This window comes from Nycticebus coucang, chromosome 12 (genome assembly GCF_027406575.1).
Source record: "Nycticebus coucang isolate mNycCou1 chromosome 12, mNycCou1.pri, whole genome shotgun sequence".
NCBI lineage: Eukaryota > Metazoa > Chordata > Mammalia > Primates > Lorisidae > Nycticebus > Nycticebus coucang.
The window spans coordinates 76,476,733-76,548,821 of record NC_069791.1 but is presented as its reverse complement, the minus strand read 5'-3'; positions in this window follow the sequence as shown (position 1 = coordinate 76,548,821).

Genomic DNA, 72,089 nt, shown 5'->3' with positions numbered 1-72,089 from the left:
AAAAAAGAAAAATTAGAGGTTCATTTTTTTTTTTTTTTTTTTTTGAGACAGAGTCTCAAGCTGTTGCCCTTGGTAGAGTCCTGTGGTGTCACAACTCACAGCACCCTCAAACTCTGGGCTTAAGTGATTCTCTGGCCTTAGTCTCCCAAGTAGCTGGGACTACAGGTGCCCGCTACAATGCCGGCTGTTTTTTGGTTGTAGTTGTAGTTGTCATTGTTGTTTGGCGGGCACAGGCTGGATTTGAACCAGCCAGCTCTGGTGTTTGTGGCTGGTGCCCTAGCTGCTGAGCTACAGGCGCTGAGCCTGTAGAGGTTCATTTTATGTGTCAACTTGACTGCTATTTTTTTTTGTCCAGTGGGGTGCCCCGATGAAACATTATTTCTGAATGTGTTTGTGAGTGTGTTTTGGAAATAGATGAGCATTTGCATCTGTGGACTCAATAAATTAGGTGGCCTTCCTCACTGTGAGAGGGCTTCATCCCCTTTCTTTAGGGCTAAAAGAGAACAAATGGGTGGAGGAAGGAGGAATTTGCTCTTTTTGTTCCTGACTGCCTCCTGGAGCTGGGACTTAGGTCTTCTACCTGTGGGCTGATATTTATAGCACCAGCTTCTCTTGTTCTCAAGTCTTTGGGATCAGACTGAATTATACCACCAGAGGTGTTTTTTTTTTACAGTTTTGGCCAGGGCTGGGCTTGAACCCGCCACCTCCAGTATATGGGCTGGAGCCCTACTCCTTGAGCCACAGGCACCGCCCTACCAGAGGTTTTTTGTTTGTTTTTTTGTCTCCACCTTGCTTATGGCAGATTGCAGGTCTTTTCAGCCTATTTAATCACGTGAGCCACTTCTTCATAATACATTTTTTACTTATCTATCTATCTAATTCCTATTTGTTCTATTTTTCTGGTGATCCCTGATTAATACAATTACTAACCTTAAATGTGGAGCCAGTGCCTACGAATTCCTCCCAAGGAAACTAGCTTACAGAGTACCAGTGGCACAGTTAGTAAAGAATCCCACCTCCTGCTGAGAATTTACCCTAAAAGTGGTACATATAACACTATGTAAAAATCCAGTGGAGAGTATCCTTTCCTCAGTTTCCTAGGCTTAGAGTAGAAAGCAAATAAAATAGGCTTTCAAAAGTCTAATCCAAAATTCTTTATGAAAAATTTTACATGGAAGTTATTTAGTACTGTAGGGCAGAGTAAACCTAGGAAGGCATACGTGATTAATGAACACTGTTTTTTGCACATATTTATATAATGAGGCCAAATATATTGACATCAGGCTTTTACGAGATTATTTATGATAACCCAGAAGGTGGTAGAAAGACTTTTGAATAATCCAAAATTTTGAAACAAGACAAAAATGGGATGCCATGTCCTTTCTTTCATACACGCACAGGCCCACCCAAGTTTAGAGGGATTTATCTTGTTTAATTCATTGTTTAATAATGATTAAAGCTTTCAGATTGCATTTTAAATTTTATAGATTTTTTTTTATTGTTGGGGATTAATTGAAAATTTCATAGATTTTTGTCCAGTAGAGAGGGAAATAATATCTGACATTGAAATAGGTAACTCCAAAGTTAGTTTTTTTTGCCCTGTTGGACATTTAAAGTATTTTATACCTAGTTAGGATATACAATCAGATATTTCATCTGAACAGCCCTTAAGTTGCCTATAAAGACCTGGATCCTTAAATGCTCTTTTAACTAGTCTAAACATCTTACTGGTGCTCTCAGCAATTAATGAGTAGAATAAAATCTTTAAAAAATATTTATTTTATCTTTGCATGAGTTAGCACACAATAATTTGAAAATTATGCTTTAACATAAATGAAGATTTGGCTTTTAATTTTTGTTGCTTTCTAAAATAAACTAAAGGATTCCAATGCATAACTGAATTGATATAATTTCAAACAAAGCAAAAAATTTCTTTTTAAATTACATATTAATATGGGGGGTACATATAATTAGGTTACATAGATCGCTTTTGTAAGGTTCAAGTCCAAGTTGTAGTTGTGTCCTTCACCCAGGACGTGTGTAATATACCTGTGCAATGTACCTATTGGGCGGGAATTTACCCAACCCCTTTCTCTCCCTACTTGAATTTCATTTGAGTTTTCCCTCATGCAAGCATGTAGGTGTTAATCTAGTAGTTCCAATTTTGTTCTGAGTACACGTGATGCTTGTTTTCCAGTCTTACAATACTTTGCTTAGGAGAATGGTCTCCAGTTCCATCTAGGTTGATAGAAAATCTCCATTTTTTTTTTGCTGAGTAGTATTATATGGTATACATATACTACAATTTATTAATCCATTCATGAGTTGAAAGGTACCTGGGTTGTTTCCACATCTTTGTGATTGTGAATTGTGCTGCTATAAACATTCAAGTGCAAATGTCTTTATGATAAAGTATCTTTTTTTCTTTTGGGTAAATACTAGTAATGAAATTGCAAGATCAAATGGTAGGTCTATTTTTAGTTCTTTGAGGATTCTCCATACTTCTTTTCATAGAGGCTGCACTCATTTGCAGTCTCACCAAAAGTGTATGAATTTTCCTTTCTCTCTGCACCTATGCCAGCATCTGTTTCTCTGGGAACTTACTGTGTCAGCCATTATCACTGGGAATAGGTGATATCTCAAAATGGTTTTGATTTGCATTTCACTGATGATTAGGGATGATGAGCGTTTTTTCATGTGTTTGTTGGCCATCAATCTGTCCTCCTGAGAAAAGATTCTGTTCATGTCTCTTGCCCAGTTTTTAATGGGATTGTTTGATCTTTTCTTGTTGATTTGTTTGAGTTCTTTGTATCTTCTGGTTATTAGCCCTTTGTCGGATGTGTAGCATGCAAATACCTTCTCTATTCTATAAGTTGTCTCTTTGCCTTATTGATTATGTCCTTAGCTGTGCAGAAACTTAAACTTGATCCAGTCCCATTTATTATTTTTGTTGTTGCTGCATTTGCCTTTGGCGTCTTCTTTATAAATTCTTTCCTAAGGCCAATATCATTAAGAGTTTTCCTCACATTTTCTTCCAGGATTTTTATAATTTTTCATCTTAGGTTTCAATCTTTTATCCATAATGGGTTGATTATTGTGAGCCGTGAGAGGTGTGAGTCCTGTTTCATTCAGCCTTTTACATGTGTGTAACCTGTTCTCCCAGAACCCTTTATTAAATAGAGATTCTTTTTCCCCAATGTATGCTTTGGTTTGCTTTGTCAAAGATCAGATGGCGATATGAGATTGGTTTCATCTCTGTATTCTCTGTTCTGTTCCATAGGTCTATGTCTCTATTTCTATGCCAGTACTATGCTGCTTTGATCACTATAGACTTGTGGTAGAAGTCTGGTAAAGTGATACCTCCAGGTTTGTTCTTATTTTATAGAATTGTGTTGGCTATTCATTTTTTCTTGTTCTATACAAAAAATAGAATTGTTTTTTCAAGATCTGCAAAGTATGACATTGGCATTTTAATGGCATTGTGTTGAATCTGTAGATTGAAAAGCAAAAAAATTGAGGACGGTCAGCTTTTGCAGCAGTCATTGTATGAGTTTGGCTATACCTTTTATTGAAAGGTGTTAAAAAAAAATTACTCATAGACTAACTTCATAAACCAGCTAGGGTTGGCCTCAAAATGAGATCCTAGGTGAGATTTGAAGCTTAGTCTTCTTTTGGCCTGACATGGCTTAATTCTGTAACATGCAAACTGTTGTTAGAAACAGAGATTTGGAAAGGCTTCCATTTCAAAAGAACCATAGTAGATCCTAAAAATACCTGTTGGATGAGTATCAAGACCAAGAATCACTACCCCTCACTATGCTCCCAAGCCTTTCTGAAAGGACTCCAGGATTTTATGTTCACAAAGTCTAACACATAGGATTACATCTGCCATGGCTTTATGGACATGGTGTTTTGTTGACCTATGTTGCCACTATGTCTCTTTCTCTGTCCTGGCTCAGGCTTTGCTTGATTTCATTTCATTCATTTTTCCTGGTCTAGAGTGTCTGGTATGGTCACTCGTTATGATCACATTATTTATGACCAGACAAACGCTGACAAATCTAGAAATATCTACATGTAACTTGGTTGATTCATAATCAGGTAGTGGAAGGCGAGTGAGTAGCAGGTGGAAGCAAGAGCAGCTGGGCTCAAATTCTTCTCCTGTGTGTATGTGTGTGTGTGTGTGTGTGTGTGTATGACTAAATTCACTCCATTCATGACTTGTTCCATTTTTAATATAGGAAAAAAAAGTGTCAGATTGACTCTTTGAGTCAAGAGCTCTTGACCCCTGTACTTAGAGAAATTTAGGGTCCAACAAACTTTTGGGAAACAAAGAAGATTATAGACAATTGCTTAAAAGTAGGAATAACAGGCTTAGACATAGGCTGCTGGTGTCATCCAGACAGTAGGGGACAGTGACTTGGATTAAACTTGTGACAGTGAGCATGGTGAAAGGTTTCAGAGTTCATATATAATTTTAGAAATATAGCAGAAAGAACTTACCTATGAATTTGAAATGGGGTGTGAGAGGAGGAGAGGAAATAGAAGGTAACACCTAGGTTTGTGGTTTGAGTAACTGGGTAAATGACATGTGTTGGAAGAAAGGTCACCATATGAGTAGAGATGAAACTAGTAGTTCTGTTTAGGACATGTCACATTTGAGAAACCTTTGGGGCATCCATGTTTCTACTTTAGAACATCTGGAGCTCAGAGGCAGGAGCTGGGTGGGGTGAGAAATGTAAGAGTTGTCAGCTCATTGGAAACTGAAGGACTGAACATTATAACCTAAGAAAAGAGTATTGATGGGAAGAGAAGTTTATGAGAGTAGGACATGGAGGTCTCCCAGTTTTAGGAGCCTGGGGAAGGAGGAGAAACTAGCAAAGGGAGAGGTGAGAGTAAAACCATTTCAGGGAGAGGCTCTCGGCAATGTCAAATCCTTCTGAGAGATTGAGCGGTGGGATGAAGACAAAAGAGTGGACATTAGCTTTGGCCTGACATGGGTCATTGGTGACATCAGCAAGAATCCTATCAGATTTGCATTTCTTTAATGATTAAAAATGTTGAGCATTTTTTTCATGTGTTTCTTGGCCATTGCTATCATCTTCAGAGAAGTTTCTGTTCCTCTTGCCCACAATGAAATGGGGTTATTTGTTATTTTCTTATTAATTAGTTTGAGCTCTCTGTGTATTTTAGTTATCAGACCTTTGTTGGAAATTATCCTACAAAAATATTCTCCTATTCTGCAGGAGACATCATTTTACTCCAGTAAGATTAATCCATGTCACAAAATACCAAAACTACACATATTGGCATGGATGTGGAGAGAAGGGAACACTTCTACACTGCTGGTGGGATTGCAAACAAATATGGCCTTTTTGGAAAGAAGTTTGGAGAAGTCTCAAGGAACTAAAAGTAGACCTACTGTTTGATCCTGTAATTCCTCTACTAGGTATCTACCCAGATGATCAAACATCATTTTACAACAAAGACATTGGCACCAGAATGTTTATTGCAGCACAATTCATAACTGCCAAGTAATGGAAGGAGCCCAAATGCCCATCAACCCATGAATGGATTAACAAATTGTGGTATATGTATACCAGGGAATACTATGCAGCCATAAAAAGGATGGAGACTTTACATCTTTTATGTTTACCTGGATAGAGCTGGAACATATTCTTAGTAAAGTATCTCAAGAATGGGGGGAAAAAAGCATTCAATGTACTCAATATTATTATGAAAACAATATAAAATCACCTACACATTCATATGAATGATAAAACACAATTATAGTCCAGAAAGAAGGAGGGAAGAGGAAAGAGAGGGAAAAGGAGGAGGAAGGGAGAGAGCGGGAGGAGGGAGGGTATTTGGTGGGACCTCACCTATTGTACACAATACAATGGTACATTTCAAATCTATTAAGAATGGAGTATAAATGTCTGACCACAAAGAATAAGTGAAGTGAAGGTTATATTAATCAGTTTGATGTATGCATTCCACATTGTATATCAAATCAGCACACTGTACCCCATAAATGTACAATTATGATTAAATAAATAAATACATAAATAAAAAGTATAAATGGTTCTGGCTTGGCACCCAAGCTCAGTGGTTAGTGCACTGGCCACATACACTGGGGCTGGCGGGTTCGAACCCAGCCCGGGCCTGCTAAACAACAATAACAACTATAACAAAACAGCCAGGCATTGTAGGGGGCACCTGATATCCCAGCTACTTAGGAGGCTGAGGCAGGAGAATTGCTTAAGTCCAAGAGTTTGAGGTTGCTGTGAGCTGTCACACCAGGCTACTCTACTAAGGGTAACAAAGTGAGACGCTGTCTCAAACAAACAAACAAAATATAAATGGTTCAGAAGTAAAAAAACAAAAAAAAACTGTCAGGGGTGGGAGAAAGTCCAATTTTTACAGAGCGCCTAATAATACGGGTTTTTGATTAACCACATGACAGTAATAGCCACCACTAATTATGACTCTGAATGTATCAGTTTGCTTTACAAAAATTATCTCCTCTCACCACCCGAACAAATTTGGGAGGGAAGCAGAGGCAATGCTGTCACCCCCATTTTGTAAATAAAGACCCTGAAGTTAAAGTATTTAAATAAATTGACTAGTGTCGTACCCTATCTGTGGCAAAACCAGGATTGGAGCATAGAAGCTATTTGGCTTGAGAGCCACACTTTAGGCCAGGTACGGTGGCTCACACCTGTAATCCTAGCACTCTGGGAGGCGGAGGCAGGTTGATTGCCTAAGCTCAGGAGTTTAAGACCAGCCTGAGCAACAGACTCTGTCTCTACCAAAATTAAAGAAAAAAAAAAACAAAAACCAGTCGAGCATTGTGGTGAGCACCTGTAGTCTCAGCTACTCGGGAGGCTGAGGCAAGAGGATCTCTTGAGCCCAAGAATTTGAGGTTGCTGTGAGCTGTGATGCCACAGCACTCTACCTAGGGTGACAGGAGTGAGAACCTGTTTCAAAAAAAAGAGCCATGCTTTACCTATTTTAAAGACTGTTTCTTTTTTTTTGTAGAGACAGAGTCTCACTTTATGGCCCTCGGTAGAGTGCCGTGGCATCACACAGCTCACAGCAACCTCCAACTCCTGGGCCTAAGTGATTCTCTTGCCTCAGCCTCCCGAGTAGCTGGGACTACAGACGCCTGCCACAACGCCTGGCTATTTGGTTGCAGTTTGGCCGGAGCCGGGTTTGAACCCGCCACCCTCGGTATATGGGGCCGGCGCCTTTCCGACTGAGCCACAGGCGCCGCCCTAAAGACGCCCTAAAGACGTTTCTATAGCTAGTTAAAAGCCTTGCTGTCCTATTGATAAGCCGTGTGATTTGGGGTAAATTAATGAACCTCTGTGAGACTACGTTTCCTGCATTTTTCATAAAATGGAGAGTCTAGGTATGGTGTGTTTGTGAGCATTAATTGAGTTACTAATGGCAAAGTCCCTAGCACAGAGCCTGGCACACATTAAGAGCTCATTCATTATCTAGTACAACCTAATCATTTTATAGATAAGGAAAATCAGGCCCCAGAGAGTTCAGAGAACTTGTCACTGGCACACAGAAAAGTGTCAGAGGGAAGACTGTCGAAATGCCAAAGCCCTTGCCCAGAGTACTGAATGCCAAGGACCTCTGACCAGCTGTCTTTCTTGGAAGCCTCCCGCCTAGAGACCTAAATACCCTTTGATGCAGCCCCAGTGCACTGGTGAGCCACTCAAAATACTCTCTGCTCTGGTAACAAATAACTCCCAATGTCATTAACGGCCTGATGCCCTTTGAAGCAGCACCACTCCCAGAGGTGCTCTGTCACCAGAGTGACAGTCCCTTGTGCTATACATCTCCCAGACACTGACACTCTGTTTTTGTGTTTTAAAATGCCCAAGATAGATCACAGAAAGTGCCAGTTCTTTCCAGAAACCAGAGGTATACATTAGGCTATCCCGTGGATAAGTGGGGAAAATGTCTGGTAACATTTTTTTTTTTTTTTTCTATTTCAGCTAGTCTCAGTTGTGGTTTGGTTATGACAAAAAAATTCTAAAAGATAGCATTTGATTTGGGTTGGTTCTAAATCTGGGAAGTTTACACAATGCCTTAGACCCAGAATCACGGACCATGTACTATGGAAGGGACCAAGAGGATAGTTAGATCACTGTAGCCTTTACACTTGCCTCTGTGACGTCTCTGGGACCCCTCGAAGGGCCTCTGCTGGAAGGGCAGGAGTGGGAGATGGTGGCACAGGACACTTGCTCCCACTCCAGCCCTTATCAGAATAGCTCTTTCTTCATGTGGGTCACTGTGAAAGTTTTGAGACAGACTTTGTGATAGTCTATTATTTCACTTCTAAGAAACACAGTTGACAGCGTCCTTTCTGATTCACCTGTGCAAGTTTCAACTTGCTCAGCTCATCCGTGTTGTAGGAAGGCTTCGTTTATTTCTATCCTTGCAGATTTTACGTCTCTTGATTTTTTTATATCTCAAAACTTTTGTAATGAGTCACGTATCTGCTTTATACATACAGCTTGCTGTAGACTACTTTCAGGACAGGGAACAGTGAACTTTTTCTACAAAGGTCTAGACTATGACTAATTTCAGGCTTGCAGGCTATATAGTCTCCATTGCAACTATCCAGTTTGTTCTTGTCATGCAAAGCAGCCATGGACAACATGTAAACACATCAGCACAGCTGTGTTCCAACAGAGACTTATTCACGAAAGCAGGCATCGGTCAGACTTGGAATGTGGTGAATAGTTTGTTGATCCCTGTTCTAGCATATCAGGAAAAAAATGGGTATTGAGTTGGCCTTGGATGATGTGCCCAGATTCAGAAGAGGGAGATCATCTCAGATAGAGGAAACAGAACTCTGAGGGGTTTAGGAGCATGAAGGGTGGGAGGAAGATTGCAAAGGACTTTTTGTGTTCCGTTGGGCAGATTAAACTTTATTCTTTTTTTTTTTTTTTTTTTTTTAATAGAGACAGAGTCTCACCGTACCGCCCTTGGGTAGAGTGCCGTGGCGTCACACGGCTCACAGCAACCTCTAACTCTTGGGCTTACGCGATTCTCTTGCCTCAGCCTCCCAAGCAGCTGGGACTACAGGTGCCCGCCACAACGCCCGGCTATTTTTTGGTTGCAGTTTGGCTGGGGCTGGGTTTGAACCCGCCACCCTCGGCATATGGGGCCAGCGCCCTACTCACTGAGCCACAGGCGCCGCCCTCAACTTTATTCTTATGATTGGGAGTTATTTAAGGGCTTCTAAGCAGGGGTGTGCATGTTCATTTCCTAGAGATTAATGTGGCACCAAGGGGTGAATGGAATGGCCAGGGAAAAATGTGAAGACTTCTTTGGAATGTTCTGGGGCGAGTTGGTGTGTCAAATCATTGGCCATCAGATTATGATTTCTTTACAGAAATTCCAGTTGAGAAGGGTCTCTGCATATGATAAACAATGCATGTTTGTTAACTTACTGGTTGTTGGCTTAGCCAGGAGATGAGTTTAATGCCTGTCTCCCTTGCTTTTAGCTATGTGAACTTGGAAACGTTGCTTTTCCTTGCTGAGCTACAGGTGCCTCATTCCTGAGTGAAGATTATATAGCAACTACTGCCAAAGATTGTTGTGAAGATTAAACAGGATCATGTATTAAAGCTTCACTTGAAATCCCCACTTTTTAATATATAAATCCATAGCAAAGTGTTTTTCTTTTAATATAAACTGAATTCTCAAAAAGATTAAACCTGAAGAGGGATTTATTCTTACAGCCATGGGCACTTGGAAGTTGTAATCCATTGCGGAAATGGGGGATCATTTAGACATTTCCCAAGGATCATTGGGACGGTCTCAAAGGCCTGCAAATGGATTTTAAGATGTCTCCTAGGCTGGAATTATAATAAAACGCACATTTCTTGTAAATTACTTTGCTCACATGAAAATTTGCTGTACGCCACAAATAGTGATTGCTGCTAACATCAATGCCAAATGAGGATTGCATTATTTTAAATTTGATTGATGTTGTTCTCTTGTGCATTCCTGAAAGAAATACTGTGAAGTCAGGTGACTCCATATTCCTCTTAAGCTATATTTAGCACAACGATTATTCAATGAAGATGTTCTCCTTAAATGGGCAGGAGGCATCCGGACAACTAGATTCCATTTCATGCTGAAGGGTTTGAATATTCATTTTTCCCAATTGTTATCAAGAGTCCAATTTTAATTTGTTTGCTATTTCTGTTAATACCAAGTCCTACTTTGTCTATCCATTGAAAGTCCTTAAGAATATTAACAGGGAATCCTCATAGAATTGCTACAGAGTTTTTTAAATGTTTGTGAATTACCCTGACAGGCTTTTAGTTTTAATTCACATTAGGTAGATTTTGTCATTAACAAGAATACTTGCAAATTAAAATGAGGCCATTAACATTTTGAATACACTGCATTTTTAAAAAGAAAGCAAGTTTGAAAAAAAATGTCACCAAACACAGAGAGAGGAAAAGAAACTAAATTTAACCATACTATGAAACACACACTTAGTTTACAAACCAAATCTTGAGATGTATTGTTTAGAAGAAAGTGAATTGGACTAGAAATCTGGGGCCCAAGTTCCAGGTATTGGTCAATTTTCCACAAACCAATTTTCTATAGACAATTCACTAGGTGGTTTATTTGCCAAATAACAAATTCAAAGAATTGACGAAATTTACAAGTAAGGTGTTTATTTTAAACAGTTAGATGAAATGTTTTTAATAGCGTATTGAACTAAAATGAAGAAGCTGAGGCAAAAATGAGAGGGAGTTTATTTGGGCTGAGGTTGAGGACAAGCCTGGACACATGTTCAGGTGGCCTTGGGGCATGCTGCAGAGAATAGAAGCTCAAACTTTTAAAGCAAAAAAAGACAAATCAGGAGAACGGGCAATTGATAACAAAGGTTTTTTGATGGGAATTCTTATTCGTTTATAGAAATAACATTGGTGATGAGCTCCATGTCTTTGAACTCTAGGGTAAGGATTATAGGGTCCAGCATTTGGGATTCTGTGGCTGTTTGGTGGAAATTTGTCCAGAGTCCACATAGCAAGTAGCTTCAAAGGGTAATTTTTTAGCTCAAAGGGGAATGAGATGTGACTCCTGCCACACTTTTAAATGTCCCTCTGGGTCTAATAATTTAAAGGGGCTTTCATTCTTCCGATGAAATGTTTCCTTTTCAGTGAAATTTTAGGTCATCAGCCTTCCTTTTGCTTTCAGAATAAGATTTTAAGAACTGCTCATCTTGCTTTCATTCCAGCTCCCTGTGGCTGGAGCTCAGGGTATCGGGATCAGAGAGCGGCTCCTCTTCTGGAGAAAGGCAGAGAGGGGTCAGCTGAGGACACAGCTTGGCTGTGAACTCTGTAAGAGAGTCACCAGAGAGTAGAAGGTGGACAGCAGAAAACTTCTTTCTCTGTGCATATGTCTGACACCAAATGTGTGGTCTTCCCCCTGGGCCCCATACCAATTAAGTCTGCAACTCTTAAGACAGACACCAACTGGCTGTCCTGGGATTTAATTCTCACACTGACTGCCTAGAGTTAGCACAGACCCCACAGGGTGAGGGCTCAGGCCCACAAGACCGCTCCTACATTAGATGCCCATTGCAAGTTGTGGGTGCCCTTCCCACCTCCCTACACATCGGGGTTCCTGCAGCCACCCCCTCAGGTTTGATTTTGCTATAATGACTCACAGCACTCAGGAAAACACTTTATTGTGTTTAATGGTTTATTATAAAGAATGCAAATGAACAGCCAGACTAAGAGGTACACAGGGCAAGTGGGGAGGGTGGTCTTCTGCTCTGCTTCCAGGCCCTCTCTGGGCACGTCACTGCCCTCCCAGCACCGGGATGTGTTCACCAAGCCAGAAACTCTCAGAACCCCATCATTTAGGGATTTTAGGAGGTTACATAATGTAGGTAGAATTGATTAAATTATGAGGCATTGATGATTAAAGTCAATCTCCAGCCCTTCTCCCTTCACTACTGGTTGGGGCTGAGGGTAGGTGGTGGTTAAAAATTCTAACCCTTTAATCACAGAGTTAGCATAAACCTGGTATGGTTGGAAGGGACTTCTTCTGAATCACAAAAGACAGTCCTCAGGAAATTCCAGTGGTTTTAGAAGCTCTGTGCCAGGAACCAGAGACAAAGACCAATTATATATTTCCTATTATAACACAGTGTCACAGGCTGGGGTGGAATAAGCTGGGGGGAAGAGGCTGCAGGATAAGGACGAGGGACCCAAAGCATTTGGGACAGATGGGGGACGGGGAAGGGGGCAGACTGGTGGTAGAGAGGGGGGAACTGGGGGACCACAGTGGGAGGAAGACCCGAGGGTGGGCTGAGGATGTGAAGGTCCTGAGTGAACTTTTTCTAGAAAACAACACATTCTAGAATATTTCTGTGCAAGCTGCGAATGGCCTGCTAGCTCTCTTTTGATCCCACTCATACGGGCACTCTGTAGGGGATTTTTAAGCAGCCTGTAGGACCACTTGGTAATGTGACCCCAAGCTGTTTGTTTAGCAGAAGCTCTAAGTCTTGAGTCTCGGCATGGCTCCTGTGTGGGTTTGTGGTCTCTTCCCTCCTCCCTTTCTGGCTGACCCCTGCAGGCCCAGCCTCACTCTTGCTATTTTCACAAAGCCTTAGAGGGCTGACAGTTGCTGCCATAGCAGAAGAGCCAGGTTGGAATGTGCTTCCCACGTTCCCGGCACTGCGCCAGGGTTTGCCTCACAGGTGTCACCTGAGAGCTCTGCCATCACTGCCTTTCTACAGACAAGGAAATGGAGGCACTAGGGGCTGAGTGGCTTGCCCTGAGTCACAGAGCTGGGAAGTGGCAAAGCCCAGCCCTGAGCCTCTCCCTTCTTCACTATCTCTGCTCACCCCTCACAGCTCACTCCCCAGGACACTGGGAGCCCCATTCCCCACACCACCCTCTTCCAAACTCCACTGGCTTTTTAAAAAGCAGCTCACCATTATTTGCCCATAACATAGTGTATTTGCAGTTACAAATTCGCTTACACAGAGGGCATTTCTCTCCTCTGCAGATAAGTCCTGCTGGGCTCAGGACTCAATGATGTGCATGTTCACTGTCTAGGAGCCAGGCCAGAACTGGAAGCCTTTCTCCCTGCTAAGTTATGGCAATGGATTTGTTTTTATTGATTACTGCAGGGATTTGTTTCCTGTTCTGCTACATAAATGTCTTCGCGAGATAATTGCAGCAGTGTCTTGGGGAAGATTGGCACTTCCCAGAGTTTGTCTCTTTTGTTTGGCATCCATTACTTTGGTCTTCAGATAAATGTCGGCATCCCTGAGTCTGTCCTGCTCCACCCAGGCTCATCTGGCCCTCACAGACAGCCTTGCCTCTGCTTCTCCACAGGAATACAACTGTCTCAGCCAGCTTCCCTTATACCAGAACCCCCATCTCCTTGTAACATCCCTCCTGTGGCCTAGCCTTGTTCTATGACCCTTCTGAACACTAACTGTTGCTCTTTGGGGCAAAGACTGGGGAAAAGATTTCAGATCACATGTTTGGGTTTAGTTGTTCATGAGTGTGGTGGAATATGAACTAGGAAGAAGCCAAAGAGGAGGAGCACATGGGGGCTGAGGACGAGGAGATGGTGAGCTTCTGGACATGTTGAGAAACTATTCTCAGGAAATCTGCCTACACGGCTGTCGCTGCTATGGTAGAGAGGATGATAGGGCCCCAAGACATCCACATGCTGATGGCTTTTCAGGTACTGTGCTAGATAAGTTTCTATACTCTGTTCCATAATCACATAATCACACCAACTTCCAGAGGTAAATGCCAAAATGCCATTGTCATCCCTATCTCATGATCAACACAGTGGAGTCCCAGGGTAGTTCCCTACGTTACCCTAGAGCTCGAAGGTGGAAAGGGATGAATCAGGCATTCAGAGCCAAACTCGTGCATTTGCTATCATCCTTCACAAAGTAGCAGTTTAAACTTAAGAAATCTTAATATTTGCTGAACTTGTGGCATTGATAAGTTACATGGCTAAGAAGAACTATGAGAGTGTAGATGGAATTAAGGTTATCACTCAGCTGACTTTAAAGTAAGGAGCTTATCCTGGATTATTGTTAATGGTAGCAGAGGGACTCAGATCAACATTGCTGGCTTTGAAGAAGGAGGAAGGGGCCATGAGTCATAGAAAGCAGGAAGCTTCTAGAATCTTGAAAAGGCAAAACAAAGGATTCTCCCCAAGAGCTTCCAGAATGCAGTGCACCCTGTCCATACCTTGATCTTAACCTGGAGAGTTCCGTGGCAGACTTTTGAAATTTGTATTGTTTCAAAGCCACTAACTTGATGACAATTTGTCACAGCAGCAATAGAAAATGAATACAATCTAGAAATCTCAAATATGCCCAATTTGTGAATCTGTTGTCAATCAGAGGAAGAATTCACATTTCAGAGTTTATATTTTGTTCTTGTTTAGTTTTTAAACAGTTTCCTGGATTGTAAACCTGGGCATTTCCTTTTTCACTCACAGTTCACATTGGCAGAACTAACTGCATTTTAGTGGTTTTCAGACTTTGCTGTGATTTTCTTAAGATGCATGAAAAGTTAAGCTCTGGTCAACTGGTCATTTTGGCTTTGCTTCTACCACCTCTTTCAAACAGTGATTTTGTATTTGAACCAACTTGCTTAAAATTGTGAAAGATAGCTGTGGTTGCTAAGAGAAGCTGTGGGTGTTGCCATGGGAACGATTGTTTTTAAATCGGGAATAACAAGCTCTAACTGTATAGAACTAAGGTGGGGAAGGGAGGGGAGGTAGCTACCCCTTATGCCTCCTCATTAGGGGGAAACAGGCTGAGGTTTCCTGCCAATTCCCGAAGTTCAGCAGACACTGTTCAGGACAACAGTAAAGGTGTGTTTTAGATTCAAACAGATTCGGGTTTGAATTCTTGATTCACTATATTGCCATCTGCAGGACCCAGGATAACCTATGAAACTTCTCTAGGACTCTGTCATGTTAATCACGGGATGGGGGTTCCAGTGGTCTTTACCTCTAGAAGGTGGTGTGCACACATGAGAGGATGCATGCAATTTGTCTAGCATAGTGCTTGAAAGGTGGTAAGAACATAATACCTGTAGCGTTTCTATGCTGAGACAAGAGATGGTCTGTGGTTGCAGATGGTGCTTTCCAAGCCAATTTGGAGAAAAATTTCTAATCTCTCAGGTGCTGATAAGTGGTCCTCCTGCATATACCTGGTAGACAGTTCAGTCCACATGTGACTCACCTTAAGTCAGCCACACCTGAACTGGTCTATACCCTCCCTGCACCATAAGGAGTCTGCACTTGGCTTTCATGGCAATGCTATAAAAGTTTCAGCATGCTTGCTGTCAGTTTCTGCCCTTTTCTATTTATGGCACTGCTTGGGGCACTGGCTATAAGAGGCACCGGTCTGGATGCTGTCTGATCACTCTGGGCAGCAGCCGTTTGCTCTGTCTTATTCACCCATGAGGGACTGGTGAGAAGGGCAGGAGGGCAGGGAGCTGGCCATGCCTGGGGTGAGTGCCTAGGAAAGGCCTGTGTAGAAGACTGTATACCAATTTGCAGAGCCTGTACCACAAAGAGAAGAAGCTGCACCTAGTTCAGGGAGCCAGATTTGCAATGGAGAGCGGGGGATGTAAATATAAACGTTGGATGGAACTGGGAAGATTAGGCAAGAGAGAGACAGGAGGAGGACCAAGAGTCAGCACAAGGACAGCAAGAAATAGGATAGGGACAAACAATGGGGAAGGCGGCCCTAGAGCAGCTCTGGCCTGGCTCAGGAAACCCATGGGGCGATGGCAAAGTATGTCTGAGCAATGGCAAGGTATGCTCAGCTGGTGAGAACAGACCAACCTGCCACTAGCACAATCTGCCTTCTTAAAAGACCCATCTTCTTGTAAGTTTCTGTCTGGGCCCAGAGTCAGGAAATGTCACACCTCCCTAGGATAATTGGTCTGTTTCTATCTGACAGTTAGAGCTGTAGAGACTCTTTTTCATGCTGGCTGCTGAAACCTTATAGGCAAATATGTGGCCCATGCACAGCATGTGTGTGGTCTCCAAAGCCCCTGTGTTTGCTTTTGATTCAGTTGTCCTGGTTTCATTTTATGTTCCAGGTATATGTCTTACCTATACTGAGAAAATGTTGGGTCTTGCTTCTAAAATCAAAAGAAAAATTAGGTTTTTAAATGTAATTTGTCTTCATCTTACAAATAATTTTTTAAATTTAAAAATATATAGCATAGGGCAGTGCCTGTGGCTCAAAGAAGTAGGGCACCGGCCCCATATACTGGAGGTGGTGGGTTCAAACCCAGCCCCGGCCAAAAAACCCCCCAAAAACAAAAAACATAGCATAACCTATAGTATACCAAAATCTATAATCAAATCTATCTATGTAGTACCTATAATATGATAAAGTATACTATATAGTACAGTCTGTAATCAAAATGTATGATCTTTATGCAAAATGGAAAATTTGGACAAACACTCGGAAAAGTCTGCTCCAAGCCCACTGCTATAAGATTTTGAAACATGTATCCCACCTCAGAGTCATCAGTGGAATGGAAACTAGTTCTTGACCATCTCACTCAATTTTCTGTGAACTGAATGGTCCGGTTACTTGGCTGGGAAGATTTCTGCAGAAGAATTTCCCTTAGCAATGAAACTACATTTGAGAATAATTATAGAGGCCATCCCGAGGCACAGACTGCTTCCCCCAAACAACAAGGAAACCCAGCACAGTCAGAACTAAAATTAGCTTAGCAATGGGTTCTTTAAATGGCTATTACGTCCATTAACTGGTTATTTGCTGTTAGCCTATTTCAATGAGTTTTGGAGTTTTAGAACACACTCATGTGGATGGCTAGCCTGAGACTAGGAAGGTGGCAAAGGGTAGAAAAAGAATTTCAAGGAATGATTTGATATATGAAGTAGCTATTGAGTTGAACCCTTCCTGCCCTGAACAAAGAATTCTTTCAGAAAGCAATGTCTCATTAATTTAAATATTTGTTAGCATATACATATGTAGTGCTTAGAGGCCTGAAGAATGTCAATGGAAACTTTTTTATTAATTACTTTTAATTTCAGATTAATATAAGGGTACAAATGATTAGGTTACATTGTTTGCATTTCTAAGGTAAAGTTCAAGTTGTGGTTGAGCCTTCACTCAGGGGGTTTGCCATATATCCTTATATTGTACACCTTAGGTGAGAGCTTACCAATCTCTTTTTGTCCTCCCTTACCAGTTTCCCTTCCCCCCACTTGAATATACCTATGTTTTTCTCTTCTCTCTGTGTGTACTTGTTTTTCTGTTGGTTTCATAGTAGTACATTGGCTATTTGATTTTCCATTCTTGTGAACTATTACGAAGATCCATCCAGGTTAATGCAAAAAATATAAAGTCTCCATCTTTTTTTTTTTTTTTTTTAATGGCTGAATAGTATGTGGAGAAAAGGGAATACTTTTATGCTGTTGGTGGGATCAAAAACCAGTACAGCCTCTATGGAAAGAAGCAGGGAGAAACTTCAAAGAACTAAATGTAGACCTTTCATTTCATCCTGTAATCCCAGGATCTGGCCTGGCTCTACTAGGCATCTACCCAGAAGAAAAGAAATCATTTTACCACAAGGACATTTGCACTAGAATGTTCACCGCAGCTCAATTCACAATCGCCAAAACAGAAGCAACTCAAGTGCCCATCACCTGTAAATGGATTAACAAACTGTGGTATATATATGCCATGGAATATTATTCAGCCATACAAAGAATTTTTTTTTTTTTTTTTATTAAATCATAGCTGTGTACATTAATGCGATCATGGGGCACCATACACTGGTTTTATATAGCATTTGACACATTTTCATCACACTGGTTAACATAGCCTTCCTGGCATTTTCTTAGTTATTGTGTTAAGACATTTATATTCTACATTTAGTAAGTTTCACATGTACCCTTGCATACAAAGAATTTTTTTTACATGTAAAATAATTAGTGAAGTCACATACTATACCATTAGTTCAAATCACATACTATATCATTAATTCATTCAGCTCTTATGCATTGAGCACCTATTTAGAACAAACCAACACTCTTCAAAGACTGTAGATAACTATTCTCCCCATTCTGGTGGGGAGATTCCACACTGGATGGTAACTGTGTTTTGCCTCTTTGAGAACTCTGGTAGCTCAGACAAGAGAGGAACTAAGTCAGCCTAAGGGAGAAGGAGAGGGCAACCCCAAACAAGTGGAATTTCCCCAGAAAGAGGAGGGCAGAGGTGGCAGGCAGGGCTATGGAGATAGAGTCAACAACACAAAGAACACAGTCGGTGAGGTCACAAGGGGTTCAAGCTGCTTTGAGTGTGGCTGAGGACTGAACAGAAAAGCAGGGAAGGCGGCAGCTTCCTGCTGTTGCTAGTCTCTGCTGTGGCTTGTATCCACATTCTACACGTCAGGATCTAGTTCCCCTTATTTAATTCCCACCAGCGTGCTCCCTGGCAGGGGCTCTGTTTTCCGGACTGTATTCTGCTGAGAGAGCATGGAAAGAATTCAGCAGTTGGTAAATGCTCAACAAATGTCAGCTGTTTTTATTATCAATATAACTGGCTGCCATATCTCTATAAATTCATAGTCACTTGAATTTGTGTGTCTCTTAGAGAGGAGTGTGGAAGCTTTACAGCTAGAAAGAAGCAGTTCCACACTGCATGAAACCTTTTAATTGTAATCTCCATGAAAATCTCTGTGTGCATCATCAACAAGAGAGCATGTTTCTTCATGACAACTTTCCTGGAGAGAACTGTTGTTTCGGTCTTGCTGGGTCCAGAAGCCCCTACACTCAGCCACCAGAGAAATGAGGGAGTGTCCAATGGAAAGAGAGACAGTCAGGCTGCCATGTTTACCAGAGTCCAGGCAGGCACCCTGTGGCTCGGAGTTCCTAAGCAGGGGGCTGTGTGGCCTCCCCTTCCTTAGGCCTCTACAAGACGGAGAAAGAGTGGATGCAAGTCCATGAATGTGGGATCTTTTGGCTAGAAAGACATCTTTTCAGTTTTTCTTTTTGTGGAGGATGGTGGATGTATCTGGAATCACTGCATGACAAACACACCAGGACACGAGGTGTAAAACCCATAACATTTATGTTTTGAAATGTCAGACCTTTGAGTTTAAAAACAGACTTTAGAGAGCTTGAGAAGCTGGCAATTAATCAGTACTCTCTACTCAGAATGAAAGCACAGAATGGTTTGTTGTGTCTCGATACACAGATGGATATGGCTGGATATAATTACTTTTTCTCTATGGTGCTCAAACACCCATTTGTTTGATTCCCCCCACCCCCATTCCCCATTTTTGTAATTTATTGTTTGGCATTTGGTAAGCATAGCTTGGTATTGCAGTGAATCCGAAAATCATTTTTTAAAAATTGATGCCACTGTTACATTCAGAACAAAACCCACCATGTTTTTGACCGCTGTGAGATCGGGTTCTTGTTGTCTTAGGGTCACTGACTGACTGACAGGTCCAGGGCTTCTGGATTCTGTCCTGGGTCTGCTGGTTTCTCTCTAAGCAAAATGCAGGAGCCTATGCCCAGTTTCCTTTAATTGGCATCTGGAATTTACTCTGCATATTTGCTCCATTCCATGGGAATTCTATCGAGACTTGGCTCCTCAGACTCAGGGATTCCATAGTCAGGATGCATTTATTAAGTTCTTATACTGTGCCTAGACTCTAAGGGTATGGAAAGAAATAGGCCACTGTTGCTAATCATGGGCAGTGAGACTGAAGTCTGAGTTGTGTGGAGACACGGACAAAAAATGGCAGCCAGCAATGGGTGACCAGCACAGCTTGGGAAGTGGGAGAGATTGGTGGGGGTGGGTGGGGGACAGCCCGGGAATACTTTCTGTTTGGGAAATTGACCATTTTCTGGTTTAGGATTCAGACACTGTTCTTTAAGGTCATTGAATTTCTCTTTCTTTCTATATATGAGATTAGAAAGGAGTTCAAAACATCACACAACTGCTGATCTGGCAGAGTTTGTATAATGGGATTGTCAATGTTGTTGTCAGGATCTGGTGTGATGCCATGTGTGTGAAAATTATATTTAGAAAAGCCTTATCTTATGACTTAGCAGGTTCAACATCCTGCCCACCTATGTATTATTAATTTTTCCAATATTTTTAAATATTGAGATGAATAAAATACTTTTTTATTTTAAAGAATTGTCTCATTTATTGTATCTTTTCATAGTAGTTACTTTTCATGTCTTCAAATAATGCATAAAAAGTGTACTTGCTACAATTTTGGGAGAGAGGGTCTTTTGGATTTTTTCGATGGTAAAAAGGGTGCTGCGTACTCTCCGAAGCCGAGAAACACTGAAAATACAGGGAGAGGTGTCATTTTTAAAAGGCCATCTCTGTTCTCTGCTCTGTGTAAGACATGAGCCTATAAACAATATACCACTCTGAAAGTCCCTTCAACTTGGAAAATGACCAAGAAATGTCATCTCAGCAATAGCAATTCACATTGTGATTTTGGATCCTGCTGCTCCAACTGGCAGAACTAAGGGACAGAGGGAAATTGGCTTTTCTCAGGTCCCATCTGTCAGTTTTGCCTCTGCGATGTCGTGGGGCAGGCTGGCGCAGGCAGAGCAGCTCTCAAAAGCAGCATGAGATGGGTGGGAAAGACCCTGGCCAGTAGACCAGGAAAGAGCACACCTAGTCCCATTTCCCTGTTTTTCTGTTTCCTATTTTCTTATTTGTAGACTAGCGTTCAGGACTGGGATTTTCGGAACATTCCTTTCCTGATTCTTGATGAGTCTCACGATCTTCGGTTACCTGTGCTGACTGTCTCATCCGGGGCAACAGACTAGCCCTTCTGCATGCTTGTTGATTTCTGGCATGGAGCTGAATATTTGGTTTTCAGATCTGCCCAGCCTAACCCACACCAGGTCCAGCATCAACCATCCCTATGTGGAATCAAGATATTCATCTCTCAAGACATAAATTCTATCTGTTCTATATTACCTTGTATGGCAACATAAGGCTTGCTCTTTGGCCTCTCTGGATCTCAGTACCCTGATCTGTAGAAGGATACTGATCAGTTCAGGTCTTCTGGGAAGCAGATGCCAAGATGTAGTTAGAGTTTTACTTGTGAAGGAAAAATAGGAACAAGGAGCTGATAAAGCCTCCAGACCATTATGGTGTGGGCTGTTAAGAAAAATGTCATTCAATCCACTTGTTCAAGCACAATAAGGAAGACTTTGTTCAGAACCAGCATGATGGGTTTAGGGACCACTGCAATGGAGTTTTGCAGTGGGGGAGAGAGACTGGGTCCAAGTCCTAATACAGTGTGGGCAGGTGGCAATTGATAGCCAAGGAGCTGTGTGGGGGTCAGTGGATAGAAGATCATCAGGAGGAAACAGCAGGGGTGAAGGGGATTCTGGCTATACTGACCTACCAGGATTCTTGCTGCAGACAGGCCAGGGTGATAAGACATCACCCAGGGGATGAAGAACCTGGTCAGATCTGGAGCATGATCAGATAGAGGTCAAGGGCGAGGGGCTCTTGCTAAATGGACTTAGCAGAGTTCTTGCTAAAAGTGGGTTTTACAAGGAAGTGCATAGATGGGTTTAGCAAAAGCTTCAGGAGCCTGACTAAAGTTTGGCCAAGCAGAGAATCTGTCAGGACAGGGAACTCCCTCAGGTCATTATGAAAGGCTGATGCTTGTGGAAGGAGAAGGGGAAGGAAGGGAGATGAGGTGGGAGGCTGAGGTGATGATGCTATTGTGAGGAAGTCTGAGCCAGCTGCATGGGGAGGGCCATGCAGAGAGTTCACAGAGGAGTCCCAAGTTGGGTACAACTGGCCAGGCGTTGGTGCCTCCCCAACCTCAGTCACTGACTGAGGACTGTCTGGGAAGACCGTGGCCTTAGCTCAAATGTCGCAGCCAGAGCTGACATCTAACTGTGCTCCTTCCAGCTGAACTGCAAGTTCTTTCTGAGAAGGTGATCTGAATGCCATATGTTTATAGCTGCTTTTTTTTTTGTAAATAAAGAGCCAGGGTAAAACCATCTTTAATGTTTTAATTCAAGCTATATGCATCTCTTCACAGTCTTTTAATTGTATGAACATTTGAGCATGAGCACAGGAGAACTTCCCATGTTTTTTTGAGCCTAGGACACATTTCCCCTGAGCATCAGAATATGTTTCACCAGGGCTGATGTCCCGGGCCCATGTGCTGTGATGGATTGTCAAAGTCAGAGTCCTGGTGATGAGACCCAGGAGAGTGCTGGACATACATGGAGGGAGAGTATATTCCAGAGCTGCCTGGGTCTGAGGAGAAGCCAGAGCTCAGGGAGAAGCTGGCGTGTGGCCTGCCTCCTGCTCCCCAGGAAGGGACTCGCACCAGCCTCGTCAGCTCCTCTCTGGGCTGCTTTCCAGGTCCAACAGTAGATGCTGCCTGAAGAGCCTCGTGGATTCTTGACTTGCCATTTAGGTTTTAGGAAATTAGACTTTAGAAAACACATCCTGCTTTCACTTTTTTTTTTTTTAAGCTGGTGCCTTTGAAGATGGGGTTTAGAAAGAGGCTGCCTCGGCCCCAGGCCAAAAGGCAATACCCCTGAGCAGAAATGAGTCAGCTCATCCGTCTTTGATGACTCTGCAATTCCTATAGCAGCCGTCTCTCCTGCTGCTCCAAGCTTGACCTCTGAATGTCCTGCTCTATTCTGTTCCTCTCCTTCGGGCTCTCGGCATCATGCACTGACTGCCCATCTTTGGACCCCGTCTTGCCACCTTGTGGACAGTACCTGCTCTTGTTTTTTGGGTCTGATCTCTGTGTTTCCCTGATTCCCACCATGCCATGCCCCAGTATCCTGCATCCAGAGTTCCTTTACCTCTTTAGCACGTGATTGTCTGTCTGCTAGTCTCAGAAGGGGAAGCTGGCATTGCCTTATTTGGCTTGACATAAAGCATTCAGTTAAAAAGGAGGTGAGACTACCTCAAAGACATAGATCAGGGGCTTTGGGATGGGGAAGGGGCAGGAAGGGAAGGATGGTGAACAGCTATTTTGGACAAAGGTGATGGAGCTAGAGTGTGTGCCATTCACCTCCATGCAGTGCTGGGTAGACTTGGCTGAGTGGCTGTTTGGGGGGAGTATTGTCTGCCTCTGGGGTGGACATTGGAGGCACCACTCAGGTCTTGAGAAAGCCATCTTTCTCAAGGCCATATGCCCTTCCTGGGGCAATGGGATCCAGTGACTGATCAGTGTAAGGGTATAAAGTCCTAACCCCTTTCCTTCAACTCTGAACAGCTCTGAGGTGCCACCCCAGTGTTAGAGCTTCCCAATAGGTAAGTAGAGACCTTCCCTGGAGCTAAGGTTCTACTTCTCCATCTGCCCAATCTTGCTTCCTTCCCTTCACTCTCATAGGTATCCATCCCAATATCCCGAAAGCTCTTCCTAACAACTTTTTTGTTTTGTTTTGTTTGAGATAGAGTTTTGCTTTGTCACCCTTGGCAGAGTGCCATGGCATCACAGCTCACAGCAACCTCAAACTCTTGGGCTCAAGCGATTCTCTTGCCTCAGCCTCCCAAGTAGCTGGGATGACAGGTGCCCACCACAATGCCCGGCTATTTTTAGAGATGAGGTCTTGCTCTGGCTGAGGCTGTTCTCTAACCTGTGAGCTCAAGCAATCCACCTGCCTCTGCCTCCCAGAGTGCTAGGATTACAGGCGTGAGCCACCTTATTCTCCTAACAACCTTATTCCCCATTTCAGAAGCTGCTTTCTGAGGCCCCTGGCATGCGACACCTTCCTTCACAGCTCCACCATATTTTAGACAAGGGATTTGGGGTGGTGATAACCTCTAGCTCATAGTCACAGTTCATCACTGTGAGTTAAAACTGTTAATGTTTCAAATCAAATATTCATTGAAAACCTGTTCTGTATGAAGCAACAAGCTGAGCAGTGTCACTAAGCATTAGCAAGTCGCCTCAGTGTGTCCTGTAAAGAGAGAGGTAATATCCTTAAAATGAATATTTTGAGCCAGGAGATAGGGGAAAATGCAAGGAACAAGTGAGCCCAAGTTTAGGTGAACTGATCCAGCCGTAGGCCCTGCCCTAGAGAATGTAAGTGGGAGTTAAGATTTCGGCATCCAAAGGGCAGCAGAGACCTGGAATTGATTGGGGTCACCATTGAGTCCAAAGTAGAAAGACCTAAACACAGTAGAACCTCCATAGTTGACCACCTTCTTAAGTTGACCTAATTTTCATAGACCAGACATGCACCACATGTCTGTATCAGTACAGCAGGCCTAGTCCCCTATGTTGACCAGTTTGTTTCAGTCCCTTGGGTGGTCAACTTACAGAAGTTCTACTGTAATTCAAGGCAAGGAACATCACATGTTCTGTAGTTCAAAGGGCGGTGGGAAACAGTCAATAGTGGGGAGATGCCTCCCTTTGTGAAAGAAACCAACAAAAGCTAGACAGAGTGTCAAGGGCCTATTTGGCTGGGGGTTCCGACAGGCTCCTAGCAAGAATAGCAGCGCACATGTCATATAGACTGATCAAATACCTCCAACTTTGGAGTAAGGATGCAGTATTCACACTGCAAGGTAGTACTTTCCACCTGCTGGGGTCATGGGTGCATGTTTTACTTTTAAGGCCCTTAAAACTGGACTATCTGGTATTTTCAGTGAAATAATTCATGAGAATATCTAGTGAAATTTTGGTGTTATGTTGTGCCGCTGCTCATCCAGTTGCAAAGGCATTTTTGTTCCTGCTCTTTCAGGCAGTATATCATGACCGTGGCTCAGGCTTTGGCAACCTAAAAACCTGAATAAATGAATTCATCTTTCCCAGTCTCAGCTTTCATGTCTGCAAACTGAGAATAATAATAGCACTTGCTTTACTATGGCTGTTGTGACGTTCAAATGAGTCACGTTCGGCTTGCATTAAACCTCCATAAATGGTAGCCGATATGAGTTTTATTACATGTCCCTTTGCATCAGAATGTTCTGGCCTCATCCCTTCCAGCTCTTTGGGATGTCTGCATGTGGAGGGACTGTTTTAATCATCAGGTTCACGGAAAGCCTCTACCCAGAAGTGTGACCTCGGAGCACACCAGTTTGCTCTCTTGCGCCCTCCCACCCTCTTCTCCCCAGGACCCTTTCAGAGTGTCTAGAACAATGGAGGAAACCTGTTTCATTACAGGAAAAAGTCTCTCCAGGAAGCTTCAACCCTTTCAGGGTAATTTGGCATGATTTTATGGAAGTGAGCCTTGGGGAAAATTCAAATGTCAAGTATCATTTGGTACTTGAAACATGAAAGAAAAAGCTTTCTGATTTCTTTTTCTCTACATCCCCCTCTGCACTCTGTCCTGCCTTCTCTCTTCTCTCTCAGGGGTCATTACCCCACCACAGGGGCTAAGAGGTGAAGCAACAGTAGCAGGTGGTGATCTTCTAACCACTGCTCACTTCCTTAGCAAGGGGCACTCAGCCGCACTTGCTTACCCGGCTGCCTTTGCTGACCTCCCCATGTTTTCGACTGCTGGCAAGGCAACAGTGAGTTGAAGTTTTCTTAAATGTTGCCTGTATGTCTAGTTTATTTAAAAGACCAGGAAATGGAGGGAAACTTTTATCTTCTCAGCTTAAAGGTGGTGCATTTCCAGAAGGCTCCTTTTCTAATCCTTGCCCTGATTTGAGGTCAGGCTACCCTATTCATCAGACTCTGAAGGTTGGGGTTCTAGCACCATCATTTACTAGCCATATGACTAGCAGGTTACATCACCATGCCAACCAGGTATGGCACAGATGAGTGACAGCCCATCCGAGCAGACACTGCGCCTGGAACCTAGAATGGTGGAGCAAATAAGGAATATGACTGCTGCTTTGGGCCCGCCTTCCAAATCTCATGTAAAATGTCTTGTAGATTCATGCTAACCCAGAACTATGCAGGGAAGAGGATTCTGGGAAACATAATTCCATTGGCGTTAAATTGACACATAACAAATCCACAAAAAGGGCTACAAGAAGCATGTGAACCAAGTGCTCAGTCCAAAAGGACACTCTGGAATCATTCTTCCTCCTTCACCAGTCCTTGCTCATCATAGTCCTTGGGCAACAGTAGAGGCGCGCTGTAGTGGGTACCTGTGTCTGGCACGTGTGTGTGTGTGTGTGTGTGTGTGTGTGGTGGACAGAGAATGGCTGCATGTCATCCTGAGACCAAGGAATCTAGACTGAGAACAGCCTGTTTGAGACTGTTTGGGCTGCTTCTCTCTCTCTTTTTTCAGCATGGCTGATAAAGAGGTTTTCTACTTTACTGCTCAGGACTAGTCTGGGAAAAGCTGGCCTCAGAGAGCTGACCCAGCCATCCCTTTCATTTCTCTTGTCCTCTGCTTTCATAGAGTTTAAAGATAGCACCACGATCTGCCTGGCCAGCCATGATTTCTGACTTTTGTTAAGCAATTGGTAATTCTGAGGATAGTCTTGTCGTCTTTACCATGATGGATAACCTGCCTTGAACATGGGGTGCTTAGTCATAGGGAATTCAATTCCCATAGGAAGCTTTGGAAACCATCTCTTTATCTTAACCAGTTGGGAATTCCTGGGGCCCAGCCATAGATACAAGGAATTTGCTTTCCAATAACCCTCCTCTTGGACTGGGATGTGTGGGTGAATTCCACTCTGTGAGAAGTGGCACAGAAACCAAGTAGCATGACCATTTTCCAGACCAAGAGGGACAAGGCAATATCTGTACTGAAGGCAGGGCTTCTCATTTGTGGTTGCCCCAGCTATCCTTAGATGCATCCACTTCTTCTGTATCCATTTGGTTATTGTGGGTCCAAATCTGTGTTGTTTTCTATTCCCAGATAAAGGGAAGTTATATTTGATTACAGGACAACCACCAATGCATGTAAGTTGACCAGCCCTTCAAAGACCTTATTAGATTTAGTTTTATAGTTTCTACAAAATAGGGATTTTTCCATGGTATTTCAACATCATGCTTTCTTGCCCACAGGTTGGTTTGGTCAGTTACTGTAGTCACTCTTAGCCCATAAGGGTACTTGGATAGAGATATATATCATTGGTTGGGCTTGTACCATTTGGTGGCATCACAGGTGGACAAAAAAGTGTGAATGGACAGAGCTCTCATTATGGCACAAAAAGGGAGGCGTCAGAATTCTGCATTGATAAGAGCAGTAGTTTCCAAAGTATCATCTCTGTGCCAACAGAAGCAGCAGCAGCATCTGAGAACTTGTTAGAGATGCAAATTCTTGGGGTCCCACCCTAAACCTACTGAATCATAATCTCTGGGGATGCAGCCCAGCAAACTATGTTTCAACAAGCCCTCCAGGTGATTGTGCAGGTGGCTGATGTCTGAAAAACACCGCTGGAGAGCTAGGAGCAGCCTGATTTCCTTGACAGCTGCACCAGCTGCACACTTGCTTAGACAGCTCATACGAGAGAGGCATAAACGTAAGGTTGGAATGAGCTGAAACATTTAGGTAAGAGAGAGGTCAGCTTTATCTTACCAACACATTTGTCCACATCCTTAACTTTTATGGGTAAAATCTTTGAAGCCAAGAAAGAAGATGGGGAGCTGCCTAAAGCCATCCAGTTGACTGCAGAGATCTGAATGGATTTTAGCTCTCGGATTCTCAGTTCATTGCTTTGTTTTTGTTTTTCTTTCTAGGTTCTCAAGAATGTGGGAGGATAGATGGCTTATGGGCAGTAGATAGTGTATTGTGTTGGGATGAATTCATCCAAATTCTGCCATTTTCTATTTATGGCCGAGGGAGAAGCATTGTACCCTCCTTCCCTGGTCTCAGTTTTCTCATCTGAAAAAATGGGAACAACAATCCATGTTCTGCTTATTTCAAATGAGGTGAAAAAGATCTGCAAATTGTACCATGAAATCTCTTCAGAAACTAACTGTAGCAGCTGCAGCAGCAGCCTCTGTTGCTGCCTTTTCTACCAGCACTTGGCTGTCCTGCCTTGCTCTGGTCTACGGGGGGTTAGCTTCTTGTCAAGGAGGCCACAGAGCTCTCACTGCACAGAGAAACTATCCTTTCCTTTCATAGACTAATTCAGATGACAGCCTTTCTCATTCTGGTTCCAGCCCTATTAAAACCAGCAAAACAACCACTTATGTGATAATCATTTTATCACACAGCTGCTATTGTAAATAAGGGATGGAGGCCCCTGTGCTGGGCCATCTTTACAACAGCTCCATCTAAATGCAAATGCAGATCCCCTGCCAAACCGGGAGGTGAAAGCTTTCCTATTAGCAGGCAGGAGATAGGAGAGTTAATTTAATGCTAAAACATTCCCATGCAAGGAGAGCAATTTCCCCTGTTGAGCAGTGGCCTCATTTTCTCTCCATGACCACCATGCCCATAATATGATAATTTTTACCTTTTTAAACTTTGCTGAAGGAAAAAGGACAGTCATCTGTCTTTGGAAATGGCTCCTTCTGCATTCATTTTATCTACAAAAATGCAGATATTTGTCTATTTGGTAAATGAATAGCCCAGAAAAAGCTGAAAGATGAAGATGACTTCAGCACTGTGACACGTTGGGATTCAATGCCTGTACTTGACTTCATGAACTCGCCACAGGCAGGCCTGCTGTGTGATGTTATTTGCCCAGTCTAGACTAATGGACTCCTTTTCTTCCTTCTTGTAGCCAATCTCCCTGGGCTGAGAGGAAAGAGGGATTGAGAGGGGAAAAGGGAGAAAAAGAATATGGATAACCAAGTTCATGTGCATAACATTTATTTTAGCAGTGGGTTGGGAGAAATTAGAGTGGGTCCTTCTTTCTAAATGTGTTGGATCAGATGCTTTTAAGTTGTGTGGCTTTGAGCACTCACTTACCCTTGCTTCTGGGACTCCTTAACTGTTGTAGGGATTAGAGATAATTCATGCCTTGTGCCTATATATAGAGAGAAGAAATGAATGCTTCCCAAGCCCATTTCACAAAGCTGCCAGTACCCTGATTTCTTGCATCATCACCATCACAGAAACCCCGAGAGCAGGTTGGGATTAGCCCCATTTTATAGATGAGGAGATGGACTTGGGAGTTTGTCTTGTCCAAAGTTATATAGCTAGTGAAGAAGCTCCAGTGAAGTCTCCTTGCTCACGAATTCTGTACTTGTGAATTTCCTTACATCCTCCACTTTATTTGCAAGCCCCAAATCAATACTTGCAGTTTTTTTTAAGTTATATATATATATATATATATATATGTTTTTTTTTATCGTTAAATCATAGCTGTGTACATTAATGTAATCAAGGGGTATAATGTGCTGGTTTCATACACAATCTGAAATATTCTCATCAAACTGTTTAACGTAGCCTTCATGGCATTTTCTTAGTTATTGTATGTAGACATTCGTATTCTGCATTTAGTAGTTTTTGCTTGTACCCATTCTAAGATGCACCATAGGTGTGGCTCCACCCATTGCCCTTCCTCCACCCTAACCTTCCCCTCCCTTGGCCCTTTCCCCATATTCTTGTGCTATAGTTGGATTATAGCCTTCATATGAAAGCTATAAATTAGCTTCATAGTAGGGCTGAGTACATTGGATAATTTTTCTTCCATTCCTGAGATACTTTGCTAAGAAGAATATGTTCCAGCTCCATCCATGTAAACATGAAAGAGGTAAAGTCTCCATCTTTCTTTAAGGCTGCATAATATTCCATGGTATGCATGTACCACAATTTGCTAGTCCATTCGTGGGTTGATGGGCACTTGGGCTTCTTCCATGACTTAGAAATTATGAATTGGGCTGCAATAAACATTCTGGTACAGATGTCTTTGTTATGTTGTGATTTTTGGTCTTCTGGGTATATACCTAGTAAAGGAATTATAGGATCGAATGGCAGGTCTATTTTTAGATCTCTAAGTATTCTCCAAACATCCTTCCAAAAGGAACGTATTAGTGTGCATTCCCACCAGCAGTGTAGAAGTGTGCCCTTTTCTCCACATCCAAGCCAACATCTCTGGTTTGGGGATTTTGTTATGTGGGCCACTCTTACTGGGGTTAGGTGATATCTCAAAGTAGTTTTGATTTGCATTTCTCTGATGATTAAGGATGATGAGCTTTTTTTCATATGTCTGTAGATTGTGCGTCTATCTTCTTTAGAGAAGTTTCTCTTCAAGTCCTTTGCTCAACCTGAGATGAGATCACTTGTTGTTTTCTTGCTAATACGTTTGAGTTCTGTGTGGATTCTGGTTATTAGACCTTTATCGGAGGTATAACCTGCAAATATTTTCTCCCATTCTGAGGGCTGTCTGCTTGCTTTACTAACTATGTTCTTGGCTGTGCAGAAGCTTTTTAGTTTGATCAGATCCCAGTAATGTATTTTTGATATTGCTTCAATTGCAGTATCTCATAAAATATTCACCCAGGCCAATTCTTTTAAGAGTTTTCCCTGCACTTTCTTCAAGTATTTTTATAGTTTCATGTCTTAAGTTTAAATCTTTAATCCAGTGAGAGTCTATCTTAGCTAATGGTGAAAAGTGTGAGTCCAGTTTCAGGCTTTTACAGATTGCCAGCCAGTTCACCCAGCACCATTTGTTAAATAGGGAATCTTTTCCCCACTGAATGTTTTTAATTGGCTTGTCAAAGATCAAATAATGGTAAGTGGCTGGATTCATCTCTTGGTTCTCTATTCTGTTCCACACATCTACTTCTCTGTTTTTGTGCCAGTACCATGTTGTTTTGATCACTATCGATTTATAGTACAGTCTCAGGTCTGGTAGCGTGATTCCTCCTGCTGTGTATTTATTGCTGAGTAATGTTTTGGCTATTCGAGGTTTTTTCTGATTCCATATAAAAGTATTATTTTTTTAAGATCTTTAAAATATGACAATGGAGCTTTAATAGGAATTGCATTAAAATTATATATTGCTTTGGGTAGTATAGACATTTTAACAATGTTGATTCTTCCCAGCCATGAGCATGGTATGTTTTTCCATTTGTTAACATCTTCAGCTATTTCTTTTCTTAAAGTTTCATAGTTCTCTTTATAGAGATCTTTCACATCCTTTGTTAGATAAACTCCTAAATATTTCATCTTCTTTGGCACTACTGTGAAAGGAATAGAGTCCTTGACTGTTTTTCTGGCTTGGCTATCGTTGGTATATATAAAGGCTACAGATTTATGGGTGTTGATCTTGTAGCCTGAGACCTTGCTGTATTCCTTGATCACTTCTAAGAGTTTTGTAGTAGAATCTCTAGTGTTTTCCAGATATACGATCATATCATCTGCAAAGAGTGAAAGTTTGATCACTTCTGACCCTATGTGGATACACTTGATCACCTTTTCTTCCCTAATTGCAATGGCTAAAAGTTCCATTACAATGTTAAAGATCAATGGAGACAATAGGCAACCTTGCCTGGTTCCTGATCTAAGTGGAAATGATTTCAATTTAACTGCATTCAATACGATATTGGCTGTGGGTTTGCTGTAGATGGCCTCTATTAGTTTAAGAAATGTCCCTTCTATACCAATTTTCTTAAGTATTCTGATCATAAAGGGATGCTGGATATTGTCAAAAGCTTTTATTCCATGATGGTGTGAGAAGATGCAAGGAATAATTCCTATTTTTTTAAATTTGCTGAGGTTAGATTTGTGGACTAGAATGTGGTCGATTTTGGAGTATGTTCCGTGGGCTGATGGGAAGAATGTGTATTCAGTTTTTTTGGGATGAAATGTTCTGTAGATGTCTGTTAAGTCCAGATGTTGAATGGTTAAGTTTAAACCTAAAATTTCTTTGCTTAGCTTCTTTTTGGAGGATCTATCCAGCACTGCTAAAGGGGTTTTAAAATCTCCAACTACTATGGAACTGGAGGAAATCAAGTTGCTTGTGTCTGTTAGAGTTTCTCTTATAAATTGAGGTGTGTTCTGGTTGGGCACATAAATATTAATAATTGAAATCTCATCGTATTGAGTATTACCTTTAACAAATATGAAGTGTCCATCCTTATCCTTCCTTATTTTGGTTGGTTTAAAACCTATTGCATCTGCGAATGGGATTGCAATGTCTGCTTTTTTCTGCTTTCCATTTGCCTGGAGTATAGATGACCATCCCTTCACCTTGACTCTATATTTGTCTTTTAATGTAAGGTGAGATTCTTGTATGCAGCAGATATCTGGCTTGAGTTTTTGTATCCAGTCAGGCAACCTGTGCCTCTTTAGAGGACAATTTAAACCATTCACATTAATTGAGAATATTGATAAACCTTTCGAGAGTCTGGTGGACATTTTTAATCCTTTTGTGACTGTGGAAGTTGGAATTTAAGCAAAATTTTCTGGGTGGGTTTATTTATTTATTTATTTTTTTTGCAGCTTTTGGCCCAGGCTGGGTTTGAACCTGCCACCTCTGGCATATGGGGCCAGCACCCTATCCATTAAGCCACAGGCGCTGCCCGAGGGTTTACTTTTGTGGTGGAGGATTACTCTGGTCTTTATGAAGGATAGGTCTGAGAATATCCTGGAGAGCTGGTTTAGTTATGGCAAATTTCTTCAACATGTTAATGTCATTAAAGTATTTAATTTCTCCATCATAAATGAAACTCAGTTTAGCTGGGTACAGGATTGAAAGTTGAAAGTTATTTTGTTTTAGGAGATTAAAAGTCAATGACCATCCTCTTCTAGGTTGAAAGGTTTCAGTAGAGAGATCTGCAGTTATTCTTATATTCTTCCCCTTGTAGGTGATGGTTTTCTTTCGTCTGGCTGCTTTCAGAATTTTCTCCTTCATATTTACGTTAGTGAAATTGATTATGATGTGTCTGGGGGATGTCTTATTTGGGTTGAGTTGTGCTGGAGTTCTGAAACTGCTACCTGAATTTCAGAATCTCTTGGCATGTCTGGAATGTTCTCTTTCATAATCTCATGGAGAAGAGACTCTGTGCCTTGTGAAGCCACTTCATCACTTTGGGGGATCCCTGTAAGACAAATATTAGTTTTCTTCAAATTATCCCAGAGCTCTCTGAAAGAATGATCTGTTTTTGCCCTCCATTTCTCTTCCTCTTTGAGAGTTTGGAAGCCTTCGAAAGCTTTGTCTTCAGTGTCAGAAATTCTTTCTTCTGTTTGCTCCATTCTGTTACTGAGGGATTCTGCTGTGTTTCTCAGATCTTTGAGGGCTGCAACGTCTTGTCTCAATGTGTCAAAATCTTTGGTCATTTGGTCTTTGAATTTGTTGTCTTGAGACATCTTTTTGGTACTGCTTGGAATTCTAATTCGATCTTATTTGCTATCCAGATTCTGAATTCAATTTCTGACATCTCAGATCTTTGTTTATGCCTGGGATCTTGTGCTATGTCTGCTCCATTGTTCCTTGGGGAAGTTAATGTACTGTGATTATTCATATTGCCAGAGTATTTCCATTGATTTTGCCTCATAATTGTTTTTCACCATTGCCTCTGGTCCTCCTCAGAGTTAGGGAGGTGTCTCTTCAAGATTAGACCCCAGGGGGATCACTCTGTTGTTGCTGGATCTTTGTAGGGAGTGACCGTGTGTAGCTCCTCTGGGGCTGTCCCATCCAGGGAGTTCTGGTTGTGGGAGCAGCTCCAGAGTGTGACACACCTGGATCCAGCAACAGGGCGGGGGGTGGTGTACACGGTTCTTGGAGTGCCTGGCACCCAGTGACTTTTGGCATGGAGGGACCAAGGCTCCAGCAGTCTCTGGCCAGGAGAAGGGCTCTGTGCAGAGGCAGGGAGGGCTCCAAAGGGCACCTGGGTACCAGAGTCTCTGGCCAGATGAGGGGGCCGGTTTGCAGGCAGGAAGGGTACAGGAGGGAGGACACGGGGTTGTGCGGCTCTCGGAGTTCCTGGTCAGAGTGTGTGGAGGCCCAGTGGGCATGGGTCACAGGTCCGTGTACAGCTCTTACTGGGGTCCAGGCAGGAGCTGATTGGGGGTCGCGGCACCATTGGTATGGAAGTCTGGGCAGGCACTGGTCGTGGGTTGCAGTGCAGCTCTTATCGGAGTCTGGGCGGGCACCGATCACATGTCGTGTGTCGCGGTGCAGCTCTTCCGGAGGTCCCGGCGGGCACCAATCGTGGGTTGTGTGTCACGGCGCTGTTCTTCTGGAGTTCTGGCTTGCACCGATCGTGTGCCGTGGCGCATCTCTTCCCGAGCTACTTGCAGGTTTTTGCAGTTAATTATGGACAGGGACAGAACTGAGAAAAATTCAGTTTGCCCATCATGCACGTTTTCAGCTGAGGCCAAACGAGGTGACTCTGCCTCCTTGTCGCAGCTCATGCTAAATTAGCATCCTTCTTACAGTCTACTTAGTGCCACACTTTTCTATTTGTGTGCTTTTGTTGTGATTTTGCTGTTTAAAATGGCCACTAAATGCAGTGTTGAGGTGGTGCCTAGTGTTCTTAAGCACAAGCAGATGTAATGTGTCTGACAGAGATAATATGCATATTAGATAAGCTTCATTTAGGCATGAGAAAATGGTGCTACTGGCTGGGAGTTAAGTGTTAATGAGTCAACAATAGATATCAAAAAAGTTATCTTTTAACAGAAACTCATGGAAACAAGGTTATAGTATCAATATGTTAATAAAAATGTTGTGATCAGGGGCTGGCAGTAACCTAACCCTGCATTTCTACTAGGAGAAATGGTTCAGGACTCACTAATTTAGTGTTGGTAGTGACTTTATAGGACATATTGGTTGTCAATAATAAACCTCTGACTGTACTTTGAGTCAGGCCTGTGTGCCTCTTCCATCATCCTTAAGAAGGAAAGAAAAATACCAGTGGTCTATCCCCTCCCTCACAGCATCCTTATCCCAGCTGGAGTGCCATTCTTTCTTATTGAGATCAGAGGATTTGCTGATTCAAGAAGCACGTGAGCTGTTTCCTGACCAGCTGGGAGGTCCTGGGGAAAGTTATGAGCTCTCTCCCTGTATAAGGTAGGGTTCTCAATAGTATTTGGCTCCCAGGGTTGTTTGGGAGAATTAAGTGTATATAAAGTCCTTAACACAGGCCTAGGTCATCTTAAAAAATAGCAGTTGTTAATGTAATTATTAGGATCTTGGTTTAGGGTTATTTTGTGATGTTGATGTTCTAAGCCCTTCCCTGGCTGGTGATTCTGATTCTTTCCTGGGACTCCCTTTTATTCTCTGCCTGTCTTTTCTGCTGTTGGCCCCTTTCTGAAGGTTTCTCATGGCTTCTCTGGTTCTTGCCCTTACCTGCCCAGGCCCTATTTGTTCTTTTCAGTGTCTAAGATCCATTGCTATTCTGTAGGTTGGAGGCTGAAGGAACTAAGAAGGGAGCCCTGAAACTCATGGGAAGTGTGCAGGAGGTCTGATGATGCCAGCATGTACCGGGAGGTATTATTCTACTGCAAGAAATGCCACACTTTTTATATTAAAAGTCTAAATAAATCTCCATGGCCCCAATGAGCCAAGGTCACTGAGAGGTCTGATATTTGGGATTTCTCCCTGATTGGACTGTATAAGAACACAAGAGTTTACATATTTCCACAAAAATTGGGATGGGATGCTCTGCCCCTGAGGGTAGCTATGGCACCTGTCAAAGTGCTGTCTAGCATTGCCCAGTGACATACCTCAGTCCTCTTTGATGATAGCAGGCTTGGCGGTAGAGATGTTGCTATTGGTTCCCTGGCTGTGGCCCTAAGTGTCCATGGGTCTCCTTGGAGTTACTCAGGTCCTGACCTCCCAGGCACTTCTTTTAGTGGAAACCCCAAACCCTACTTCTCAGCCTTAAGAGGAAGAGGCTGGGGGTTGGGTGAGGGTGAGGCAAGATTTCAGCTAATTTTCCATTCTTTTATGCCAAATATAATTCCTAGAACAGGAGCGAAGCATGAGATATCAAGGATATTCCAAGAAGATCCACCATAGACGCTAGAGTGGATGGAGGGTTGGGATGGGTCCACTATAGAGTACCCCTCATTGCTTAAGGAACACTTTGACAACTCTGGACAAACACTTTTGGAATGCCTCTTAGATTTAAAAAGATATTTTTATCCAGAAGTTCAGGTTGAAAAACAGTCTTTCTGCTGTCAGTTAATTGTGTTTGTACCTTCCCATCTGGGCTGTGGGTGAAGGTTTGCTTGGTAGTGCTTTGGAAATGGTGGATGGGGTCCCATGTTCTGCTGGTGTTGTATTTAAATTTCATGCTTGCAAAATCCTGGGAGTTAAGAACAGGCACTATCTTCATTTTACAAAGGAGTAAATAGTACTTGAGAGTTAAGAGAAGTTACCAAAGATGACAAATAAGAGGAGTGACAATTTAAACTGAGGTGGGCTGAGCCCAAAACCAATGCCTCAACACTGAGCATTCAGGGATAATATTGGAAAGATGAATCAGATATATATCCTGACCTTAATAGGTTTCCAATTTGCTGAGAGTTTATATTACATTCTGATTAACTTTTTGTTTTGTTTTGATCATGGTCAAAGCAAAAGGGACTGCCTCGGATGGCTGGTTTGGCAATTGGCCACTGCACCCTCAGGGGTGGATCTCCAGAATAGCCATGACACTTCCCCTGGAGGGAAGACACTTCTTTCCAGCCATGGTACACTGGCCAGGGGCAGAAGTGACTTTAGGTGGGCCAATTAGAGTGTTTCATTCACTCACTCTCTCTTTCTCAGATGTCTTGGAATAGAGTCAAGTAAAATCAAGGTTCTAGAACAAAGATCTATGAACTCTTTTTGATGAAACCCAAAAGCATCCCTAAATTCCTATCTTTCTATTGATTTGCTTGTTCAACTCATCTTTGTATTCATCAAAATGCCTATGTGTTATCATCATTGTCACCACCACCACCATTTCCTTAAACTTGCTCAAGTTGCTTTCTGTTTTTGCAATCAGCATGAGCTTAAGAAATATACAGGTCTGCTCTTTAACCCATTTTACCACTAGATGTGAAGGCCTTAGCTCTGCTGAGTGTCAACGAGACTATGAAAAAAATGACTTTGGAATCCTTACCAATCAAAGTACTAAGATCCCAGATTCCAAGCTCTCTTGGGTCAGATCTTTGGGTGTTTCTAAGTTTAGAATCTATCAAAATAATCAGAAAGCCTGACTGTTGGAATCTAAGTCATTTTTTACTGATAGCTATTATTCTGTGGAGTCTACCGTGCAGACATATTCAGAATTGGTGAGAAGCAAAAAGGGCATACCTAACACACAAGTTATGATAAAATGACAGGATTGAGGGAGACAAAAACAAAAATTATGTAAGTCAGTTACACTGAATACAGTAAAATTCAGTGTGGGAAAAGCACAAAGTCTCACCTTTCAAAAAATTTCAGATTACTATGGGTGTATATACAATTAGGTTACACAGTTTGCCTTTGTAAGGTTAAGGTCCAGGTTGTAGTTGTGTCCTTCACCCAGGAAGTTTGCTGTATACCCAGGCAGTGTGCCCATAGTGGAGAATTTACCCAACCCTTCCTCCTCCCCCACCCCCAACTTGAGTTTAATTGAGTTTTTTTTCTCATGTGAGCATGTAGTTATTAATTTACTGGTTCTAATTAAGTACTGAGCACATGTGATGCTTGTCCTGCCATTCATGTGATAGCCTCTTTATTGAATAAAGTTGGTTGATTAACAATCTATAAAATCTATGTGTAATTGACATTCTGGAGCCACAGACCTTCATACATCTCTTTTGTTTTCCCTAATTAGATCAAGAAGTATTAAATGTGTCCCTTCTCCTCATGGTAGCCGATTCCCCTTATTTATTAAGCTGACAAGTATTAGGATTCAAACCCTATTCTTTTTGACTCCAAAGCCCATGGATTTAATAAGTCTGTAATCTTCAAATGTTCACATGCACAAGAACTTCCCAAGGAGCTTCAAACATTTCCATTTTATGATCCTGTCTCTCAGAGATTTAAAGGCACTAGATCTGGGAGTGGCACCCAGGAATATGCATTTTTAACAAGCTCCTGAGCCAATTGATACAAGAACTTCAACTGAGAAATATTTTAGTTCCCTAGATTGCCCTCAGAAAGGTAGCATTTATGGAAAAAAAAAAAAAAAGGAATTACACACTAGGCGAATGCACTCAGAAACCTTTCACAAATTGGGAGAGGAAATTATATCAAGACCAATTTTTCTATAATAGGAGTTGATTTTGCTTTTTTTCCCCTTTCTGAAGATTGAAGATCCTCTTTCCCCTGCATTTCCTATGGGATTATGACATTTTTTTTCTCCAAAGATTATTACTTCAAATAAAAAATAAGTATTTTCAACCTCACTATAAAAATGTATGAGTGAGATGAAGGTGGTTCCAGAGGCCTAGCCACTAAGGAACAACAGAATCTGATTAGTACATTTTGCTTTCATTTATCAGAAGGGTTGTCACCCATTCCAACGTACTTTAAAGCATTTTGCACTATCTGTACAGAAAAAGTATATTATTTCTTGTAAGAATTGGGTGCTTGGGATGCAGGTCACAGGTAAGCTTCCTCTAGAGATACTTGGAGCAAGTTTTTCCCGTCGCCAAGAGTCTGTCTGCTTTGTTCTCCATCCCACTTTCCTTAAAAGGGATCAACCACTGATCAAGGTAGGAAATGGGATTTCAAGTGCCATTGATTCACTTGGCCTAGCTCTTTTTTTTTTTTTTTCCCTTCTCTGTGCTCAGCATATAAAAAAGAAAAATCCCCCACAAATCAAAACACCAGGGAGTCAGGAATTGGATAGTTTATCTGAAAGAAATGTGGAGGGTGAGGCCTTGTAACAAATTAAAGAGATAAAAGACAGACTTCAACAATATAGATGACTTACAGTAGTTGTTCCTCTGGATGCCTTTGCTCCAATTAATACCTTCTATAGCCTTAAGGTAAGATTATGAAGGAGCTAATAAGGTCCTCTAAATCCTACTGTTTTGAAAGAATCCTTATTGTCTAATTCCCTTGACTTCTCTGTAATACTTTCAAGAGGTTTCAAAGCCAAAGTTCCAGAAATATAGGGCTTCCTCCCCTTCAGCCTGGGAGATAAGTTAAAAATAATTGATTCTTCAGGGTCCTTAATTTGTCAGGATTGCAAACTGAATCCTCAAAAGATTGGGATCCATTTGTTATATAAATGTTTCTAAGATGAAAAAAGCTGAAGGCAGAGTAAGATTTGAGTCAGGTAGAAAAAAAGAGTCTCAGGATTTTTCTGTGTCTCTGTACTCAACATTTTAAATAGTCCTTGTGAATATTAATAAAATTATTTTGAGAATGTCTCCAACACTGCTACTCTGAGACACTGGGCAGGCCATTGAATACTCTGGCATTCTTTTTCTCATTTCTATTGGATCAAACATTCAACTTGGAGTGAAGTTATAACTCTGCTCCCTTGCAGGTGATGATGGAGAAATTTTTCCCTCTTTCCGGAGGGGAATTTGTCCTCACGTAGAATTGATATAAGAATGCTCACATTAGAGGGTTTTTTGTTTTATCCATGCTGTCAGCCATATAGTCCTTCATTTATTCATTTATTTACTTATTCATTTTTAAGTTCCAAACATATACTAGGTTCTGGGTTATAATGGTGTCTGGCTTTAAGAAGCTCTAAGATCAGTTGAATGGCCAAAAAACTTATGAAAAATGCTCATAGTCCCTAATCATCAGAGAAATGCAAATCAAAACCACCCTGAGATATCACCTCATCCCCATGAGGATATCCCACATCACAAAGTCTGAAAGCTGCAGATATTGGCATGGATGTGGAGAGAAGAGGACACTGTTACACTGTTGGTGGGATTGCAAACTAATACAGACAGTTTAGAAAGAAGTATAGAGAATCCCAAAAGAACTCAAAACAGACCTTCCATTTGATCCTGAAATCTCATTACTAGGCATCTACCCAGAAGAAAAGAAGAACTTTTGCACTAGATTATTTATCATAGCTCGTTTTACAATTGTCAAGAGTGGAAACAGCCCAAGTGCCCATCAATTCATGAATGGATTAATAAACCGTGGTATATGTATACATACCACGGTACTATTCAACCATAAAAAAGATGAGACTTTACACCTTTTGTATTAACCTGGATGAGCTTGAAACACATTCTTCTTAGTATCTTCTTACTATCACAAGAATGGAAAAGCAAGTATCCAGTGTAGTCAATACTAATATGAAGCCAGTAGACAATCTAATACAGGCCCACACAAGAGAAAAACTCAATTCTTCAAGTTGGAGGGAGGGAGGAGGAAGAAAACAGGAGAGGAGGTGGGAAGGGGATTGCTGTGGTCCCATCTAATGGGCACCATGTAAGGGCATATGGTACATCTCCTGGGTGTGAGACACTACAACAAGGACTTTACCTAACAAATACAAACATTGTAACCTAATTGTTTGTACCCTGATAGTAATCTGAAATTAAAAAATAAGGAAAATGGAAGCTCAAAGCTTATGGGATTGATATATAAGCAGTCAATTACAATATGGAGTGTTCAGATTCCTGATAGAAGAAATAACAGGGAGCAGGGACTGAACTTGGTCACCTAAAACTGTGTGGGTGGGGGGTGGTGCAAAAAAGTGCCAGTTGCCAGCCCCAAACCATCTTCTTTTCTGGTGGACTTGACTCTGTTGCTATAATCTGTGCCTTGCTAATCCTATCATGGTGATTCCTTTCTTTCGAGGGATTGATTTAGGCATGGCTTTGTTCCACAGGGCTAGTCACTGAGAATTGAGAGAAAGTCTGCTAGGGGAGTCTGAGAAATGCTTCCTTGCTCTTAAGACAGGCACACAGGGACAGCGAGCATATTTTCTTCCCTCGGGCGCTGCTATGACCACACATTTTGCCTAGACCTGCAACAGCTGTCTACAACCAGGAAGGAGCTAAGGAGGATGGTGCCTGTGGCTCAGTGGGTAGGGCTTCAGCCCCATATACTGAGGGTGGCCGGTTCGAACTTGGCCCCGGCCAAACTGCCCCGACCAAAACAAACAGAAAAAAAAGCCTGGTGTTGCAGTGGGTACCTGTAGTCCCAGCTACTCGGGAGGCTGAGGCAAGAGAATTGCTTAAGTTCAGGAGTGGGAGGTTGCTGTGAGCTGTGATGCCACAGCACTCTACCAAGGGTGATAAAGGAGCTAAGGAGACAGGCTCAGGATGGTAGAGCAAGAAAGCTGGGTACCATCTTTAATGAGGCATTCGAGCAGCTGAATTCACCAGTTGAGGAACCCCCTTCCTTTGAGACTTTGTGTTTTGTGAGAGAATATATCTTTGTTACTCTTTAAGTCAGTTGAGTCAGGGTCCTAGATGTTGATATCATAGTTAATATCTGAAGAAGTAGGAGTTGCTGAGGGGATGAGAGAGGGGAGGGCGTTTTGCATGGAGGACAGTGCAAAGGCCCTGTGGCTTTTGAAAAGAGCCTGGCCCACTGAGGAAATTGCAAGAAAATTCAATGAAAGCATGGGAGGGTAGATGATGAACCTGGAGAGATGAATGGGACCTAGGCCAGAAAAGTGATTGTGTATCTTTGTAACAATGAGGTGAATCCCTTTTGAGAAAGTGTAAGGGACTATGTACATGTGACTAAATTAGGTGACTGCCAAGTCCTTTAATGTAGTGGCACCAGCAAGTAGTTTCATGAAAGACAGTTTTTCCATGGACTGGAGGCTGGAGCTGGGTGGGGAGTGGGGGGGCATGGTTTTTAGATGGTTCAAGTGTGTGAGATCTTTACCTCAGATCATCAGGCTTTAGATTCTCAGAAGGAGCACGCACCCTTGAGGCCTTACACACACAGTTTATAGCAGGGTTCATGCTCCTGTGAGAAGCTTATGTGGCCATTTATCTGGCAGGAGGCAGAGCTCAGGAAGTGATGTGGATAATTCTGGTCTGCGGCTCGGGGTTGGGGACTACAGCTTTAGGGCACTGGTGTTCCTCTCCAAGTTGGAGTCACCGGTTTGCAGGGCTGCAAGAGGAACTATTCCTGCTCTATTCTATGTGAGTGCCACTCCCACAAGCACAAAATACCCTTTTTGGCCAAGTAAGAGTGTGAATGGTTTCTCCAGCACGCACAGTGGCCTTGGTCCATGTTGGAGGTTCTGAGCATCAGTGTGGTTCCAGATGTGGTGGTGGCTGGAAGGGACCTCACAGGCTGCCACCCCAGCCCCAGTGGCCACTCCTTGCTAGTCTTGTCTTTCACACCAGCCAGTCCCTAGCCAACCCCAGAGAGTTAACTGAGGCTGGATTACGAGGCAGCATCCTTTTAACTCCCAAGGCCTCAATTCTCACAATCCTAATGGTGAATGTGCACACATCATTCCACTAAAATCCAGAAAAGCGTAAATGCCATTTGCTTTTATAACAAAGCAATCACACTTCCTTGCAGGATACTAGATACAGATGAAACAAGTCGAGTGTTTTTACCGGAAAAAAATCTCATCCTCTGGTCACATTGTTTGGGGAAAAAATAACAGAATGCTTTTCGTGTTCATGTCTTTCTGTTTCTGCCTATTTTTAGAAATGTAATAATCTACGGTTTGGTCTTTTAAGGAATGAGACTGCAGTGGGAATGGTCTTGTTCGTATCTTGGATATGTGTGTGAACACCAGGCAGGAGGTGGGGCTGATGTGACATACATGGGCTCGTTTTCATGAGGTAATTTGGTCCCCTGAGGGACAAAAGTTGGTGTTACTGAGAGCAGAAATAATCCTTCCAATTCTGAGAGGATCGCTTCTGAAGATGGCTGGATACAGTGCCAGGAAGTGGAAGGCTTGCCATTAAGGGCCCTGAGACATATCGCTTCACATTTCTGAGTCCATTTCCTCACCAGGCCAACCATGAAGTCTTTCCCTGTCTATATCCTGTAGACCCCTGCCCCTACTTTCTGCCTCCAGAGTGGCAATGGGCAGTCCTGAGTTCACCAGAGGGGCCCAATTGTGGTGAGTCCTGGTTTTCATGGAAGGATTCAACTGGGACCAGATATGACAGCCACTAAACTCCTGTGGCTTGGGCCACCCCACTGGCTGCCTGCCCCAAAGGATCGATGGTGGTGGTCAGCAAGAGAACAAACTCCACTGTGGAAGGGGGGCTGTGGACTTAGAAGCATAGTTTTGGTGCTATCAAGAGCCCTTTACCTGGCTAGTTTGCCCATGATTACACTCTTCCCTTTACAGATACAGATCCTCATTCCTCACAGACTCTGAATTTGTGAATTCATCTATTGTACCCAGCAGATCAATACTGGTGATATTTTAGTGATTGTTCATGGACATGGGTATGCAAAAAATTTGAGTCACTGAATGTGCACATTCCCAGCAGAGGTCTTCACAAGGCCATGTTCTGCCTGCCTGTTTCAGCTCTCATGCTGTAAGCAAGAGCCCTTTCATGGGTCTATTTAATAACATACTTTGTGCATTTTTGTGCTTTTGTTTTTGGTGATTCCCCCTGTTTAAAAATGGCCCCAAGGCATAGTGCTAACATGCTGTTTAGTGTCCCTGAACACAGCAGGTTGGGTTGTTTATTATACCTTTTGCAGAAAATATACATTATGTGTCTTAGAGCTACTTGATGCTGGCAGGAGTCACAGTGCAGTTGGCCATGAGTTCAATGTTAATGAATCAACAATGCATATTAAAATAAGGTGTCTTTAACAGAAATGCATATAAAACAAGCTCATGGATGTTTTTATTATGACCAGAAGCTTGTCATAATAAAACTAACTCTGAACTAACTCTGAGTCTTCCCTAGGAGCACTGGTTCAGTATTTGCTAATTCAGAGTTAGCAGGGGCTTCGGAGAATATAACTACTGCGGATAATGAGAACTGACTGTATCTTCTTTGCGTTATTGATTTTACCATAGTTATGTACATTGGAGAACCTCAGAGTTTATAAGGCAATCCCTGTAAGAGCTAGGATGGAGTGTGAGCCATCAGATGATCAGCTGATGGGGAGCTCACTACCATGTAACACAGCCCACCTTAGCTCTGATGGCCAGAAAGTTCTTTTCTATGTAGAGCTGAACAGTCTGCTCCTTGAAACTTCCTCTGCATTCTACTTACATTCTCTGGAGCCTCACAGATTAAGTTTGTGTCCTGTCCTGATATATTATTTCCTTCTAGTAGTCAAGATTATTATGATCTTGCTCATCTCCCCTGCATCTCCTCCAACTCTGTCTTCTTCCTCTTTCCTACCTTTCCCCTTCTTCCAACTCTTAAATACTGGCTTTTAATCACCACTCGTTCCTCTAGGTCAATCATTTCCTTGTTCTTTCAAATGTTCCTTCAATGACACAAATCTGTCATTGTCCACTGATGGAAAGTACAGAGCAAAATATTTTTGTTGGTTGAAAATATATCTTACATTCTCCATTAAGTGTCACTCTCCTGCCTAAATGTGTCCCTGGATTTCATTTGCTAATTCATATAAAGTGGGGTTCCTCTTAAACCAAACTCTTTTAAATACACCTGTTTTAGAAGTGGGCCACTCAGACCCTCAGGGTAGAAGAACAATTGTGATAAAAGCTGAAATTATCTGTGCTCATAAGGGATCAGATATGGCATTTTTACACACGTTATTGAGGCTGGGTCCCAATTAATGAGGTACTATTTATAATTTTCCTTGAAAACAACTGTTCGCTTTAAAAATAGCTTAAGAAAGGATTTTATTATGGAGTGAAGCCTGTTAAAAAAGACTGCCTTCTGCTACAGAAGAAACAAAGGGATTATTTAGAATGGGGAGGGGAGTTTGTATGAGCCCCCGGAGAGATTACTGAGCCTAGAGGAAAGAGGGGAGGATTTGGAAGGTTTGACACAGGACAGTAGATTAAAAGAATACTAAATATATATTACAGGTTCTCAGTTATTTCACACAATATTTCAATGCCATTTCCTCTGAATAATTTAGGACTAGATATCAACCAATAGCTTACCCAGGGAGGTTTATGAATGAGACGAAATAAAAGTCTTGATCTCACCAGGGACTGTGTATTGTCATTCATAATCATCAGAATTGTTCTTCCTGTTAAGGATAAGACAGAAAGAGAAGGAAGACTATTATTGAAAACAAAATGCAAAAACTATTAAGCCTTTTAAGGGAACATGACATATTAGAAAATAATTAGATGATACCTGAAAACTATCACTCTATTAGATTTTTGCCTTATGATTTTGTTCTTTATTCCTCTTTCTAGATAGGAGGACTCCACGTGTAAGTCAGTCTTCAAATATATGGTATTTGAAGTGATAAAAGCTGAAATTATCTGTGCTCATAAGGGATCAGATATGGCATATGAGTATTTCTTATGCAAGGAACTCAATACTGCATTTAGCACATAATTTCTGATTCCCCAGCTGCCCTCAGGGCTGCCTGGCCTTCCCCATAAATGAGAAGAAGCTGGCTTCTCCACATCACTGGCACCATGTGATTCTCCCGCACTCCACGAGATAAACATGATGTGTATTCTCCGTCTGCAAAAGGAGAAATGAAATAAAACTAAAGATCAACTGTTCTGGTGAATCAAAAAAAATGAACAGAAGTTCTGAACCTGCTAGTGAAACTTGGGGTGAGTTGGTGTGGCTAATCTGAATGTTCTCCCTGCTTTCCCATGGATCCCAAGCTTCTGCATTAACTCATTGCTTAATTTCTTACTTGACAGATTGAAGTGTCCTTTCAATTTTTACCACCACTTACTGGCTTGGCACCATTCCAAGTCCTTTTAAAAACGTCTGTGTAGGCTGCATTCTGTGGGTGGTTTCTGAGTTTGGGTGGGATCTGAAGCTGGGTGAATGAAAGAAGTGAAGACATTTATAGATTAATTGTCACTCTGTAGGATGACAGAGTTAGAAAAAATTCAGCAGAAGTAAGATTTGCTTAATGATTGATTCACTTGACAATTTAAGTGTTTTCTGTTTTTTGTTTCGTTTCCTTGGGGGTGAGGGTGGAGAGTAGGCTGTTTTCACAGAAGAAAACAGAAATGTTTTTCTTTTTTAAATTATGTCTGTTCAATGGTCATAAATCAGAGAAAAATTTTTGTTGTTCCAGGTAATCTGTTGTGAAACAGTCTGTATTAATTCATTTTGGATCAAAACACATGCTTACGCTGGGCCAAGGGTGTGATACGACAATAACTTTGTTGTCCGGCACACTCATCTGTGATGAAAATTTATTAACACTTATGAGATTTTATTGGTATTGTATTCCAGCTTTGTAATGTAATTCATGTCCCATAGTTCTCTGTTATGTATACAACTGCTAGTATGTATGAAGTTAAGGTAAGGAGAGGCTCGCTATTCCAAAGGGTCTCTACTTCTCTGAATGGCTCTACCACTGATTCATAAGCCCTTGTTTCCTGGCCCCTCCCCACAACGTGGTTATTGGCTTGGTGACAGCAACAGGCCCTTACTGTCGTATAGTTTGGGTATTCTCCTCGGAGCGTCCCATACGGTGCAGCAGTGGCAAGTCTACAAAGCTTTAGGAGTTGATTTCAACAGTCAGCTTACTCACCCCAGTTTGGGTTTCTCTTTCTTTCTCTCTCTCTGCGCCCCCTTTCTCTCCCTCTCTCACTTTTTACTTTTACTCTCCTCTCTCTTTCCTCACTCTCTCCTTCCCACATTCTTTCTCTTTGCCTGTCACTTTCTCTTTTTTCACATATAATTGCTGGCTATGGTATTACCCCCATACATTGCCTTATTGCCTTATTAAGAATGAGCCTTCCTGCCCTTAGAAATGTGCCAAAGGAAGCATCTTGAATGCATTTGCTTTTGACATTATGAGATTTGCCTGTATCAATTCCCCAGTGAATAGATGAGTACAGAGCCCCCTATCAACTCTCTTCCTGGGGAAAACCGAGGAGATCTCTGCAGACAGTCCAGGTGCTGAATTCGTATAATGAGTTGCCTGAAAGCTCAGCAGATGTTAAGGTGTCTTTCTTTCAGGCGTCTATTGATTGTGAAGAAAAATTAGACAATTGGCAATTGTGCAGGTGTGTGAGCCAGGCAAGCTTTAATGTCAGGGGTGACACATCGGGATGTAATTTTTCATGTCTATAGGAACAGGAATGTGTGCATTTTAACTCTCAGATTCAAAAGAGCCAAACTGTGGGCTTTTCTAAAGATTGGAAACATTCTAAAATGGGATGTGACAAACTAAAGTTTTGTGAAAATAGGATAAAAAAAAAATCAGGAGAGAGGCCCTGGGGAATAGAAGAGATATCAGCACTAAACGTGCAGCAGGTAAATCTAAGCCTTGAAAGAGAATGCCACCCAGGGCCTGTGGCACAAAGTGACCAAGGACCAGGGGTCCCTGGGTTCACATCAGAGTTGAGAGGACAAAAGCTCAAAGTTGCCCAAAGTCAGACCAGGCAGGTGTCTGGTAATTTGCACTCAGAAAAGAAAGCAAGAATCAGGTAAAGCCAGCATGAATTACCCAAGAAACTGGTCAATATTTTCTTACTAGTACAGCAGTGGGCTGGTGTGATGAGATGAGGAATGGTGCACAAGTAGACACAGGTCACTTCCCCCACGTCCATTCTTTTATTTTTTAAAATGATCTTAATTATTTTAGATATTGGTTATTATTATTATTTTTTTTTTTTGGTAGAGACAGAGTCTCACTTTATTGCCCTTGGTAGAGTGCCGTGGCGTCACACAGCTCACAGCAACCTTCAACTCCTGGGCTTAGGTGATCCTCTTGCCTCAGCCTCCCAAGTAGCTGGGACTACAGGTGCCCGCCACAACGCCTAGCTATTTTTTGGTTGCAGTTCGGCCGGGGCTGGGTTTGAACCTGCCATCCTCGGTATATGGGGCTGGCACCCTACTCACGGAGCCACAGGTGCCACCCAGATATTGGTTATTTTTAATAGCTTCATTTTAGGGTCTGATCCTGGGTTTATGAGTCTGTATTTTTTAAAAAATAAATGAATCAATAAGATTACTAATGTTAATGAAATATATCAAAAGAGGACCAGTCTAGACTCAGTACAGACAGCATGTCATTAACCAGGGATTATGATTAATTAAAATTTGTGTCTAATGGCTCTCAAATAAGTTATTAAAAATTATATATGGGTCTGGCAAGTTAATTGTTCAGATGTAGGATGAGGGATTTTGGTGTCTTCAAATCCCTTCACATGAAAATACCTGGGCATTTTTGCATACCACAAGTTTAATCTCAGCCCCCAATATGGTCCTCCAGTTAGAGGACCCTCTGAGTTAGAGGTGCTCAGTGGGAAAGACAACCATGTGAATCATCTCAGTATCTTGTTAGGTCCCAGTATTTAACCCAAAGGTCATGTTGAGCTGGGCTTGGGTGTTCCATTTGCTAGAAGCAGATATGATTCAAAGGAAGAAGTAAGAATGTTATCTTGGAAATGGAGCCACAGGTCATACTGGAGGAGCTTAATAGGGGTAGGCTGTGAGGTCAGGAGCAGAGGGATCTGAACAAATCTGGAAACAGAGTGCAATATGAAAAGAGGAAGGGTTCAGGATGTGGGGCACAACAGAGCAAGAGTACCGGGAGCTGGTGCTCAGGGGTGCTGGCTGCATGCTGTGAGCAGGTGGGTGGGCTGGGAAAAAGGCACAGAGTTTATAGAAGAGCCAACAGATTCTCAGCATTAACAGCACTGAGCTTCAGGGGAGGTGAGGATGGTCTGACTGTGCTTCACTTGTGTGACATATCGTCTGGTCTGAGGTGTGTGGCTTTGGGCACCACGTTTAGACAAAGGTAAGATCAGAATTGGGGCTCCTGAGGAACAATGCGCTGGTGAAAACCATGTTATGACTTGTGAACTGGCCAGTCCTTGGCAGAAGACAATCAGAGCCCAGAAAGATAAGTAACCAGTGTTGGGAAGTCTCAGGCCCATGTCAGGGAGCCAGAATTGCCTGCCCATGGTCATACGTGGTGTGTATGGTGGTGGTCCAAGTTTGCAGCATCCCAAAGGCCTGGAAGTCACTGATAGATACAGAAAAATGGGGCTCAGGGATCAGGAGAAGGACTCTGGCCTGAGGACGGGGAAGCAGGACAGGAAGCTAAAATCACTGGAATTTTGACAGAGACCAAAGTCAGGGACTGAGAACTTGAGACAGGAAGTGAGATAAGACAGGGCATCAGATATGGGTCACACAATAAGGAGAATCCTGGGTCTTAGAATTGACACTGGGTCATAGAGGGCCCGTAACCTCTCTGAGCCAGGGGTGCAGACCTTCTTCTCACTCTGCGCAGAGCTGGGCCTCCAAACATAGCCGCAGACATTCAGAAATAGCAGCAATGGACGTGAGGTCAAACTGTTCATGTGATTCTCGCTACAAAGGCTTAATTAACCTTTGTACTTCTCAGTTTTATTTCTAATGTTGACTCTTCCATATCTCCCCATCTCTGTATTTCTGGACTCTGCATTTCTCTTTATTCCTGCCTGTAAACTGGCTACTTATTCTCTGAACTGCTCTCTTTCTTATATTACCAAGTGAAGCCAAAAGCCACTAGCACTCAAATTTTGTCTTCCAACTTCTTTCTCTAGAGCTACAATGTATTACCTGAATTCTAGGGGATGGCAGGTCATAGTTTTACCACATACAGTAAAAGCTCTGTAAGGTGTCCACCCAAGTGAATGTAACAAACTGGTCAACATACGGAGGTGGTCAACATAAGGGACTAGGTCTACTGCACTGATAACGTATATGTGGTGCATGTCTGGTCTATGACAATTAGGTCAACTTGAGGAGGTGAGCAGTGTAGACAAGTATTCGGCTAAAGTATTTTAGCCCTCTGCAACAGAGATTGCCATTCTTCCTGCCTCTGATAATGGTTTTCTCATCATATGCTCCCTGAATCCTAAACGAATACCACATACAGTTGAGCCTTGAACAGTGCTCAACAATGCAGTTGAAAATCCATGTGTATTTTTTGTCTCCCTTAAACTTAACTGCTAATAGCTTACTATTTGCTGGAAGCCTTAGTCTATAACAGGAACAGTTGATTAACACATTTTTGGAATATTATGTACTGTTCTCTTACAATGAAATAAACTCAAGATAGAAAATATTATTAAATGTCATTAAGAAAATCATATGGAAGAGAGAAAATATATTTACTATTAAGTGGTGGTCTTCATCCCTGTCGTCTTCACACTGAGTGGGCTGAGGGGACAGAGGAAAAGGAGGGGTTCATCTTGCTGTCTTGCGGGTGGCGAAGGCAGAAGAAAATCCATGTAGAAGTGGACTTGTGCAGTTCCCAGGGGCATTGTTCAAGAGTCAGTTGTATTTGAAGGTTTTGTTATGACAGTACGTTATTTTTAGGTACCAGTTTATGTTCAGCAGAATGGGCTAGATGAATGTTGTAGCAAACAGACTGAAAATTTCAGTGGATATTTACTTCTTGTTTATACACCGAGTCCACCTACAGGGGCTGGGCACTGTCTGTGGATCCTCCGCGCTCGAGGCCTCAGGCTGAAGGAGGCTCCATCCCTGTGTTTCCCAAGTTAGGGAAAAAAGAAATATGGTGAACTGCTCCCCAGCTCTTAAAGTTTCTGTGTGGAAATGACATGTGATACTGCCGCTTACATTTCATTGACTAAAACAAGTCCCATGGCCATCTCACCTTTCCATGGGGAGTCCTACCCTGTGCCGTGCACCTCAAAACAGCAAGAACTCCTGCAGCACCCTGATACGCAGCACCATAGCAGTAGCTGGTGTTTGTCAATGTAACCAGTGGTCTATAAGTACCAACGAATTTAATTCTCATAACCCTCTGGAGTAGTACTGTAACAAATAAGCTTTTCAAATAGATGAGGAAACTGAGGCACAGGAGTCATTCAGCTCATGAGTGGTAGAGTTACTGTTTTAACCCAGGCTCTTCCCTCTTAATGAGCTGCTATTGATCTAAAGGCATAATTTCTATAGCTTGCCTGTGTGCCAAATGCTAGTTCCATCTGCCTGCCAAGTAAGAGGCAGACGACCCCAGTCATGGGCACTAAGGGAGGGTGCCTTGGGAACAGAGAGTTGGCTGAAGGAAGAGGAGAGAACAACTATGGTGCAGTCTCCCCTAACCCAGTAAGAGACTTTCTCTGTTTATCAGACAGCCCGCCGCCTTTTAGCTCAGAAACATTTTGCAAGATGCTTCTGAACCTGTAAGACTAAAGGCAGAGGCCGGCCCTGCTTGTGGAGGTGAGGATGTCATTAATTTCAGAGGCTCGCTGCAGTAGTTCTCAGCCGACCAGGTGATGCCAGCAGGCCCCTGTACAAGCATCTGTGTGAGGAGGCCCCTTGATTCTTCAGGACCTCTTCTGCCCTGCTTTGCCTCTGGTAATTGAGCTGCCTGACCTCCGTGGGAGCCTCTTTTCTCCTCCTCCAAGAAAAGGAATTGATTTGTCAAACATATATCCACATTTCTCCACCCGGGCAGATTCATTCTGTCTGCGAGCTACACATCATGCTTTCAAATTTAAGCACTGAAGCCTGCCACAGGCAATACCGAGGATTGTAGAACTCTCTATTTCTTCTCTTTCTGACATATCCAAAATGTCAAGCTATAAGGGAGTCATTTATTTATTTAACTGAAGCTTGGCTATAAAGGACATATGTATCAGATAGGTCTAGAACCCCTCTTAGCAATTCAGGACCTCAAGATAAATAGCCCTAAGGTTCTTTGTTAAGGACAACCAAGTTCAAATCAGGGATTCCTAGAGCTCCTAGGTGGGCTTTGCAGAACACTCCCGTCCCCTGACTACCATTAATTGATACATTGCATTCATTATCTACAGAGAACAGCCTCTTTAATCCCACCTCACTGAAAGAGGTGCCAGATGCTATAAATATACCTAGAGGGATTTTTTTCCCCTTAACTTTCTAAGAAGAGAAAAAAAAAAAAAGGATGGAAATAAAACTACACAGATCACAAACAAACATCTCAATGAATTGTCACAAACCAAGCACATGTTTAATTAGCACCCAGATCAAAAAACAGAACATTATCAGCATCCCAGAAGTTCCTCCTCTCCCAGAATACTATCAGCTCTAATCATTATCTTGACTTTTAACAGAATTACCCTGTTGTTTTAAGTCTTAACAACCTTGCCACTTGCCAGTCTATTTATTTTCCCAAGAGGCATTCCCCACATGACAGTCCTTAGGAGGTGGCATTGGTTTTCCTCTGGTGCTTTTGAATCTGTCACAACAAACAATCATAGGGGGCCAGGGTTGGAGCTTTTTCCAGACTTGGGTGGTGTGTTAATTTGGCTCTTACAAGAAGCAAATACCAAGATGGAAGAAACATCCAAGAAATTATTGAGGGAAATACCTATGAGGGATAAAGTTGAGAATGAGCCGCCTTCAGATGGCAATGCTAGTCTGGCACTTGTGAAAGCAGAGGGGGAAGGGAGGGAAAAGTTTCAGCCTGCAGGCGGGGGCTCATCAGGGCAAATCTGCTTCCTCAAGCAGACACTCTCTCAGTCTTTGGCTGAGTGTACCCTGGGAAGAGTGTTCTCGGGGTAAATGCTGCAGAAGGCCTGACAGTGAACAGCTGGATGGTCCCCAGCAGCTTCTTATAAAAGGAGGTCAGGGTGGTGTACTCCAAAGCCACCCAACATGGCCCTTTGTGGGGAATGCATTGTCCTCTGCCTTTGTCCAGTAGTTTTGTTGATACCAGGTCTCATTGTCACTGCCACGGCCAGAGATTGGAAGGTAAAACTGACTGGGTTGAGTTGTTCCCAGTTCCTTCACTTTCTAGCAGTGTGATGATTATACCTCTTTGAGCCAGTTTCCATTATACCTCTTTGAGCCAGTTTCCTTGCCCATAAAATGGGGACATTTTTTCTTCACTCATGAGTTTGCTATTAGGCCCTTATGTGATTATTTTCAGTGAGGTGTAGTAGAGAGATACAGAGTAGGTGTTCCGTGAAGAGTGCTTTCCTTGAGGAAGTTCTCCTACCGGCCAGGATACAGAGTCCACACCCCTCCTCAGGGCCCTGGACAGAGCACCTTCTGCAATGCTGGGTCCTATGCCCCGAGGTCTTGGGCAGCAGGCTCTTTGTGCTCTACTAGCCACAGACCCTGTGGCAGTCCAATGAGCCCTTATACACCCCCCTCTTGGAATGCCATTTCTAAAGAATAAAATAAAATAACGGGTTAAAGAAGGAACAATTATGTTTGAACTATTTATCACAAGGTACAAACACCATCTATACCACAAAAAAAATCTGTGATATAGATGTAAGTCTGCTTCTTTATTAACACATTGGGTAACAAGTTCAAGCCGTGGATCTAATAATGAGCCTACATTGAAGTCATGATGAGCATAATTGATATTTTGTGATATAAGCATAAATGTGATGTGATATGAAAATATTTGTGATTGCTATTATGGGTAAAGTCGCAGGTCTGGCAAATCCTACTGCATTGATAACTGAAGGAAATGTGAAATTTCACTTAGAGCTAAAGGGGAAATTAAAGATACAGATTCTTTGTTGAAATTTGTGATTGAGAACTCAGGTAAAGACCTCTTGCTTTAAATGGGGATCCCTATAAATTTGCTCTGGAGCACTTGATTCCAAGAAGTTGGAGATGCTCCCAGGTATCCTCATTTGGACCCTCCCAACAGGTTTCCCCAATAGCACAAATGTAAATGAGTCTTCAGTGAGTTTGATAAGTTTCTTAATGATGTAGGAACCCCGCATATATCTGGGTAATTCTAGGACCCTGGAATCACTTTTGTCTTTAGACATTCACATTCATTCACTTTTCTCCTTCATCCTTTCCTCTATTTTTCTTTTTGAGGAATTTTATTTTATTTGTTTATTTATTTTTGAGACAGGGTGTCTCTCTGCCTTGCTTCACCCAATTAATTTCATGATGCTGTAAGTCTCAGCTGAAGGTCTTGTTGAGGATACCTTGCAAAAATTCCCAGGCTGTCAGGGGCTTCCCCTCTGTGCTCTCACACTATCATACTTATCAGTAGATTTAGCCTATCATACTGAGTGTAGACTTACCCCATTACACCAACATTGAGTGTAGACTTAGCCTGTCACACCAATACTGAGTGTGGACTTATTACACCAACATTGATTGTAGATTTAGCTTATCACACCAACAGAGTGTAGACTCAGCCTATACTACCAACACTGAGTGTAGATTTAGCCTATCACACCAACATGGTGTGTAGAATTAACCTATTAGGGCAATACTGAGTGTAGACTTACTTAGCCTATCATGCCAACACTGAATATAGTCTAACCCCATCACACCAACATTAAGCATAGACTTAATTTAGTCTATCACGCCAACAGTGAGTACAGATGTACCCCATCACATTGACACTGAGTGTAGACATAGCCTATCATGCCAACTCTTAGTGTAGACCTAGCCTATCACACGAACTTTGAGTGTCCATTCACTGACAAGCCTATCTCCTCTCTAGGTGAAGATTCTTGAGGGTGAGAAACTTTTTGTGTCTTTTTGAGAGCCCCTGTATTTTGACCTATCTCATTTGGCCTATCTCATTTGGTTCTTCTGCTCCCCTCCCCTCTGGGAGTGGTGGTCCCGAAGCAAGCATTCTTCACCAGCCTATTTGTGACTACTTCACAAGGGAAGAAGAGTAGCTGATCTGATTGCATCTCCAGTGGGGGTGACTCTAGGGATAAATCTATAAAGTAGTAATAACAGGATTCTAACCCCAATCTGTGGTTGGAGTCCATGCACTTAAACTTAGTGTTTAGTAGAGGGAATAAATATGAAAGTGATTCAGTGCAATAAAAAGTTTCAAGTATGTAAAGAGCCCAGGTGACCTCAGGTGACTCTAACTGAGTTTGAATGACTGGTGGGTAGGTGGAGGTGGAAAAGGGAATTTTCGGCAGACAGAAGAGTAAAAGCTTAAGGGGAAGGCATTCTGTATGACTGGAATGTGACGTGGGTGTCAGATGAAGTCATGATAGATGGTTGGGTTGGAGAGGTAGATAGATAGTGCCTTTCCTTAAAAAAAAAAAGAAAGAAAGAAAGAGAAAAAAACTACTTGCAAATACTAATACATGTGCCCAAGAGAAGCTTTATAGAGTATTTTCCCCACCAGGACTCTACTGGAATTTGGTGTGAGATCACTTTGGATTGTACATGGGGAGTTCAGCACTCCAGATGTCCATTTTAAGTGCAGTAGCATCTCCAGTCATTGTAATATCTCCCTTTCCCACTTGCCTCCTACAAGGTGGAGACCATATGGACTGCTTGAAACCTATGGCTCCCTCCACCACAGTTGGCAAACTTAAGTACGCATCAGAATGGCCTACCACACTTGGCTGGGCTCCAGAACCTGAGTTTTTGATTCAGTAGGTCTGGGGCAGGGCCTGAGAATTTGCATTTCTAACGAGTTCCCTGTGATGCTGGTCTGGGGACCATGCTTTGAGAACCAATTCTAGTTTCATTATTATTTGGGCTCCCTGAGATGTAGAGGAACCTCTCTATCTCTGAAAGTTCTTGGGCTCCTCCTTACGGAAGGCTTCCCCAAATGAAACCATGTTGTGCCCCAGACTCTGGGGGGGGTTTGGAGAGCTGCTGATGGTGAAGCTCCCCCATCCTCTGTCAAGCTCTCCTGCATTTTCTGTGTTTTCTAACCCTTTATTTTATCTTTTTTTTTTTTTTTTGTGAGACATAGTCTCACTATATCACCCTAGGTAGAGTGCTGTGGCATTACAGCTCACAGCAACCTCTAACTCTTGGGCTTAAGCGATTCTCTTGCCTCGGCCTCCCAAGTAACAGGGACTACAGGCACCCGCCACAATGCCTGGCTATTTTTTTGTTGTAGTTGTTTAGCTGGCCCGGCCAGGTTGGAACCTACCAGCCTCGATGTATGTGGCTGGCGCCGTAACCACTGTGCTACGGGCACCAAGGCTAACCCTTTCTTTTAAACACTCAAATTAAAAGTAGTTGTTGCTTCTTCACTTGGTACTTCTCTGTGCCCGATTCATCTCTCCTATTTTGTTTCTGACATCTTCAATAATCTGACTCTGACGTCCTCCGAGGATACGACAATCACAGCCTACAGGGGTCCATGGGAACCACTCCCAGTAGGTAGAGGTCTGTGTGCAGTATGCTCAGAGAACCCAAGCTCCTAGGCTTGCTTGACTGTGAAATGGCCCTGGAAAGAAGAGAGGTTGTTAATTCCTCCTATCTGCATTCCTCTTCTCTCTTCCTAACCAAGTGTCTGTAGGTAAATCAAAGATGAGTAGCTAGAGGCAGCTCAGTGAAGTTTATATGGAAGAAAGATGGACTTGGAGTGAGGAAGAGCAATTATGTGCACCTGGATAATCAAAACCATTGCCAAACTCAACTACTGTGGGCATCTAGCCTGAGCCAGCCTGAGCTGGTTCTAACGTCCTTAATTTTAAAGGTCTGCACGTGTATCCACCTCCTTTGCGATAGTAACAACTCCCATTAACTGAGTATAGATTTTGTGCTAGGCAGCAGCTAAAAACTTGCTGGGTCAGAATGATGGCAGGAATGCTATAAAATAGGTGACATTATGCCCATCTGACAGGTGATAAAACTGAGACTGAGAGATGTCACATAGTTACTAAATGAGGCATCTGGGATTCAGATTTTTCCCCAACTAATGCCAAAATATTCATGCTCTGAAATCAGAATTAACAGACTGTGTGGATACTGATCAATGCCCTTATTTTCTTAGCGAAAATGACCCTTTAATTTCTTTCAGTTAAGAGAAGCAGTTTTGTGGTGCATTTTGTGTGTGTGTATGAGAGAGAGAAAGAGAATGGAGAGGAGAGGGAAGAGAGAAGTGGGTGACGGATGTAGAGGGAGCTTATGGAGTTTATTACAACTGTATACAATGATGTGTGGGAAAGATGATGCTGTATTAGACTTTAGCAATCATAAAACAAATTTATCTGAATTTGGATAAAAGTGATTGCAATTTTAATACTTCTTTTCAAAAAACCTTTCCATGAAGTTCCAAATTAAATCTCATAATGATCAGAGAGTAATAAATGGAACTATTTAAAGTGGGTTCTGTAGAATTGCCTGCTAAATGCACCCTCTCCTCTGGGAAGCCCTCCTCACCACTCCTCTACCCCCATGAGACACCCTGGAGAGTTGCTTTATTAATTTTCTATTGACATGTAATAAATTGCTACAACCTTTGGGGGCTGAAATAATACCTGTTTATGATCTCACAGCATTTTAGGTCAGAAGTCTGGGTGAGCTTGTCTGGGTTCTCTGCTTAAGTTTTCACAAGGCTCAGCTCGGGATATTGGCCAGGCTGGCCTCTTGCACGGAGGGCCTAAAGAAGAACCTTCTTCCAAGCTCATTCAGCTTATTGGCAGAATTTAGTTCCCTGCGGTTGTAGGACTGTGGCTCCCATCTTTTTGTTGGCTACTGGCTGGGGGTGCTGTCCACTCACAGAGGATGGTCTCTGGGCCTTGCATGCTGCCCCATTTGTCTTCCAAGCCAGCACCAGCACATGGAATCCTCTTGCTTCTCATCTTTTCAATCCTTCCTTCTGTTACAAACTAGAGAAAGCCACACACAAAGGCTTTGAAAGGCTTATCTGATTAGGGCAGGGCCACCCTGTTAACCTCCATATTTTAAGGTTCACTGACTTGGGGCTTTAAAGATATCTACAAAATCCCTTCATAGAAGTCCCTAGATTAATGTTTAATACCAAGGGACAGGATCATTGGGTGCTTTATGCCATGTGAATATTGCTGTTACAAACAGGTGTACAAACTGGTGAGCAAATGGGTGTACAAAGGTCTTTTTGACACCATGCTTTCAATTCTTTTGGCTGTATACCCACAAGTGGAGTTGCTGGATCATATAGTAATTCTGTTTTTAAGCTTACTAGGAGCCCTCATACTGTTGTCCACAGCAGCTGCACCGTTTTCCATTCCCACCAATAGTGTGCAAGGGTTTCAATTTCTCTATATCCTCACCAACATTTGTTACTTTGTTTATATATTTATTGTTTTGATAATAGCCATCCTAATGGTGCATAGATGTCTTTTGATTCAATATTAGTTTCTGCAGCTATTTTGTGTGTGGATGAGGAAGGGAATGTGTGTCAAGCTCTGTGTGTCCTGGTTCCGGGTGGCAAGAAGGTCATCAGAAATTCTGTGTGGCATCTGAGAGCCCCAAGACCTAAGGGTGGTAATAAATGTGTCTGATCACAGGGGGAGGAAAGTGAGGCTTTCGTGGGTGCTCTTCGAATTCCTTGAGTGTGAAACTTACATCAACATCTACTTGATTAAAAAAAAAAAATCTACTTCTCCTGGGGCTCCAGGTGGGTACTGACAGCTTAGGGTTTTTTTAGAAGAATAAGGTGTTAGTAATTTGAGTTCCATGTGTTATCCATCGCTTAACTTTTATTTTGCATTTGTAACATTTCCAAAAATACGTTTCCTAAATTATACACCTCCACTTTCAGGAAAATACTAAGAGCTCTTTTAAAATTCCAAGCTATAGATTGAACAACACCCATGCCAGATACGATTTCTGGTGGGGGATGTTTGCTCATTTCTTTGAGGAGAGCAGAGAGGTAAGGATGGTTCAGTAACACTTCCTAGTTCTTTTAAGAAAAAATTAACAAAAGAGAAAGGCAGAGGCGGGAAATGGGCAAAAGTTCCCTTAGCTTCTTGTTTAACCCTAGACACTTGGGTGGCTCTGGTTTGCAATTAATGGATAAGTTCATGTATTCATTCATTCCCTTCCTCACCCATTCAGAGTGCCAGTGTCACCAGCAATGCCATTCTCATTTGTGTACCTTCCAGCTCCTGACAAAGGGTGGGCTTGTTGGAAGCCACTGAGAGATCCCAGAGAGATGGTCTCAAAAGCACAGTGCTAACCGCCAGTCTTTTTGATGCTCCATCCCAGTATCTGGTGAGGTCCCCAGCAATCTGTACACTTGGCCTCCATTCCTCTGGATTCGTGCAGAGCTGCCTGCAATTTCACACGATGTTTTTGGCTGTCATTGGAGGAATGAAATAAGAGCTGGCCAGACAGAGAACATGGCTGTATCTTTTTTTTTTGGTAAAGCAATATTCTTCTCAGTCCAGGACACCATTATTTTTTTGCTTCTGTCATTTCAATAGGCTTATAATTGGTTGCTGTGCTTTGATTCCTGGCACCCCCTCTGTTACCCATTTCCCACATTGAGTAATCATTCCAGTTATTCTAAAGGGCATATTTCATTACGTCTTTTCTCATGATTACACTAGGCTCTTGGTGGTTCTCTCTTGGTTACAGGACACATTCCAAGCTCAGAACCACAACCCACAAGGCCTTCCATAGCTTGTTCTGAGCCCATTTCTCTGGTGCCACCTCCCACTATTTTCCCTCTCACTCTGGGCTCCAGGAAGTCCCGCAGTGTAACTTACACTTGCCTGGACAGGCTTCACTCTCCCTCCCTTCTGTCGCTTCTCACCTGCCCACCCTTCTGCTTCCTCTTCTGCTTTGACTAATTCACATTCTGCTTCGAAGTTTGACCCATTTGACATGGGTGCGCCCCATTCCAGGGAAGTCATCCCTCCCATTCCTCCACCCTGCCCCTTCTCCCCAACTCCTCCAGTTCTGGTCATACACCGCCCTTGTGTGTTCCTACTGTGTATAACCCACCCCCTCCATGTGTCTGTGCTGGTGTTTGTTACGCCTTTGTCTGTCAACGTATGGTCCTCCCTCCTGGCTTTCAGTTCAGGCATGCCGGCTAACTGGGCATCCTTTGGTTCTCCTTGTCTAGAACAGGCATGGCATTTTGTAGACTTGTAATAAATGTTGAATAAAACAGTCCCAAATCCTGTCTTGTGGCACAAATATATGTTCCTTATCCCCGTCACTAGTCACTTCCTGATGAAAGAGTTTGTTTGTTTGTTTGTTTGTTCCTACTTGACAGCTGAAGATCCTGGTACTTCTGATTCCAGCCACAGTGATTTCTGTCTGTGCTGTGGATCCAAAGGTGACATACTGCTCAGCAGGAAAGATGGTTGGAAAGATTTTGTAGTATGCCTTTGTCAGCAGCACCCTCATTTCCCTTGGGGCATAAGCTGAGGGTGTGATCATACACAGAGTCTCTGGGATGGCTTTTTCCAGAGTCAATATCCCTTATCCCTGGGGTCACCAGGGTAGGCACTTAGCCTAAGCTCAGCTAATTGGAATGTCTATCCTGGACTTTGAATCTTAAGTGAAGTGAAACAGAAGAAGAAATAGTTAGAGTTTATTTAATCTGGTTGGCTCTTGAGTGGAGTGCAGAGGAGAGGAGTAGAAAAACCCGATGTCTGAGTTAGAGTTTGTCTGTTCCTAACAGAAAGTCCCCACATAACTTAATGGTTGACATGAGATATATAATGTATTTCTTGTACAAAAGAGGTCCATGAATAAGCATCCCATGAATGGCAAAGTCATTAAAGGAAGAGGTCAGAGACTCAGACTCGGTCTACTCTGTGTTCATAGGCTGTGAACTGTCCTTATGATTCAAAATGACTGCCAAAGCACCAGTCTTCACATCAGTGTTCCAGGCAGCAGAAGGAAAGAGAATGACTCCTCTTTATAAAGATACTTGTTGAAAATTTCATGCTACTTTTATTTATAGTAATATCTTATTGGCCAGAACTTTTTCAGGTCTACTTCTATCTGCATGAGAGGTTGTGGAATGTGTTCTTTCCAGTGAGTGACAGTATTTTTAGTGGGTAATCATGATTATATTACCAAGAAGGGGGTAATACGTGTTGGAAATTAGTAGCTTCTCTGTACCATTTTGTTGTTCTTGTTGTTTTGAGAGGGGTTAGGCATGGAAGAATTATTTCAAGATGCATTCGAAGTGTTACTGTTTATAGTGACGTGACCAGCAGGAACAGTAACATTCGCAGCAGTGGAAAGAGCGCATCTTGAGGGACTACTAAACAACAGCTTTGTGCTGGGGCTTTCCTTGTGTGCATTTGCCATCAGCCTCACTGATGATCTGTCCTCATCCCCACTGTACAGGTCATGACACATGCCCAGGATCACATGGTGCTAGAGCTGGATTTGAATCCAGATGTGGCTCCAAGGTTCACGGTCTTTCCCTTCTGTGTCTTGGTGACTGCAACTTCGGGGCAAAATCACTTTAGTTATTGCGGGGCTGAGATGCCGCTTGCATGGTGACCAGCAGGGAATGGTCCTGTAAAGGAAGGGGACACTGTGGATCCCTACTCCTGATGGGTAATTTCACAGTCACTTCCTTGTGAGGTGTATGATGTCCTCACTTCACTTCTAGGATTATGATGTCATAGGTGGCTTTTTTTTTCCTCCCCAAGAAGCATTTTCTGAGTGTTTGTTCTTACTTCTTAAAATGATGTCCGATATTCCGGCAACTTGTGTGTTCCATTTGGGAAACTGAAGGCTTGGTGCTGAACAGGCTATAGTTTAGTTATTTGACATTATCAAGAAGTTACTTGAGTTTTCATAATGGCAAGAGTAACGTTACTCTAAGAAAACTGTGCATGAAAAGACATATAAAAATCAATCAATGTGAGTACATGCACAGGCTCCCTGCTGAGAAGAAATAACCAGTTCATATTGATGGTAGATGAGTGTATGTGTGTAGGTATGTTCATCTCTGTGTGTGTGTGTGTTTAAGAAGGAGAGTATTGGACAGAAAAGAGCTAAACTGAGCTTAGGCAGTTTAGAAACATAGTGACTCAAACTAGTTGGAATTGATAGTAATAATTAAAGGGATCCAGCAGCGAAAAGCAAGGTCAGAGCTTAGATTTGCCAAGCCAGGCAGAAATTCATTGAAAATCCATATGACAAGAAAGGCACGTGATGGGGACGAAATAATTCTGATATTGGCAAGTTTCCATTTCTCTGCCTAAGTCACCCAGCTGGGACGTGTGGGCGCCACACAGTGACAGCTGACAAAATAAATGTATTGATGGAATGATCGGCCAGTTCCCTGCTGAGTGACAGAGGAGGCCAGTGAGATTAGAGGTCTATGGCCAATTATCTGAATTGGTCATCATCCAAGTAAGTCATCATTTTCACCATTGAACTGGGCTTTCATCTGCTGCAGCATTTTGAGTTCTTCGAGAGCTGAATGCACGTTTCCAGTCCATTAATTTTTACAGTGTTAAGGTAAGGCCAGGAATGCACTCTGAGAATAGCATACTGTCATAGAGAGGTTTCGAACAGTGAAGTACAGGGTTCTGAATGGAAAGGGATGTCTTTGTGGGATTGAAAAGGGGGCAAGGATGAGTGCCCTGAGCAAAGTAAGAAAAGCCGATGCTTGGCAGCCAAGAAACCAGACAGCCATGCTTCCTGTTCACAGGCCAGGAATGGAAGGGCTGGGCTTGTCAGGGATGGAGAGAAGAGAAAGCAGCTTAGCCATGGAGAAGCTGGCGGGGTATTCCTTACAGCCTGCAGAGCTCAGGCATGCAATAGGGACAGAAACCGAGGACAGCTGGGAGGTTGGACTCAGAGGCAAGTGGACCACCAAGTCTTGACTGCCTGCCTAGGGAATTCTCTGCGTCTGTATGTATTTCACTTACTCGATGCTCAATTAACAGAAACACTATATAACATGTGTCACACTTCTTAATAAAACTTGGTAATAAGAGTGATTTTTCAATAATTCAGATACACTTAATGGTACCAATAAAGATTTACACTGCCTGGTGAGAGTCCATGAGGCTAATTATAGGGTGGAATTTAAAAACGGCCCATGGAATTAGTGCTGTCAGAATATACTCATCTCTTGCTTGTACCTTGCATCATTCATTCATTCATTTGTTCATTCAAAAAACAGCGATCGTATAATGTAACACGAGGCAGATTCATCTGAGCAGCTTTAAAATTAAAATCTCAGCATGTTCTGGACTTAGAAATCATATTGAGCAGGATATTTTTTGCCTTACAAAAAGATTTGCCATATGATTTCTCCCTGTTAGACATTTCTGTGATGAATCTGGTTGTCTTGTATGACTGCACACTACTTTACAGTTTACAAATGGCTTTCTAGAATGCTCACTTGGGCTGTACGATAATCCCACTAGTAGGAAAGGCAAGGATCATTATTTGCATTTGCCAGATGGGAAAAAGTGCACCCCGGAATGTTAAGGGATGTGCTGAGCCTTGGAAATCATATGAACTGTAATTCCTACTGCAGTGTGGGCTCTATCTTATCATATGGTCTGTTAGATAATCGATTTCAACTCAACTTGGCACTTTGCTGCTTATGTTACATTTTCATAGGCATTGCTTTGGTTATCTTCACAACAGTCCTGCGAAACGGGCCAGTTATCACTATCCTCCTCCTCCTCCTCATGATCACTGATATCATCCTCCTCAATAATTATCTCCCTTTTTTAGGGGAGACAATCAATGCTCACAGAGGGAAGAATCTTCCTGCAAGTGGAGCCAGTATGAATCAACATGTAATGGGTGGAATTAGTCAGCTGCAGATGTAATCTATTCTAAGAGCTTTTATAAACATGTTGCTAAGGGGATTTGGGGACCACCAGATGATCCTATTAGACTGTCCCATCTTTTGATCCAATCGGGGTGGCCAGATTCTGCTTAGGAAAAACAGAGAGAGGAAATCCAGCCTCACCCTAACAAATCACTCTTCCTTTGTCTAAACAAAGACTCTAATAATAGAAAGATATTGTTTGCATCTTGTCTAGAAAGGGGAAGTTGGTGAGCCAGAGCCTGTCAGACTGATAAAAGAATGAGTTCTGTCTAGGAACAAGGATTCTGTGGGCTGGTTGATACATTTCTTCTTATGGGAAAGTGAGAAATCCTGGGCTGCTAAACTAGGTGACATTTGTCCTAAGATTACCCCAGTCTCTGACCGGTTATAGGTGAGCCGCTTGGTCACAGAGGGGAGAGTGGCTTCCCTGTAGCCTCACCTGGGGGAGTGTGACTGGAACATTCACTGATGTACCAGAAGGCCAGGCATTTTGGGATGCTCTGCAAGGGAGCAAGGGGGTCCCTAGTTAACCCCTGACCCTAGGAGTTTGGTCAGCAGGTGTTAGTATTTCTGGAAAGCCTGATGAAATGCAGCTCTTCATTCTTCAGCTGAGTCAGGCCCTGCTGTGGGCTGTCTGGGGAGTGGAGAGATAGTTTGCATGATCCACTGGGCCCACTGTGCGTCTTTCCAACACGGTGGTTAAGAGCACAGCTTTTAGATTACAGAAACCTAGGGTTTGAATGTCCATTGTCCACTTATTACAATGGGATTTGGGCAAATCTCATTATTGATAAAACCCTCTTTTCTAATGGATAAAATGGAAATAAACATAATAACCACCTTTTTAGGGCAGTGGTCCCCAACCTTTTTGGCACCAGGGACCAGTTTCATGGAAGACAGTTTTTTCACAAACCTGGGGTAGGTTCAGGTGGAATTAGATTCTCAGAAGGAGCACGCAACCTAGGTCCCTCTTATATACAGTTTACAGTAAGGTTCATATTCCTGTGAGAATCTAATGCTGCTATGTGACAGGAAGTGAAGCCCAGGCAGTGATATGAGCAATAGGGAACAGCTGTAAATACCGAAGACGCTTTGCTGGCTCACCTGCTGCTCACCTCCTGCTGTGGGGTGGCGGACTGCAGTTGTAGCGGGCCTAGGGAGCACTAAATGAGATAATGAGCTATGTATTTAGCACATAGCACCTAATAACTTGGGATTCCAACTTAAATAGGCTAAGCCATCTACCTTTCATGTGACTTCCAAAGATTATCTTATCAAGAGGGATGCATCTATGTAGAAATGTCCATTTCCGTTTATTAAACTTGATAAATGGAAATAGCAATTGTCTATCAATGAGTCTTAATGAGGATACAGATCAGAAACTCGTTATTGGGGGAGATTTACCAAGCAAAACAAGCTCCAGGGATCCCTGAATCTCTAGAAAATGAAACAGGCATCCTAGAGATTCAGGGATCCCTGGAACTTATTTCTCTTCTTCTCCCCAATCCTCCCAAAGAATAGCTGTGTGGATAGGAACCATTACTAATGGCAAGGGCACAGTGACCCCCCTCCCAGCTCCTCAGAGGGTTGGGGACCCCTGGCAGTGTATCCCATGTTATGGAAGAGTGGGTGAGAACTGCATGTGGCTATCAACAGCCGCTAGACCAGAGAATGGAGAATTTCTTTGAAGACTAATCAGGTTATATAGGTTCAATGTGAATGGCAAGGAACTATTGGGAGATGTAAGCAAAGATACATGCATTGAATGGTTCTAAGCCTCCTTTTTTCCCTTCTGCCTGTCCTTTGGAGGTTAGGCTAGTCATGATTAGCCAGGGACTTTGGATTTTGCTGAGGCACGAACTTAAAACCAGGAGCCAAATGCTGGCAGCAGCAAAGCCTGGTCCAGTGTCTGACACAGAATGCTGAAATGCTGGTGGAATGAATGAGGGGAGCTGACTCCTGGGAAAGGAAAGGGGAGTCAGAGCCCCTTGTGGTGCTAGAGGAAGGCTTTTGGTAAGAACAGATCTAGGAGTCAGGACAGACTGAAATCAAAACTCAGAGGAAATTTACATGGAATCAGAGGACAAGCACAGAATTTGAGAGCCAGGTGCCAACCTGGGTCAAACCAGAGATGGGCTGCCTTTGAAGCAGGATTCCAGAGAAACAGGAAGGAGGGTACTCAGAGAGAACAAAGCCAGGGCAGTGCAAAAATCACAAGAAGTTGCCAGGAAAGGGATCTGGAAGGCAAAGAGAGTTTTACCTGACACTCTTACCTGTTTCTGTCTGTGATTCCTGTTCAGTTCCTGGTGAGATATTGCTATCCCACAAACACCTTAAGGATGCTGACTACTTTTGGCAGGACAGTTGAGGGGAAGGCTGGCTTGGAGTTCTGTGAGGGTGATTTCTTGTCTCCCCTGTTGTCTGCAGAACTGTGCCTGTAGCTCCATGCCTTAGAGACTTCCTTGACCTTTTGCAGCGTGTCTGTCCTCCAGTTAGAGATCAGAGCTCGGAATTCTTACCACCACTGTGGCAGGTATAAAAGGGGTCAAAACAAAGCTCAGGTGGCTCCTGTGTGTGCTGCTCACCATCTGGGTGGAGTTGGAGGAGGGAAAAGGAAGGCATGGTGTCTATGCTTGATCAAAGAAATTATTATGGGAGAAGGTGCTGAGCACAGGACCAGAAGGATGGAAAATTAGAAAATAACAAACTAAATGTGGCATCAATATGCAAAAATGGGAGCACGCCTGATGGAGGAAATTACAGGTCTATCGGTTTAATATTCATGGCATATAGGAGAATGCCAGCTTCCTATTGTACGCGGGAGTGTAATTAAATCAAGGAGTTGGACTAAAATTGGCTGCTGGAGAGGCTCAGGAATTAACAGCAGCTCCTGACTTGCCTCCTGCCCAAGCTTTGCACCTGGGAGGCTGTGCAGAAACCATCTTGCTCTTAATGGGGGTAGAGGGAGCCCCCCAGTGAGCTGGATTTTACTGTGTTCCTTCTTCTGCTTTGGTGTTCATCTAACACACAAGCCCAGTTGTCCCTAGGTCATTTGAGGACAGAGATACGTGAAAAGCACAGATTTAGGCTTCCAGGGGGGGAAAAAGTGACTTTTTTTTTTTTTTACTGGAAATAGAGAAATCCTATGAATGAGGCATGAGCTGAATTCTAGCTCCTCACAGCCCGTCTCTGTCTGGACAGGAATGTTAGCCTGTCTGGAGCCATGTTGTATAGACCAGAGGGAGGGGGCAGCATCTTCCAGTCAGTAGGCTCTGGCTTCTCTTGCTTTATGGATGGCAGTGATCATGGAGACTGTGCACATTGTACCTTTTCACAAGAGCCTTGAATGGCCCTGCATATATAGCAAACACAGAACCCTTCAGGTTAGCATCTATTTCTGTGGTTCTCCCACATCTGCTTGGGATGCTGAACCCAACCCTCCCCTTTAGACAGGGGTTATATTGCTCAGTGGGACAGTCAGTAACTTCCATCTTTAAGGCCTGGAGTTACAAATCTACCTGGGTCCTTAAGTCAATAACTTTGGGAAACGAGGGGTTTCCTAGGGCAGGTCCTAATCAAGGGTCTTAAGGTTTAGTGCTGATAAGATGTAGTTTCTACCTCTCAGGAAATTGGAGAGACATGCAACCATGTGTCAGGGGCTACTGAAAGGAGCCACGGGATAGCTGACCCCCCACGGGCTCTCTGCATGCCAGCACCCAGCTTGTAAGCACTTTATACTTATCTATACATTCAATCCTTATAAGAACTTGTGAACCAGCCACCATTACTAGTCCTATTTGGCCAATGAGGGAAGTGAGACTTATCGCTGAGAACGTGGGAGAGCTGTGACTTGAACCCAGCCCTGCAGAGTCCAGGATTCCCTGCTCTGTTCATTTTATTTTATCTCACTGGCTCCGATGCATCTTCCTCTCTTCCCACATCATGCCTTGAACACTGCAGACACTGCTTTCACTGTAAGGCCTGTGTGTTGGCTATTTCAAGGTTCTCTTCTAGAGAACCACATGGCTAACCCTTGGCTTATAAGGTCTTGGATCAAATGTCCCCTTTTCATCAGTGACCAGCATTCCCAAGCCACCTGTCCCTGTTCTCTTTTGTGTAACAAAACAATGGACTTGCTTATTATTTTACTTTTCTCGCTAATGCCTCCCTCTTTGCAGTAGAATGTAAACTCCATGAGGGCAGGGAATTTCATCTGTTATGTTCGCGGTGGCATTCTAGGCACTTACAGCATAACCTGGCATGCAGGGGTACTCAGTAAATGCTTGCTTATTGAATGAATTAATGTGCACCACAATATAAAACAAAGCCAGGCAGAGATGGTCAGTCTTCACTTAAGTCCTTGTTTGAAGTTTGTATCATGAACTAGATCTTTACTGTGCTATTGTCAGGAGATTTGGCTTCCTGCCAACATACTCGGCATTGTTCTGCCTGCCTGCTCTCACCAGGGCAGATGTTCAGCTGATAAATACACACCAACCATGGTGGGCGCCCATGACTAACATTCAGCCCGATTGGCTAGTGCTGTTCAGCGATATGAACATACCTTCTATTAACCACTGTAGGAATGGACCCTTCAATTTCATAGCTCTTCCCCACTTCTAATTGATTTGGTCATGTTGCAGCTTTTATTTTGTAGCACCCTGGCTCAGTTGCTGGATAAACTTCATCAAGTTACTCAAATCCTCTTCATGTTCCTCTCTACATCTATAAAACAGAGACAGCATTTTCACGCCTCTACTCCCCTACGGATTAAATGAGATGATGAATACACAGTGCTTAGGCCCATTCCTGGAGTGTAGAACATTTCCCATAAATACTAGCTGCCATCAGAATGATCACCTGTGCTCTGCCCATAAAACAAAACAAAACAAAACATGGATTCATGTTTTTTTTTCCTGTCCGGCTGGCTGCAGAACTTCCTGGTTGATATCCTAAGTGAAAATGGATTTCCTCGCTGGGCAGAAACAAAACTGCCACGATCCTTCCTGGGTAAACAACCCTCTCGATGGCATTAACTCAGGGGTTGTTAATGTGCAATCAATTTTGTGTAGGCTTTCAAAGGGCTCAGCTCCTGTCTCAGGCATGTAATATGTCCTCATCAATGTTCATTGTTTTCCATTTCTACTTGCTTCCTGTCCTGCCAGTCTCAGCTGCTGTGTTTCTCTCTCCAGGGGCTCTGCCCTTAAGGAACACACATTTTCAGCCCCCTGTTGTAGAGGTTTTAAGTAGCAGGAAGCAGGTGGCAACAGGCCGCCTCCCTCCTTCCCTCTCCCCGCAGATGCTGTTCCACGTTGGCAGCCCTGATATTATTGAACTTGAAACATAAAAATCCTGCCTGTTCCCATGTGATGCTGTTGTACATTAAATGAGCTAATGCATGTCAGGCACTTACTTAAAACAGTGCCTGGCAATTGGGGAACATTCTTTAAAACATGTTTATCATAAGTAGTGTCATTTAAAAAATGTTGCAAGGTGATGGATTTGGGGAGGACTGAGCAAAAGTTCTGGTTCCTACAGATCTAAGGGATTCCCAGAGGGGGATTTCCTAGTAGATCTATTTCTGGTGGAGCATGTGTGTGCCTATACCGTACTGGCAGGATCAGTTCACCTGGGTCCTTCCCACAGGTGTTCAGGAGAGAATTTCCCTGTTCTGGCTCCCCGGTGTTAGCATCTGCAGTTGCTAAGGCTCTCCAGAATCCCAGCTGGTTGGAGGCAAATAGTATAGTTTTACATAGGAGTGGGGGGAGGTGTCAGTCATTGCAGTGTACTGGGTGGGTGTCATCTTGGACCTGACCTCGCATGTGTAATTGGAAGAATTTGGGCAACTGCTTGAATTTGGGCAACTGCTTTAGCTCCCCAAACTGTCTCTTTATTTTGAAAATGGAAATATAACACCTGACGTGGTGGGTTGTAGAAAGATTTAAATAAAATAGCATATGTGCAGGGCTTGAAATACAAATGTTGTTTCTCCCTCACGTAGTATAAAAACTGCTCATTAGCTCCTGGGTTAAAAATTAATAGTTGTGGGTAGTTATGAAATTATCTTTAAACCTATCTTTCTAGAATCATCTTCCTAACACCCCTTCCCTTTCCCATGTGTGTGTTAATGGCAGCCTGCTAGCTTTCTACTTTGCTGTATCACTCACCTACTTAAGACCTTGCTGGTTTCCTAGCATGGCTTTCAAAACTGCTCATGATAAAGCAGCTGTTTATTCTCCCACCCTCACATCCCACCATGCCCACATCTTTTTCCAACTCATGCTTCTTTCACATTGAGCCACTGTGATCTCTCAACATGCCTTGCATTCCCCTGACACATGATCTTCTGCACATGTTGGTCCTTCAGGCTAATAGGCCCTTTTCTCCTTTTTGGCCTGTTAGAGGACTCCTCTCCTCCCACTGAAACCTGATCTCTTCTTTTATAAAAGAGGCTTATCTTCTCAATGACCTTCTGTGACCTTTCCTACACATTCATGTGTAACTTATGTACACTCTTGGCTCTTATGCAGATATCTATTAGGTAAGTATATGTATGACTGTACAAGTAATAGGAACCTAGATGAGGTATGGCTTAAACAGGAAAACAAGTTTCTTTTTCTCTTATTTTACAAAATATTCAAATTTTTGTGGAAATTGGCATTGACTCAGCTTCTCAGTACTGTCATCAGGGATCCAGACCTCCTCTGTCCTTATGCTTTGCCACTGATTGCATGTTAGCTCTCACACCCGTGCTTGTTACCTCATGGTTGCAAAATGGCTGCTCCTGCACTAGGCATCACATTCATGTTCAATGCAAAAGGTAGAAGGTAGGGCAGCATTGGCCATGCCTGTCCCCTTGATTCCAAAACATCAAAAAGTATCAAATAATATCCCATTATACTTTACACATATTTTGTTATCCAGAATTCTGTCACTGGTAGTGACACCTAGAACAAAGGAAGGTGATAAAGTGAGGATAGAGCTGGTCAGTTCACTATTGATATCTGTTAGAGAATTTAAAAAGGAGGAGGGGATTGACTATTGGATAAGTGATAACAACAGTATTTGCCACATATGGTATTATAATTCATTTGTTACATAGTCCCCTTTTAGAAGCAGACAGAGAGCTTCTTGAAGGCCAGAGTGCAGCTCACTCCTCTCTCTCTGGGACCTACAGTGCCTGGCATAGGAGGGGACTCATTAAACATTTATTGAGTAAATAAATGGGAACTACACAAATCCCTCAAATCCCATTAGTTTACACTCCATATAAAAGCCAGTTTTATTTTTGCCCAGGAAATAGCCAGGTGTTTGGCTCAATTCATGCAATCACCTGTTGTGTCGGCATCATGTGGTTGCAGCCAAAGCTTCACATTGGGGCTTTGACAATTTACCCCTACGGAGAACTTGTGTAACAAAGTCTCCAGGTTGCCAGTTCCCAGAAGCTGGAATTCAGTTCTGATAATAAAAAAACAGCAAGGTCTTTAACTCTCAAGAAGCTGCCAGTTGACACAATAGCATTGTATTAATTTTCTGTTTAATAAAGCATATTGGAACCCTCAATATGGGCTGCGCAGGCTTCCTGGGGTGGGAGAAACACAAGGCAGCATTTCACTTAAGGCAGAGGAAGGGCTAGATAAAAAAATCTAATTGAAGTGTACAATATGCTTACCCATGTAGCTGCCGATAAAACTGTGCTGCCTTTTCTTTTTGGCACAGTACAAAAGATAAAATCAGAGCTACTAAGTCAAAAATCATATTTAACAGTATCCGTTAGTCCAGGTCTGTGTCCCTCTATGGTTTGTAAAGGATCACCCTTTAAAAGGGTGGCTTTACAGAGCTTGTCACTGTAGGAGCTGCAAAGAGGTCATAATTGTGGGCTCATAGGAGGCAGGACTACTGGCAAGAGACAGGTAAGTGTCTCTAATTTGCATGAAGGCTGAGGTTCAAAGCCATTCCCAGCTTACATGCTATAGCTTGGAGTAACCTTTTAATTGGGGTTAAAGAGTGCATATAATTTCCCCTTAACACAACCCACACCCCCTAGAATGGTGAGGTTACACATTCAGATTCTACCTATTGAAGTCTATGGCCACTAGGCTGAAAACTTGCCTTTTTTTTTTTTTTAATCTTTCGAAAACAGGACCCAAGCTGAGAAGGAAGCAGTGATTACAATGTGTCTTTTATTCCTGACATCATTATTCCCACCTGCTCCCAATTCTGATGGCACATAAAGAACAGGACAGCTCTGCCCATCTAAAACCCGTAGGATAAAGGCAAACCCCCTGGAAAGTTTGTTCCCCATATCATACATCAGGCAACCTAACCGAGGGCCAGAAATAGCCCAGCACCATCTCCCTAAGAGCCCTGGAAACAGTGATGGTCAAGGGTGCATGCAGTATTTCCAGGGACAGCAGGATCCGTTCTCATGTCCTGGAACCTCGTTTCCAGGTGTTGATCAACCATGTCTGTTCAAGGAAATTAATATTCTGTTCCCTCCCCTGACTGTTCAGTACCATCATTCAGTGTCTCCAATATAGCCTTTGCACTGACAGGTAGAAAATGTTATACCAGCAAAATATTCAGGGTTTTTGTCAGAGCAAGTATTGGCAACTCTTTAGGTTCTTTTTTTCCTATCCTTGCTTGTACCTGACCCAAGAGGTCAGAGAAAAGGAAATGTTTAATTTCTAAAAATTGCTTAACATTCCAAAAAGCAGCTCCAAATGTTTACTCT